Raw genomic sequence first — 72,089 nt, 5'->3', positions numbered from 1 at the left:
TGGACCGGCTGCTCTTCCAGCTCTACCTGTTGCTCCGTAGGCACTTGGGATGCTGGTTGGAGGAACGTGAGGACGGGTACCACAACTGCACCATTGACTTGAGTCCAGGACCGAGGGAAGTCTCCGAGCACAGTACTAACCATATCTTCCCTTTCCTCTACGGGTCGATGGTCTTCTTGTTCCTCTTCAGGGTTCCGTAGCTGTTCAGGACACTTCTTCAGGTGATCCCGGGATACAATGGCTATGGTCTCCCCTCCGTCTTTACTGATGGTACAGACTTTCGTGTCAGGACTCCCATTTCCAGGTCAACAGGTAACTTACCAGGTCTCGCCCTCATTAGGTAAGCCGGGGTACAGTTGGTGGAACCTACCGGGATGTGGTTGTATAGGTCCACTAGATCGGGCAGCTTCTCAGGCCACAGACTGCGTTCTTCCAGGGGCAACGTTTTCAGGAGATCCATTACCACCTGGTTCATTTTCTCACAAAGTCCATTAGTTTGCGGATGATAGGGTGTCGTCCTTATCTTCCGGCAGCCATACAGATTGCAGAATTCCCGGAAGACCTCCGCTTCAAAGGCAGGTCCCTGGTCCGTCAGCACTTGGTCCGGGTACCCGTGTGGATGGCAGAAGTGCTGCTGGAAGGCTCTAGCTGCTGTTTGAGCCGTTAAGTCCTTAACGGGGACGACAACCAAGAACCGGGAGTAATGATCCACAATGGTTAACGTATAGACGTAGCCACTTCTGCTTGGGGTCAGTTTTACATGATCCAAGGCTACCAGTTCCAACGGCTGCCGGGTGACGATGGACTGCAGGGGAGTCTTCTGGCTGGCACGGTCCTTCCTTCTTAGGTTGCACGGGCCACAGTCTCTGCACCACCTCTCGATGGTTCCCCTCATGCCTACCCAGTGGAACCGCCCACGCAGCAGGAACTCCAGCTTCTTCCATCCGAAGTGTCCAGCCCCGTCGTGGTATGCTTCCATCACCATGGCTGCGTCTCTCCGTGGCACCACTACTTGCCAGATTAGTTCATGCGTCCGGGAGTTAACCATTCTGCGGCACAACTTCCCCTTGTAAAGGAACAGTCGACTCTTCTCAGCCCACAGTTGCTTGGCTTCCTCCGGAGCGTCTGGGTCAAGGCGAGCCTCTGGTCGAGTCAGCATCTCCTTCACCAGCCGGACGGCAGGGTCACTGTCTTGCGTTTCCTCCCAGTTGTAGTGAGGCAAGGGGTTAAACGTAGCAGCTTGCTTACTCCTTACCCGATGGGAATACTGGATAGTCCCATGACGGTGGAACGCGGGGAGTTCGACTTCTTCCAGTCCCTCTGGATCTTCTCCTACGTCCGGTAGGTTTGGCATCCTGGACAGGGCGTCCACGTTGGTATTGGAGCGTCCTGCCCGGTATTTGATTGTGAACTCGTAGTTGGACAGACGGGCCATCCATCTCTGCTCTAGGGCACCGAGTCTTGCAGTGTCCAGGTGTGTCAACGGGTTGTTATCCGTGTACACGGTGAACCGGGAAGAAGCGAAGTAGTGCTTAAAGCGTTCGGTGACTGCCCACACCACTGCCAGGAACTCTAGCTTAAATGAGCTATAATTCTCAGGGTTTCTTTCGGTGGGTCGCAGTTTTCGGCTGGCGTAAGCGATTACTCGTTCTTTCCCCTGCTGGATCTGGGACAGCACGGCTCCTAGCCCGATGTTACTTGCGTCGGTGTAGAGGATAAAGGGCTGGCTGTAATCAGGGTACGCCAGGATTTCATCCCCCGTGAGGGCCATCTTCAGCTGGCGGAAGGACTCTTCTTCTAACTTCTCCCATCTGAAGGGTGGCTTCTGGTTCTTGGCCTTCCGGGACTGGCCTATCAGGAGGTCCTGCATAGGAGCTGCCTTTTTGGTGAAACCGGGGATGAATCTGCGGTAATAGCCTACCAACCCGAGGAACTGCCGCACTTCCTTTACACTGGAGGGACTTGGCCATTCCTTAATTGCGGTGATCTTAACAGGGTCGGGAGCCACTCCATCAGTGCTCACCACGTGTCCCAGGTACTGCACCTTTGGTTTCAGGAGGTGACACTTGGAGGGTTTCACCTTTAGGCCGTAGCTTGCCAGAGCTTCGAACACTTCCGCCAGGTGTTTCAGGTGGTCCTCATACGTCTTGGAATATACGATGACATCGTCCAGGTACAACAGGACCGTCTCAAAGTTTCTGTGGCCCAGACAACACTCCATTAATCGTTGGAAGGTTCCTGGTGCATTGCAGAGTCCGAACGGCATGCAGGTAAACTCGCTAAGTCCCATCGGGGTGGTGAATGCGGTCTTCTCCCGGTCCGCCTCTGCTACAGGAACCTGCCAGTACCCACTAGTGAGATCCAAGGTAGAGAAGAAGTTAGCAGATCTTAAAGCAGCCAAAGACTCCTCTATCCTTGGTAAGGGGTACGCATCCTTGTGTGTGATACGGTTGATTTTCCGGTAATCTACACACATCCTCATGGTGTTGTCTTTCTTTTTGACTAAGACTAGTGGAGCTGCCCAGGGGCTACAGCTATCCCTGATCACCCCAGCCTCCTTCATGTCTCTAAGCATCCCCTTGGCATGTTGGTAGTGTGCAGGGGGTACGGGTCGATACCTCTCTTTTATGGGAGGATGGTCTCCCGTGGGGATGTGGTGTTCTACCCCCTTGACTCGCCCGAAGTCTAACGGGTGTTTACTAAACACTCTCTCGTACTCTTGCACCACCCGATAGACTCCCTGTTTCTGGTGTGAGGGAGTGGAGTCAGTACCCAAATGTAGTTGCTGACACCAGTCCTCCATTGTTTTCTGAGAGCCGTTACCTTCCTCCGGGGAAGATGGAGGCAAGGGTTCTACGGACTGTATGGAATCTTGATTGATGGTATACAATTTGGCTAGCGTGGCATACCGGGGCAGGTACACTTCCCTCTTCCCGATATTTATTATGCGAACGGGCACCCTCCCATGGCGTACATTGACCACCCCCCGTGCTGTCAAAATGGTGGGCCTACTGTCTGAGTAAACTGGTTCTACCATTGCCTGGTAATCTCTACCTCTCAGACCAATAGCTGCCCGCACCAAATCATCATTTCACTTTTCGGGGGCATGGCAATAGGGAAAGGGTCACACATTCGCACGCTACCAATCTCACCACCGGAGAGTTCTAGCTGTTGCCGTCGCATCAGTGCCCGGATCTCTTTCTGGAGCATTCGCTGCTGGCCGGAGCTGGCGTTCTTGGCAACCTGCTGTAAAAGGAAAATCACCTCTGCAAGACAATTTTCAATTACATTAGTTCCTAGAGTTATCTTTGGGTGACTCTCGTGTTTGTCAATGTCTACAATGATCAGTCCCTGTGCTGCCAGTTCGACTCTACCGATTTTAATGGTCACCTCTTTAAATCCAATCTGTGGCACGGGCTGACCATTGCTGGCGATGATACTCAAGTCGTCGTCAGGGTAGCGGGTGATATCCGAGTCATTCCAGTACTGCTTGAAGAGCACGTACGGGATGGTGGTGACCTGTGACCCGGTGTCCAGTAGGGCACTCATAGGAATGCCATCCAGTACCACGGGTAAGACTGGACGTCCTCCCACATATTTGTCGCGCCAGTTCGATGGGCCTGGTGATCTTTTTCCTGGGGGTTGGCCCTCTACCCCAGGTTGTGCCAGTTTAAAGGACAGTACCTTGCCATATGTCCGGGTTGATTGCAGCGGCGGCAGATGGGTCGTCCGTCCTCGTTGTATCGGTCGCTGGGTCTTCCTCTGGCCGGTGGGGTCCTCCTTGGTCGACGCCACGGGATGTCCTCCGGTCCGGATGCCAGCTGGATCTTCCCTGGAGTGGAAACCTGTAAAGACTGCACAGTTCGGGTTAGCGCAGCAACGCTTTTAGCTAGCTCTTGGACCTGATGGTGCAGGTCTGGAGCCGGGTCATTGTTCAAAGCCTGCGCATCAGCTCCCACAGGCCCTGCCGACAAGGGCGCCGCCTCCTGGTGGTAAGTGGTAGTGGGGCATCTGGGGGTCACAACGCCACCTGGTGCCGGTTCTCGAAGCACCCGGATGGCTCTGTCCTTGAACTGTGCAAATCCCAGATGAGGGTCCTGTAAGGCCATTGCCCGCAACTGGGTTCGGTGGGCATTGCAATATAAACTCTCTATAAATTGTTCAGTCAACAGCCTGTCCTCGTCTCCCATGCCGTCAGGGTCGGTCTGCTTAATGGCTCTCAGGGCCTCTTGTAGGTTCAGGGCATAGTCCCTTATACTCTCATGTGCCCGCTGTTTGCACCCGTAGAATCTAAGCTTGATCTCGGCTGAGGTGCGGGTATCAAAGGTGTCCCTCAGCCGGGTTAGTATCCCTGCGACAGTCCTCCCCCCAGGTGGCCAGGACTTTACCTCCCTTTGGGCTGCTCCGGTTAATTGGGCCACCAGGATGCTCACTTTTTGCTCCTCTGTGAGGGGGTACACCTGGAAGAGGCTATCCAGCTTTTCTCTAAAGTCATGCAGGGTATGTGACTCCCCTGAGTACTGGGGTAGCCAGGCTGCCCCCGGGATATAGGGCATGGTGAAAGGCATGACCGCAACAGCGGTGGCGCTGGCGGGGATTGAAGCGGTGAAGCTCTCCTCCGTATCCGACATCTTTCTCCCCCCTAGTGGACCGTGGCCTACCTTGCGATGATCCTCTTCCGTAGGCCGCGGCTCCGCAGTGGATCGTCAGGGTTGAGGACCTTCCGTCGCGCTCCTGTGACGTCGGCGTCTGCTGGGCTCCTTCCAGGACCTTACGCAACGTCCGGACGTGAGGCGGGGCTTCAGTTCTCACGCGCTTTCGGAGTCCACGCCCCTCTTCTTCCCGCGCGGCGTTCTCAAGATGGCGTCCAATGGCGGGAAAACTCCACGTATGGCGGGAAGAAGGCCGAAGATGGCGCCGGATGGCGGGAAAACTCCACCGATGGCGGGAAGGAAGCGGAAGATGGCGCCGGATGGCGGGAATCTTCACCACAGGTAAGTTTGAACAGTCTTTTTCAGGCACGCAGTACCCGGTGGTTGCGGGCACGAAATCCTGCCGACTACGCCAAAAGTTGACGCGCCCCTGGGCCTGTGTCGCGCTGCGTTGCGCATGCGGGAGCTTACCCGGAGCCGGATCTCTTGAGGGTTGTAGTCTCGTGGCGGTGATCCGGTCCGTGCCCAGGGAGTCAGACTAAGTGGCTCTGTATTAGCGGTAGATGTTGGACGACTACGCCACCCGTTGAGTACAGCTAAGGAGCTGCTGCTGCAGGGCAGACCGCTGAGGCCGGTGGTAGGATTGTGCAGCGTGATAGTATAACCCCCAACGGGAGGGGTATGGCCTCAGGGCAGCCGACGTGGATGATGGGGGTAGCAGGAACCACTCAGAGACGGTACGGTGTAGTTCAGGGTCTTTACTGGTGACAACGATAGACCCTCCCGGAGTACTGGCTAGCGATTGGGGCCTGGTCAGTCCTTGAGCAGATGGGATCTCCCCTGGCCAGGCGGAGTTGTAGGCCTCCCAAACTAACGATACTCTTCTGGCTACCTTGCTAGAAGCGGGTATAAGTAGCCCACGTCCCTGAGTGTACCGTGTGGTGCTCACCCGTATGGCCGGTGACTCGGGGCCTTCTAGTAGCTTCCGCTCCACGACGGCGGTGCTGGTCCCACGCGTGTGACCATGCCTTCGGGTTTCTGGGCCAGAGGACCTGCAATCCCCTGCCGGTCGGTTTCTGCTGCTGGATAGGAGTTAGTCCCCACAGCCTCGGACTCCGGGTCCGGTGATAACTTCTCAGTCAGGGCGAGCTCTGCAGCTGCCAGCCCCTGACTCCTTGTAGCACTGCTCCCACAGAGCTCCTGATGTTCTTTCCTATATCTGCTTCTCTTCTCTGTCTCTACTTCTTCTCTACTCACTAACCCTGCCTCAGCCCTAGGTTTATATAGGGGAAGTTCTTCCCCTCCCAGGACTGGGCAGGAGGTGTGGCATGCACAGGATCCCTGACCAAGAGACCTCCCACCTGCTCTCAGACATAACATTGCCGTTACTGTGGAAACCAGACCCCTGGGGTGCCACAATAGCATCATTCTATTAGTCCATCTATACTGACCTCCATCAGGTTGCAAATTGAATATAATTTTTTTCTGCATCTAGCTCTGAAAAAATATTGGGCTTCTAGCTGTGTGTGGGACTTGTTCTATTAATCCATCTATACAGACCTCCATCAGGTTGCAAACTGAATATATTTTTTTCTGCATCTACCTCTGAAAAAATATTGGGCTTCTAGCTGTGTGTGGGACTTGTTCTATTAATCCATCTATACAGACCTCCATCAGGTTGCAAACTGAATATATTTTTTTCTGCATCTACCTCTAAAAAAATATTGGGCTTCTAGCTGTGTGTGGGACTTGTTGTATTAGTCCATCTATACTGACCTCCATCAGGTTGCAAACTGAATATATTTTTTTCTGCATCTACCTCTGAAAAAATATTGGGCTTCTAGCTGTGTGTGGGACTTGTTGTATTAGTCCATCTATACTGACCTCCATCAGGTTGCAAACTGAATATATTTTTTTCTGCATCTACCTCTGAAAAAATATTGGGCTTCTAGCTGTGTGTGGGACTTGTTCTATTAATCCATCTATACAGACCTCCATCGGGTTGCAAACTGAATATATTTTTTTCTGCATCTAGCTCTGAAAAAATATTTGGCTTCTAGCTGTGTGTGGGACTTGTTCTATTAATCCATCTATACAGACCTCCATCAGGTTGCAAACTGAATATATTTTTTTCTGCATCTACCTCTGAAAAAATATTGGGCTTCTAGCTGTGTGTGGGACTTGTTCTATTAATCCATCTATACAGACCTCCATCAGGTTGCAAACTGAATATATTTTTTTCTGCATCTACCTCTGAAAAAATAATGGGCTTCTAGCTGTGTGTGGGACTTGTTCTATTAATCCATCTATACAGACCTCCATCAGGTTGCAAATTGAATATAATTTTTTTCTGCATCTAACCCAGCCAATAGTTTTGGCCTAATACCACAGTTTGGCCACTCAGCTCTACTCGGTTCCCATCCATTGTTTTTTTGTGCAAACAACTCCAGAGTTGTGAATTAGTTAACCACCAAAATGAGTGGAAAAAGGCCTGCTGCTGGTGGAAAGGGGAATAGGCGTTTTGGGAAGGGGAAAAAAGGTTGTGTCCGTGGGGTAGGTGTTAAAGCAACAGTAACATCTGCAGAAGAAAGACCATCTTCCAGCCAAACTAAAATGTTTACTTCTTTTAGCGGACAATGTGATAAGATCCCTTTCTTACGGCCACGCCAATCGCTACAAATTCCAGATGAGGCACAAAAACAGCAGGTGCTTCAACGGATATCAAGTGCTCCTTTAAGTGGGCTCTCCTCCACATCAACTTCAACATCACAAATACTCCAGTCCTCAAAGGTGTCACCCCAATCGCACTTGCTTCCTCACAGCTCCCAAATCTCCAGCTGCCCGTCTGAGTATGAGGTAGAACAGATTGTTGAGTCTGCAGAGCTGTTTACTCATACTATAGCCTGGGAATCAGAGGTCGACTCCAGCGCTTCTGTGAATCCAGACGAGGAAATGATCTGCACTGATGCCCAGAATCTTTATGAGTCGGATCCAGGACCAGACGCAGAAGGTTCTGACCATAATGTAGACCCTCATTCCCAAACTGTAACTCCTGTTGGTGGAGACAATGAGGAAGACGAAGATAAGACTCAAATACCTGATTGGAGCGACAACTTTAGTTTTTTGTCAGGGCAGGAACAGGTTGGCTCTGAGGACGACGGGTGTGATAACACACAGGGTGATGATGATGAGGTTGGAGATCCCACTTACTGTCAACCCACAGTCAGCCAAGAGATGAGGTCAGCAGAGGAGGTGGAGGAAGATGCTAGTGACGACGAGGTCAGGTTGCGCCTTCCTGGACAGAGACGTAGTACTGGAAGCACGTCAACAACTGCATCCTCAAACACAACTCTGCCTCTCACCACAAGTCGTGGTGGCTCTTCAGGTCGCATGGGTGCTAAGCCTTGCATAGCCTGGGCATTTTTTCAGATCGATAAAGATGACCCAACTCGTGTTATCTGTAACATTTGTCAGCAAAAGCAAAGTAGAGGCCAAAAAATACATAGTTTGAGTACTTCATGCATGAACCGGCACATGGACATGAAGCATAAGTTGCAGTGGGAAGCTCAGTGTGCTACAATGCGGCCTAGCCGGCCGGGCTAACCACTATCTGCCATATCTTGTGCATCCGCGGCCTCTTCATCCTCTGTGACTGGGAGGACAGCAGTCACACCTGTTTTGGGGCGCAGACCTGCCACCTCTTTACCCGCAACAGCCAGCGTGATTGGCAGGTCATCATTTTCTTTGGAGGTGGTAACACCAGCTGGTGTTGAGCGCTGTCCGACATCGATAGCACCACCTTTGGATCAAGGCAACCTAACATGTCCGCCTGCATCTTCCTCACAGACCGGCAGTTTGCCGGGGACACCCTTATCAACCCCGTCTAAGCACAATAGCCAGCCCTCGGTCCCTCAGATGTGGACAAGTAAAAGACCATTTCCTCCTAGCCATGAGAAAGCTAAGAGGTTGAATTTCACCATCTGCAAGCTCTTGGCTACAGAAATGCTGCCTTTCCGCCTGGTGGACACAGAGGATTTTCAAGACCTTATGTCCGTCGCAGTGCCCCAGTACCAGATGCCCAGTCGGCACTACTTCTTAAAGAAAGGTGTGCCTGCGCTCCACCAGCATGTCGCACACAACATCACAGCTTCTTTGAGAAACTCTGTGTGTGACAGGGTGCATTTCACCACAGACACTTGGACGAGTAGGCATGGACAGGGGCGTTACATGTCGCTGACTGGGCACTGGGTAACTATGGTGACAGCAGGACAAGGGGCTGCTGTCCAAGTCTTGCCGTCCCCACGAGTTGTGCGTCAATCCTCTTTATGTCAAAGTTCCTCCACTGCTTCTGCCTCCTCAACCTCCTCTCGGTCTTCCACCTGCACCCAAAGCCTGTCTGGTTATGCCACAAGCTTTCTAACTTCGCAGAAGGGATCCTGCACACCTCCTTACTATGCTGGCAGTAGGGCTCAACGTCATCAGGCGGTTTTTACATTGAAATGTCTGGGAAATGTGAGTCACACAGCTGAGGAGTTGTGGTCAGCTCTGGAGAACCAATTTCATGAATGGTTGTCTCCACTGGACCTGAAACCAGGGAAGGCCGTGTGCGACAATGCTGCAAACCTGGGTGCGGCCCTTCGCCGGGGCAATGTCACACACGTGCCTTGTATGGCTCACGTGTTGAACCTGGTTGTCCAGCAATTTTTAGCCCACTATCCCCGACTAGATGGCCTTCTGCAGAGGGCACGGTCGCTGTGTGCTCACTTCCGCCGTTCGCATCCCGCAGCTCAGCGACTTACATCTCTACAGAAGTCGTTGGGCCTGCCACTTCACCGGCTAAAATGCGATGTGCCTACCCGGTGGAATTCAACTCTGCACATGTTGCAGCGACTGTGGCAGCACCGACAAGCCCTGGTGCAATACGTTCTGACGTATAGCCTGGGCCAACGAGATTCAGAGGTGGGGCAAATCACGCTGGAGGAGTGTTCTCAGATCAGGGACCTATGCACCCTTCTGCACAGTTTTGAAATGGCGACGAAGATGTTTAGTGCTGACGATGCCATTATCAGCATGACTATTCCGGTGATTTACATGTTGGAGCACATGTTAAACAGAATTCGGAGTCAGGTGGTGGCACAAGAGGAGGTGGAGGAAGTAGAGGAGGAGGAGTTGTATGCGGAAGGGCTAACATCTGCAAGGTCCAGAAGGTCGGCAGCACCAAGGCGGCAGGCATGTGAGGGTGGGGGAGATGGTTTTACCAGGGCGCATGGTAGCAGCCAAACTAGTGAGGAAGGTGCAGGAGCCCAGGAAGAAGTGGAGGACGAACTGATGGAAGACTCATCAGATGAGGGAGACCTTGATCACATTTCTGTTGTGCGAGGTTGGGGGGAGAGGACAGAGGAAGGAAGCATGATTGTTACTTCGCCACCAACACAACAGGGACTTGGTGCTCCTGGATGCGCAACACACATGAGTGCCTTCTTGCTGCACTACCTGCAACATGACCCTCGAATTGTGAGAATTAGAAATAATCCTGACTACTGGGTTGCCACACTGTTAGATCCCCGGTACAAAAGTAAATTTGCAGAAATTATTCCTGCCATAGAAAGGGATGCACGCATGCAGGAGTATCAGCAGAGACTGTTACAGAATCTTACATGTGCTTTTCCACAAAATACCAGTGGTGCACGTAGTGAATCTCACAGTTCCAACTTGCCAACCGTGGGACCGTCAAGTGTTCAGCACTCAAACCGTAACAGAACCACAGTATCTGCTGGTAACATCAATTTTGCGGAATCATTTCACCACTTTTTTAGCCCATCCTTTGCAAGGCCACAGGAGACAAGAAGTCTGACACATAGTCAACGCCTAGAGACGATGGTACAGGAGTATCTCCAAGTAAACATTGAAGCCACGACTGTGTCACTGGACCCTTGCTCTTTTTGGGCTTCCAATCTGGATAAATGGCCGGAGCTAGCCACTTACGCCTTGGAGATCTTGTCATGCCCCGCAGCCAGCGTTCTGTCTGAACGTGTGTTCAGCGCGGCTGGTGGTGTGCTGACAGATAAGCGCACGCGGCTCTCCACTGATAATGTAGACAGACTCACGTTCATAAAGATGAACAAATCATGGATCCGAAACGACTTTTCTACCCCTGTGTAATCCTGGGGAGAGTAAAAGCTTGATGATTGGTTAAAATCACCCTACCAACCGTTTTAAGCTTTCAAATTACTAATCATGTTTATCTGTATCTTGGCTGGAAAATAATTTGGGCTTTGTAGCAGTGTGCAGCACTGATTCTATTAGGCCATCTATAATAAGCTCCACCAGATTTAAAATTACTAATCATGTTTATCTGTATCTTGACTGGAAAATAATTTGGGCTTTGTAGCAGTGTGCAGCACTGATCCTATTAGGCCATCTATACTAAAGCTTCACCAGATTTAAAATTAATAATAATTTTTAGCTGCATCTAGCCCGGAAAATAATTTTGGGGCTCCGAGATGCGCAAGACACATAAGTGCCTTCTTGCTGCACTACCTGCAGCATGACCCTCATATTGTCAGAATTCGAAGTAATCATGACTACTGGGTTGCCACACTCTTAGATCCCCCAAACTTTTCGATCAACCTTTTCATTTTAATAAAGACCAAAAAAATGGTCATTTTTGAAATTATAAGCATTAGCAGGTTGATAGAAACTGAAATCAAACAGTTTTCAACTCAAAACTTTATTCTAGGTGATGTTACATTTTCACAAAGGACCCCTTGTTCGAAAGGAGCTTCTGAACTCTCTCGTCCATTGAATTTGTCAGGTTTTGGATGGTTTCTGCTTCAATTGCTTTGCATGAGGACAGAATACCCTTCCAGAGCTGTTGCTTAGATGTGAACTGCCTCCCGCCATCATAGACACTCCTTTTAATGATGCTCCAAAGGTTCTGAATGGGGTACAGGTCAGGGGAGCATGGGGGTCACACCATAAGTTTGTCCCCTTTTATGCCCATATCAGCCAGAGATGCAGATGTTTTATGTGCAGCATGAGATGGTGCATTATCATGCAGAAAAATGATCTTGCTGTGAAATACACGGTTCTTCTTCTTGAACCATGGCAGGAAGTGCTGTTTGAGAAAATCCACATACATTATGGAGTTCATCTTTAGCGCCTTCAGGGATCCTAAAGGGGCCGACAATCTCTCTCCCCATGATTCCAGCCCAAAACATTACTCCACCTTCTCCTTGTTGGCGCTGTAGCCGTGTTTGCGTGGGGTGTCCATCAACCAGCCATCCTCCACTCCATCCATCTGGACCATCGAGCGCTGCACCGCACTCATCCGTGAACAAAACAGTTTTGAAATCAGTCTTCATGTAATGTTTGGCCCACTGGAGCCATTTCTGCTTGTTTGAAGTGGATAGAGGAGGTCGACAGGATGGTGTATGCACAGCTGCAAACCTCTGAAGGACCCTGCATCTTGTTGTTCGGGGGACGTTGGAGGCACAAGCAGCTTCAAAAACTTGTCTGCTGCTATGACAAGGCTTTTTTGCCGCTGCTCTTTCAACCTGACGTAATTGCCTGTAGGAAAGAGTCCTCAATTTGCCCTTATCAGCACGCACACGTGTGTACTGTGAATCAGCTACATACTTCTTGATTGCCAAGACACTTCATCCTGATCATCGCACAATGTTGATTGTAGTCATGCCTTGACCTAAACACTCCACAATTTGTTGCTTCTCAGCAGCCGACACATCCTTTTTCTTTCCCATTTTGGCAGAAAATGTAGGCTGCTTAATAATGTGAGACAACCTTCTTAAGTTGTCTTGCCTTTCATTGGACACACCTGCCAAACTAATTAGCACAGGTGTCTGCAATTGCTTACAGTGACATAATGAGCCCTGACACACATCACCATCAATGAGTTTAACTGACAAACAAACAAATTCTTCCCTTATCACTCCTAAACACTTTTTGCATAATAATTTGGAACGCAGTGTACATGTGCTTTTCCACAAAACACCAGTGGTTCACGTAGTGAATCTTACAGTTCTAACTTGCCAACCGTGGTCTGTATGGAGTTGTTCAATAAAGGGCCCAAAATTAAGATAACATAGATGGGAGAGGTCTCTATGAATAGGAATTCCTAAGTATTTGATACCCTGTGAGGGCCAGGCAAAGGGAAAGTTGGACTGGATGGAATCCTATATGGATTTGGGGAGGGAGACATCAAGGGCCTCAGACTTTGCTGCATTGATTTTAAAATTTGACCATGTAACAAAGTGATCTATTTCAGCCATAACAGCATGGATGGATATGTGTGATTGAGTGATATATACTAGGACATCATCAGCAAATAGAGAGCACTTGTACTCGGTGCCTCCCACCTCAATCCACCTAATATTGGGGTTATGGCGAATTGATGAGAGCAGGTGCTCCGTCACTAGGATGTATAAGAGAGGGGACAGAGGACATCCCTGCCTTGTCCCATTGGTGATTGTGAAAGGTGATGAAAATGTTCTGATGCACCCCCTGGGCCTTGGGACACCCGGAGCCTCACCCTTTTTGGTGGATGCTGGTGGTTGTAGTCTTCGTGGCGGCGACCCGGTTCCGTGGCTCAGGGTGGTCAAACCAGTGGCGGAACTATTTATGTGGTTTTGATGTTTAAATGTCCGACTACGCCACCCGTGGATTGCGGTCAGAGTGAACCGCCGCTGCAGGGCAGACCGCTGAGGCTGGTGTTGTGGGTGCAGCAGAGCGTAGCATAACTCCCCACGGGAGGAGTATAGCCTCAGGGCAGTGTATGCGGAGGATGGGGGTGATGGTGCAGGGCAGCAGCAGTAACGACACGGAGTCAGTGATGCAGTCCAGGGCCTTTACTCACAGTTCTTATTATCCAGACCACGTCTGCAGGTAACGGCTGCCCACGTCGTACTGTGCTCACCAGGTGAGGGGCTCAGACAACTCCCAGATAACTTTGGAGCGCTTCACAGGACCCCCTTTGTGTGTCCTTTGTCTGGCCTTACTTACCAACCCTTCTGTCCGGCTGCCTCGGGCCTCCTCTTGGTAAACTTGGCGCCAGTTTCCCTGACCCTATGTGGTGCCTTCCTAGCGGGTGTAGCTAGGGGCTGCGCCACATAAAGTGTCACAGCCTCCGGTTTCTAGCTGAGGGTCGTTTCCTGCCTCCACTAGTTTCGGGGACCGGTCTCCCCCTTTGGCCTGACCCCTCCACGCAGGTGGATTCGGGCGTGCGGTGGCGACTCGCCCGTCCGCACCCCTGGGATCCCTTCATTCCTCGTTCCTGGAGCCTTCTCCGCTCCTCTTCCTTCCTTCTCCCTCTTCCAGGCCTGGGCCTCTGTTACTAGGCCCGCCTCCGGAGCAGAGCTCATGCAGAGCCCCTGCTCCCTGCCACTTCTGCTCAGACTTCTCTGCACTGAACTAAGATGGTGCCCACCTTTTATACTCCCTTCTCAATGCACCCAGGAACTGCTTCCTCCCTGCTCCTGCACTACAGGGTTCCCCTTCCTCAGTGTTCCCTCCCCCCACTCCAGCCAGGGACAGGGACTGTCGTGCCCATCTCAGAGGCATATTGGTCGCCCTGCCCCACGGCAATGTGGTGTAATGCATGCAGGTGTCGGGTCCTGATCCACACTCCATCCTTACCTGAGAGTGAGATATCACACCTCTGGGTGAGGTGCAATACATCTGTAGCAACCGAGCCCTCAGGGTGCTACAGTTCCATTTATCTTCAGCCTAGGTGACGTATTGTGATACAGGGCCGTGATTTTGGCTATAAAAGGGTCCCCTAGACCCTTACCCCAAGCTTTTTAAGAGAATCATATATGGCGTGCCAGGAGACTCTATGGAATGCTTTCTCAGCATCCAACGAGAGTATCTAATTACAAATTTTTAACTGCATCTAGCCCAGGAAATACTTTGTGCCTAGTAGCAGTGTCTGCTAGTCAGCGGATTATCCCGGCTGTTAAGCAAGCTAAACCACCTGTAGTTTAGACACTTAATTTTTTCAAAGGAAATGCTTCGGGACCACAGGATACTCAGTGAAGAGCATCAGGAGGCACCCCAAGGCATAGGGGCTGGGACTGGCAGTAGGATGCCTTCCGGTGGACAGCCGAGCTCGATCCTTATAAAAGCTTTTTAACTGCAGCAGCTTTAGTGGACGCTACTGGAGCTGGAATTACGCGGCTGCTGGCATGAGACTTGCCCTCCAATAGATCCTTGTAAATGGATTTAAAGTGTATTCATTCAAATTAGAGAAACAATTTAAATTAAAAAGCTTAGAGCTGCCTCCACCACAGGGGGGCTCGCTCGACCCACCAGCGGACAGGCACCAGTATTGGGAGAGGGGGGCTGGCCATCAGGGTTCACCGCGGCTCTGGCACAAACCCGGCGACACGGAGGTGGCACGGGCAGGAGCGGACTGGCCGTGTCGGCTTCTCACTTTTTGGATTTTAGAAGGGCATGACATGCCTATATCTGTGTCTCCCCCTCCTTTTACTCCTCCACCTCTTTTATTTTCGCATGACTATATGTACTTGTCACTTTTCCATGTGTTAGTTATGTCTTCTGAGCAGTTTGTCAGCTTTTGGACACCTTTGAAGGTGTTTTCTATGTGTTTCTATGTGTTTTTGTTTGCCTGCCATTGGTTTTAACGGTGTTCGAAGGTGTTCGACGAACAGTTCGACGAACAGTTCGGCGAACACACGGGCGTTCGACGAACCGAACCGAACTCGAACACTACGGGGGTGGCTCAACACTACTGAGAACACTCGGCAAGCCCCTCTGGTCAGGGTGAGGGTGTAGGCCTACCGTGCTCTCTAAGCTTTTTCTGACTATTTCCCCCATTAGTGGTAAAATACCCCACGTCCCTGAGCGAGCCGTGTATTCTCACCCATATGGCTTCCAACTTGGGCTCCTTTTACCTCTGGCCTCTCTAAGCTTAGCTGGTCCCTTCTGTTGTGGTGGAGCCTCCGGGCTTTCTAGGCCAAAGGACATGAAATTCCTCACGGATTGGTTCTCTGCTGCTGGACTTAGAGTCTTTACAGCCTCGGACCCCAATGTCCGGTAGATTATTCTCCCTGTCTTCTAGGACAGGCTCTCCGCGCTGTTCGTCCCTGGCTCGTGGCTTCTCCACTGCCTCACTACCTCCTCAGCTACAGTAGAACTGTCCCTCCTTCTCTGGGACTAGTCTCACTCCTGAGCTAGGTCGTCCAGTTCTCTCTAACCCTGCACCCAGTTCAAGATTTTATAAGGGCAGCCAGCTCCCCCTACTGGCCTGGGACAGGAGGTGCTGTATGCTAATTGTCCCTAACCAGGGAACCTCCCTCCTGCTCTCAGACACAGCCTTTATTATTTGTGGCATCCAGGCCTGGGGTGACATACATTCGGGCCTTGTCTTGGAGTTCACGCTCCCAGTGTGCGGGGCCTAAGCGTCTCCTGGCTCTGTTACGTATCAGCACCTTAGCGATCCTGGGACTTGTATTTCTCCAGGGATTCCGGTTATGCCTTACTGGGTCATAGAGATCCCGGTAAGCTCGGATCTGGTGTCCGGTAAATGCTTCGGGGTGAGCTAGTTAAGCTCCTCTGCCCCCTATGTGCTATCTCTCCACTCACCTTTGGCCTACTCGGGCCCTCACTAGGCTATACACACTAACGGCAGCTTGCCGCGCTTCACCGATCTTATGGCGCCGGCACACCTTAAGCTCTAACTGGGCTCTATGAATCTAGCTAACAGGAGCCTCGTGCTCCACTGCTGAACTATTAACTGAGTTCTCTAGACTAGACTGAGCTCCACTGCAGACTGACCTCTCTTAGGCTTCTCTACTGCAGGAACTCTTCAGAGGAACTGAACTGCCTAGCTCCACCTTCCCTATTTATATCCCTAACGGGCTCCCTCTGCTGGTCTGAGGTGGAAGGTGGAGATGTGTGAATATTTATGGGGGCCTCTTGTGGAGGATTCCATCAATGCACTCTTCTAGGATCTGTGATACCAAGCGCAGCTGGGCGTCACAGATGCTATTGATGACGAGGTTAGGTTGCGCCTTCCTGGACAGAGACGAAGTACTGGAAGTACGTCAACAACTGCATCCTCAACCACAACTCTGCCTCTGACCACAAGTCGTAGTGGCTCTTCAGGTCGCATGGGCTCTAAGCCTTGCATAGCCTGGGCACTTTTTTCAGACCAATAAGGATGACTCTACTCATGTTATCTGTAATATTTGTCACCAAAAGCTAAGTAGAGGCCAAAAAATCCATAGTTTGAGTACTTCATGCATGAACCATCACATGGATATGAAGCATAAGTTGCAGTGGGAAGCTCACTGTGCTACAATGCGGCCTAGCGGGCCGGGCCAGCCACCGTCTGCCCCATCTTGTGCATCCGCGGCCTCTTCATCCTCTGTGACAGCAGTCACACATGTTTTTGGACGCAGACCTGCCACCTCTTTACCCGCAACAGCCAGTGTGATTGGCAGGTCATCATTTCATTTGGAAGTGGAAACACCAGCTGGTGTTGAGCGCTCTCCGACATTGGGAGCACCACATTTGGATCAAGGCAACCAAACTTTTCCACCTGTATCTTCCTCCCAGACCGGCAAGTTTGCCAGGGACACCCTACTCAACCCCGTCTAAGCACAACAGCCAGCCCTCGGTCCCTCAGATGTGGACAAGTAAAAGACCACTTCCTCCTAGCCATGACAAAGCTAAGAGCTTGAATTTCACCATCTGCAAGCTCTTGGCTACAGAAATGCTGCCTTTCCGCCTGGTGGACACAGAGGATTTTTGAGACCTTATGTCCGTCGCAGTGCCCCAGTACCAGATGCCCAGTCGGCACTACTTCTCATAGAAAGGTGTGCCTGCGCTCCACCAGCATATCGCACACAACATCACCGCTTCTTTGAGAAACTCTGTGTGTGACAGGGTGCATTTCACCACAGACACTTGGGCGAGTAGGCATGGACAGGGGCGTTACATGTCGCTGACTGGGCATTGGGTAACTATGGTGACAGCAGGACAAGGGGCTGCTGTCCAAGTCTTGCCGTCCCCATGAGTTGTACGTCAATCCTCTTTATCTAGAAGTTCCTCTACTGCTTCTGCCTCCTCAACCTCCTCTCTGTCCTCCACCTGCACCCAAAGCCTGTCTGGTAATGCCACCCACTTTCTAACTGCCCATAAGGAATCCTGCACACCTCCTTACTATGCCGGCAGCAGGGCTCAACGGCATAAGGCGGTGTTTACTTTGAAATGTCTGGGAAATGTGAGTCACACAGTTGAGATGTTGTGGGCAGCTCTGGAGGCCCAGTTTCATGAATGGTTGTCTCCACTGGACCTGCAACCAGGGAAGGTCGCGTGCGACAATGCTGCAAACCTGGGTGCGGCCCTTCGCCGGGGCAATGTCACACCCGTGCCTTATATGGCTCACGTGTTGAACCTGGTTGTCCAGCAATTTTTAGCCCACTATCCCGGACTAGATGGCCTTCTGCAGAGGGCACGGTCGCTGTGTGCTCACTTCCGCCGTTTGCATCCCGCAGCTCAACGACTTACATCTCTACAGAAGTCGATGGGCCTGCCAGTTCACCGGCTGAAATGCGATGTGCCGACACGGTGGAATCCAACTCTGCACATGTTGCAGCGACTGTGGCAGCACCGACAAGCCCTGGTGCAATACGTTCTGACGTATAGCCTGGGCCAACGAGATCCAGAGGTGGGGCAAATCACGCTGCAGGAGTGGTCTCAGATCAGGGACCTATGAAGTTGACGCGCCCCCTGGGCCGTGGGGTACCCGGAACCGGGCCTTTAGACGCTGGGGGTTGTAGTCACTGTGGCGGCGACCCGGTCCGTGACCCAGGGCGGTCAATCCAAGGGTAATTTGTATTTGTGGGTTTTATAATGTCTGACTACACCACCTGTGGAGTGCAGCCAAAGGGGCCGCCGCTGTGGAACAGTCCTCTGAAGCTGGTGGTTTTGCAGCAATGGTATTATTACTCCACACAGGAAGAGTGTAGCTTCAGGGCAGTGTGGGTGGATGATGGTGGTTGTAGTGCAGGGAATCAGTAATAAACACAGAGTCCGTGTGATGCAGTCCCAAGATCTTTACTCACAGTTGTTGCAGTCCAGATTACAGGTACCAGAGCAATCTCCCCCGTCGTGCGGGGTGTACTCAGTGAGGGGCTCAGTCGACCCCCAGATAGCTCCGGAGTACTTAGCAGGACCCCCTTCTGTTTGTCCTTTCTCTGGCCTTCTCCCTGCACCTCACACCCAGTGACACTTCTATCCGGTATCCTCGGGCCTTGGCGGGTGACGTGTGTTCCGTCCCCTGGGTTCTATGTGGCTTCCTTCTTAGTGAGACTGGTGTGAACTTTGGCCTACAGTACATGAAATTCTGCAGCCTCCGGTTTCTAGTTGAGCCTTGCTGTTTCGACACTGGTTAAGGGACCTGTTCCCCTTATCTGGCCTGACCCCTCTACCTCCTGGTAGCAGCGGGCGTAAGGGTGGCCTTCTGCACGGCCCGTACCCCTAGGGTCCCTTCGGTTCCTGAAGCCTTTCCTGCTCCCACTCCTCTCTTCTCTCCTTCAGTCCTGGGCCTCCCAGGCTAGGCCCGCCTCCGGAGCAGAGCTCATGCAGAGCTTCTGCTCCTGTCACTTCTCCTCTGACTGGCTTGCTCTTTCTAAGATGGCTTCCTATTTATACTCTCCCTGTCATGTGCTTCCCTAAGCTGCTTTCTCCACCCACACCCACTACATAGGACCCTCCCACCAGCTAGGGACCTGGGACTGTGCTCTCCCTTAGGAGCCATCTCGCCCTACCCCCACTGCGGGTATGTGTGGATGCAGGTGTTAGGATCCCGAGCCATACTCCTTCCTTACCTGAGGGTGAAATACCACACCTCTGGGTGAGATTCAGTACCTCTGTGGCGACTGAACCCTCAGGTGCGCCACACACCCTTCTGCACAGTTTTGAAATGGCGACGAAGATGTTTAGTGCTGACGTCGATGCCATTATCAGCATGACTATTCTGGAGATTTACATGCTGGAGCACACGGTAAACAGAATTCAGAGTCAGGTGGTGGGACAAGAGGAGGTGGAGGAAGTAGGGGAGGAGTCGTATGCCGAAGGGATAACATCTCCAAGGTCCAGACAGTCGGCAGCACCAAGGCGGCAGGCATGGGAGGGTGGGGGAGAGGGATTAACCAGGGCGCATGGTAGCAGTCAAACTGTTGAGGAAGGTGCAGGAGCTGAGGAAGAAGTGGAGGACGAACTGGCGATGGGCATGGAGGATTCATCAGATGAGGGAGACCTTGATCACATTTCTGTTGTGCGAGGTTGGGGGGAGAGGGCAGAGGAAGGAAGCATGATTCTTACCTCGCTACCAACACAACAAGGACTTGGTCCTCCTGGATGCGCAAGACACATGAGTGCCTTCTTGCTGCACTACCTGCAACATGACCCTCGGATTGTCAGAATTCAAAGTAATCCCGACTACTGGGTTGCCACACTCTTAGATCCCCGGTACAAAAGTAAATTTGCCAAAATAATTCCTGCCATAGAAAGGGATTCATGCATGCAGGAGTATCAGCAGAGGCTGTTGCAGAATCTTACATGTGCTTTTCCACAAAACACCAGTGGTGCACGTAGTGAATCTCACAGTTCTAACTTGCAAACCGTGGGACTGTCGAGTCTTCATCACTCAAACCGTAACAGTAACAGAGTATCTGCTGGTAACAGCAATTTTGTGGAATAGTTTCAACACTTTTTTAGACCATCCTTTGCAAGGCCACAGGAGACAAGAAGTCTGACACAAAGTCAACGCCTAGAGAGGATGGTACAGGAGTATCTCCAAGTGACTGTGTCACTGGACCCTTGCTCATTTTGGGCTTCCAATCTGGAAAAATGGCCGGAGCGCGCCACTCACGCCTTGGAGATTTTGTCATGCCCTGCAGCCAGCGTTCTCTCTGAACGTGTGTTCAGCGCTGCTGGTGGTGTGCTGACAGATAAGCGCACGCGGCTGTCCACTGAGAATGTAGACAGACTCACGTTCATAAAGATGAACAAATCATGGATCCGGAAGGACTTTCTACCCCTGTGTCATCCTGGGAAGACTAAAAGCTTGAGGATTTGGTAAAATCACCTCACCAACCGTTTTAAGCGACTCTGGGGCAATTGATTCCACTTAAGTGGTGTCTGTGCCACAATTTTTGGAAAAAATGGAGACTCTTTTTGGAGTCCCCTTGCTGTGTTTTACGTGACGTTAGCATCGTCAATTCCAGGTGGGTTTGGTCGCCCCCCCCCCTTTTAACTGTAAGAAACTATATACACTATGGCTTGGGGTAACACAGGTGGTTGAGTCTGAAGAGCTGTTTACTCAGAGGTCTGCTCCAAAGCTTCAGTGTCTGCTAGTCAGCGTAGAATTTTTAACTGCATCTAGCCTAGGCAATACTTTGGGCGTAGTAACCCAGCTGCGAAGCAAGCTGCACCCCCTGTGTTTCTAATAAGAATTTTTAAATGCATCTAGCCTAGGCAGACTGTGGGGACCCCCAACCAAACCCAGACGCTCAGCCCACCTACTGCCCCCCTTTCCTTGACAATACAATAATGTAACTCTTACAACTGGATGGGTGAGGATCGGTCCCAGCTTTATTAACTCTTTATACTCATTCCATTAGAAAGGCATTTTATTTCTAAAATAATTCAGCTTGTTGCAGCATGCCCTGGGTCTCCACACCGGCAAGATGGCCAACAATTGTAGCTCTCCAACATGTCCTTTCTATTTCCAGGCCACGGAGGATCCTGCGTACTCGTATGCAGAGCTCTGACCCCCATCCATCACTCTTAACGCTTGTTCCACTCCGTCCTGGAGTCCTGACAGGAATTTTTCCAGTCCAATATCCATTAAGTGAACACCGTCGGGCCGTATGAGGCCTGCTTTATCTCCTTCCAGTTGTCGGTGTTTTATCACTACACCGCCTCTGTCTCTTCTAAATTTTACCATCCGAATATCTATTACCCGCCTTGTCCGTTCGATGGCTGTGATGTCTTGCGCACCTTGCCATACCGCTATCGGCACAATCTCTGACCATACTATAGTTAGTTTTGTGAAAAATTCTCTGAAGCGCTCAGTGTCTAGTTTCATTATTGCCATTAGTTATGCGCTCTTGTGATGACCTAGGTTGTTGCCCCCGGCCTGTATAACTAAGATGACCGAACCTCTTGCCTCTCTCCCTACCTTGATTACCTCCATTAGTACCTGTGGCCATAGCAGGCCTCTAATACCTCTCCAGTTGAAATATGTGTTATGAAACTCTAATTTTCTCCCGCCTGGGCGGACTTTCGCCCTTTTTTCTGCCCAATATATATACGAGTGGCCTATTACCCACACTGTTAGCTTAGCATCACCTGTAAAAGAAACAAACCACGTTAGGATAACAAGTCCGGTCTTATGTATATCGCCAAACACGTGGATCGCCATCTCCCTATCCTCTGAACTTCCGTTTCTGACAGTCCTGCTCTTGCTGCTTCCGTGGCCGCGCCTATGCGGAATGAGTGTGTCCCGTAATATTTGGGGTGGTTCCCTGCCGATGTTATGCATTTATTAAATATAGCTTGGAACTGGTATGTTGATAATGGCGCTTAATCAATGTGTGATAGGAAGAAATTACTTTGTGATCTGATGGTTATATATGTTTTTACTATTGTTACCCGACTCAGTGTACCGTTTGTGGGTTGTAGAAGTACCCAAGTGCCCCTGCCCACTGGAACCATTTTCGAATGGCATATGCGTACACGTATTGCATTATTGGCTATGACTACGTCCTGCTGTAATAAGCCTCCACTGGTGGTAATTTTGGTTTGAGGGACTAATTCGCTTATGCATAGCGCCCCGAAGAAGGCGATCGCAAATGCAGTAGACAGTAGTGTTGCTTCAAATTGTGAGTGTCATGTTAATGGAGTTAGGAATATGATGTGAGAAATCAGTTTTAGTGACACAGGACGGGATTCGTACACTCCTGACTTGGCTGATCCCTTTTCCACCCTTTTATGGATTGTCTGATGATGAATCTCTTTGTCACATCTCCCCAATTTAGTAGTTGGAAGTGAAATGCTACTCCGGTCAGACACCGCTGCGCTGATGCCCCTGATATGCCCCTTTATTAGCTGGTGGAGAAATTCTATGGTGACTTGTAATCTGGCTTGTTCACATTGGTCAACCCGTCTGCCTGCTACTAGTCTTGTCCACTCTTCCCATGCCTTACCGTATGCTTGCCACATCGACGAGACAACTGATGCTCTGATTAATGGCATCAACTATTCGCCACTAGATACCATAGGGAGGGTGGGCAACTGTTGCCCGATGGGTGGGCGTTGGGGAGGTGCTCTGTGAAAATCTGCCAATTGAATTGTGATAAAGCGTTAGCAGCAGCTTTAGATCCCTCAGCATCGTGGCTAGAGCGGACCCATACATTGTGTTTTAGGCACAGGAATGCTAGCCGGCATAGTAGGCCTAGCACTGGGAGAGACGATGATGCCATCTTATTAATGCAGTGCGCTAGGCTGGTGTTTTTTGTTATGAAGCGTATATTTTTGTTAGCCAGGAGCGCGCCCCATATTTCTATTGCTACCACTATTGGGAAGAAAAATTATTTTCCGGGCTAGATGCAGCTAAAAATTATTATTAATTTGAAAGCTGGTGGAGCTTGGTATAGATGGCCTAATACAATGAGTACCACACACTACTACTATGCCCAAAATTATTTTCCAGGGAAGATGCAGCTAAAAATTATTAGTAATTTGAAAGCTGGTGGAGCTTGGTATAGATGGCCTAATAGAATGAGTACCACACACTGCTAATATGCCCAAAATTAGTTTACAGGCAAGATGCAGCTAAAAATTATTATTAATTTCAAAGCTGGTGGAGCTTGGTATAGATGGCCTAATATAATGAGTACCACACACTACTACTATGCCCAAAATTATTTTCCAGGCAAGATGCAGCTAAAAATTATTAGTAATTTGAAAGCTGGTGGAGCTTAGTTTAGATGGCCTAATAGAATGAGTACCACACACTGCTAATATGCCCAAAATTAGTTTACAAGCAAGATGCAGCTAAAAATTATTATTAATTTTAAAGCTGGTGGAGCTTGGTATAGATGGCCTAATACAATGAGTACCACACACTACTACTATGCCCAAAATTATTTTCCAGGCAAGATGCAGCTAAAAATTATTAGTAATTTGAAAGCTGGTGGAGCTTAATATAGATGGCCTAATAGAATGAGTCCTACACACTGCTAATATGCCCAAAATTAGTTTACAGGCAAGATGCAGCTAAAAATTATTATTAATTTCAAAGCTGGTGGAGCTTGGTATACATGGCCTAATACAATGAGTACCACACACTGCTACAAGCCCAAATATTTTTTCAGAGCTAGATGCAGATAAAAATTATTTTGAATTTGCAACCTGGTGGAGGTTAGTATAGATGGACTAATAGAACAAGTCCCACACACTACTACAAGCCCAAATATTTTTTCAGAGCTAGATGCAGGTAAAAATTATTTTGAATTTGCAACCTGGTGGAGGTTAGTATGGATGGACTAATAAAACAAGTCCCACATACTGCTACAAGCCCAAGCCCAAATATTTTTTCAGAGCTAGATGCAGATAAAAATTATTTTGAATTTGCAACCTGGTGGAGGCTAGTATAGATGGACTAATAGAACAAGTCCCACATACTGCTACAAGCCCAAATATTTTTTCAGAGGTAGATGCAGAAAAAAATTATTTTGAATTTGCAACCTGGTGGAGGTTAGTATAGATGGACTAATAGAACAAGTCCCATACATTGCTACAAGCCCAAATATTTTTTCAGAGCTAGATGCAGATAAAAATTATTTTGAATTTGCAACCTGGTGGAGGTTAGTATAGATGGAATAATAGAACAAGACCCACACACTGCTACAAGCCCAAATATTTTTTCAGAGCTAGATGCAGAATAAAATTATTTTGAATTTGCAACCTGAGGGAGGTTAGTATAGATGGACTAATAGAACAAGTCCCACACACTGCTACAAGCCCCAGCCAAAATATTTTTGCAGAGCTAGATGCGATAAAAATTATTTTGAATTTGCAACCTGGTGGAGGTTAGTATAGATGGACTAATAGAACAAGGCCCACACACTGCTACAAGCCCAAGCCTAAATATTTTTTCAGAGCTAGATGCAGATAAAAATTATTTTTAATTTGCAACTGGTGGAGGTTAGTATAGATGGACTAATAGAACAAGTACCACACACTGCTACAAGCCCAAGCCCAAATATTTTTTCAGAGCTAGATTCAGATAAAAATTATTTTGAAGTTGCAACCTGGTGGAGGTTAGTATAGATGGACTAATAGAACAAGTCCCACACACTGCTACAAGCCCAAGCCCAAATATTTTTTCAGAGCTAGATGCAGGTAAAAATTATTTTGAATTTGCAACCTGGTGGAGGTTAGTATAGATGGACTAATAGAACAAGTCCCACACACTGCTACAAGCCCAAGCCCAAATATTTTTTCAGAGCTAGATGCTGATAAAAATTATTTTGAATTTGCAATCTGGTGGAGGTTAGTATAGATGGACTAATAGAACAAGTCCCACACACTGCTACAAGCCCAAGCCCAAATATTTTTTCAGAGGTAGATGCAGATAAAAATTATTTTGAATTTGCAACCTGGTGGAGGTTAGTAGAGATGGACTAACAGAACAAGTCCCACACACTGCTACAAGCCCAAATATTTTTTCAGCACTAGATGCAGATAAGAATTATTTTGAATTTGCAACCTGGTGGAGGTTAGCATAGATGGACTAATAGAATGATGCTATGCCCAAAAGGTTTTACTTGGCTAGGTGCAGTAAAAAAAAATGTATTCTATACACAGGTGGTGTAGCTTGCAACACAGATAGGCTACTCCACTGACTAACACACACTGCAAGAGGCCAAAAAGGATTTGCTTAGGTAGATATAGTCAAATGCTGTGAAAAAAACTTGCACAGCACTGGCACAGACCTGCCTGGCAAAAAAGTGATAGGAACTGATGTAACCTAGCCCTCAAAAGGACTGCAATTACAATTAGTCTTTACTCCCAACCTATCTATTTAAGAGCACAGACCTGCCTGATAAAAATGATAGGAACTGATGTAACCTAGCCCTCAAAAGGACTGCAATTACAATTAGTCTTTACTCCCAACCTATCTATTTAAGAGCACAGACCTGCCTGATAAAAGTGATAGGAACTGATGTAACCTAGCCCTCAAAAGGACTGCAATTACAATTAGTCTTTACTCCCAACCTATCTATTTAAGAGCACAGACCTGCCTGATAAAAATCATAGGAAATTATGTAACCTAGTCCTCAAAAGGACTGCAATCACAACTATTCCCTACTCCCAAGCTATCTGTAGATTTGTGCGAAAATTGGCTTGAAATTAACACTCAAAGTATAGCGCACACAGCAACAGCGGTGCCGTCTAACACACAGCTGCAGCAGTGAGAAAATGGTGGCTATGTGGAAAATGGCTGGGTCTTATAGGGCAAGGACATGTGACATACACTGCCAATGACACATGCCCTTGCTTGTGTGGAAAAAAGCAGTTCGCTCCGTGTGTGCGCTGCTGATAGGCTGACAGATTGCACCTCCCCACTGTAAATGCGGGAAAGAGAAAAACAAATGGAGATCTTCATTATTTCTGCAGAGATCCATCCCCTGCCCCTCCCCCCGCCCCGCTGTACACTAAAACTGAGTATTAACATTAATTTTCAGCATTACTGAGAAAAAATCCAGTTATGATTTTGGTGCATGAACAGTTATCGAACATAACCTCGAACAGTCAAATTTTTTTCAAATTGTTCGTGTTCGCCGAACAGCTCGAACACCGCCCAAAACAGCTCGAATTTGAGATTGACGAACAGTTCGAGTCGAACACCGCTCATCTCTAGTCCTAAAATGCTCACTCATTGTATACGGAGTTGTTTAGGTGGACGAAAAAAATTCTTGGTCAATTTTCTAAAATTCTGTAACGTAAATGAAGATTGTTCACTTGTTCAATGATTTGACTGGCAGAAGGGAGGAGTGTAAACTCAAGTATAAAATGTTCCAAAGCAATAAATGGTTCAGTAGTAGTTGGAACATTGGAGCGAGTACATATTCACAGATGGAGCAAGATTAAAATTCTTTATATGGTATCAACAGAATTGTTTGGCAAATACTTTATGAATGCAAGTATTCAGCATTCAAATCCCATAAGTGATGCTAATTATTTTGAAGACACTTTCACTTTACATTATCAGGGCATGATGTTCGATGTTACAATGTAACAATTGCTATTCAACCATTTAAAGGAAACCTGGCAGCTGACACATGCTGCCGAAACCGTGGGCAGCATGTATTAGCCACTAGTTGTTTGATCATAGCCATGTATGTTTGTCTCCAAAATGCTGTGGTGTTTCAGAGAAAAAGATACATTTAATAGCTGCGGATCGAGCCACACTGTTGATTAGTCAGACAGGTGGGTCCCCATCAGCTTCCCCCATCCCAGAGGCAGAGGCTTGCCAGACACTGTCAACTTGCGCTAAGAAACCACAGGGGGACCTGTCCATATGACTTGTCAACACTCAGTCCCCGGTGGCTATTAAAAGTAAGTTTTTCTCTGAAAAGCTGCAGCATTTCAGGAACAAACATACATGGCTGTATGTTTGGGCAATGGGTCCAATAGATTGAAAAAGTATTATTCCCTCCCACAATCCTTTTGAATCCAAAATATGGAAAAAATGTATGTGTAATTACAACCTGGAACATGCTTGCTTGCAGCCACAAAAAAATGTAATTTGAATTCCACAGAACTGTATTTTGCTGTTACGTATTGGTAAGTAAAAGCTACATCCTTACAAATGAAGACAAATAATTTTATAACCCTTAGTAAACTCAACAAGAATACATACAAAATTGATTTAGATGTCTCAATAATGTTTCTTTAGAGCCAGATAACTCAACAAACAATTTCACAAATGATATCATAAAATAATTTAAACATAAACATACTGAACATTTAATGAGTTTGGGAAAAAAAATAAAACCCATTAGAGAACTGCATAAAGCCATTACTGGGTAAAAAAGGAAGATGTTATGGAAATGTAACATATGCTTAATTTTCGGTCAAATGTTATAATCCAATTTGAAATTATACAAATTCAATAAACATGATTATTTGATACTATATTACTTTATATTTACTGCCAAGAAAACTGTCACAAGATAGATTTATTTGCTTTGTCTGGTATTGCAGCAATGGCATATTTATCTGAATAAATGTGAGCACCAATACAGGATATTGCCTATCATTGTATACTGGAAAAAAAATAATTTTTTTAATTTTTAAAATCCTGGTCAAACACTTTGAGAATTATCTATGGTTCTATTTACACATATGCTAAAGTTTCAGAAATTGGTAAAAAAGTTAGTCAGATTTGAAGGCAAAAAAATTACCCTGCACAAGCCATCAAGAGCCATTTTGATCTGTGGTACAACAAATAAGAAGCACAACAATGAATTCAATAGTTAATTTATGTCACAAGCCAAATGTTAAACGTAGCCAAATTTGGCTTAAATGGAGCCTGTCATGTAAAAATCATCATTAACATGCAGATATGGGGGTAACCTGCTGCAGGTTAATAGGAATCTAAATCTGTGCGGCCGCCACACTGAAAACCTGTCCGTAAGGAGAAAAATAACTTTATTCCTCCCAGCAGTGTCCGACTTTCAGTCAAAGGGGAGCGGCAGACGTGTCTTCAGTCACCGCTCAGTACACAGTCAGCGGCTGCTGTAACTATGTCACTGGCACTGACTGACAGCTAATGTAGCAGTGTATCAGAGCAGCCAGGCTTTCAGTGTGACAGAGGCATGGCTTTAGAACTCTTTTAAAATTCAAATTACCCCAATGCAAACAATGCAAACTATATCCATTATTAACCCCTTCTCAACCCCACAAATTTTCTTATTAGTACTTTTGCTATTTATCCTCCTTCTTCAAGGAGTCATTATTTTTTATTTCAGTTTTTTAGTGCAGCATGTGGTAAAAATAACCTGGCAGTATGATTCCTCAGATAAATGTGATTACAGTGATGTAAAACTTGCATAGTTTATTTATATTTTAGTGGTTAAAAAACAGAAATATGTACATACAGCTTAAATAATTTTATCTTTTCACAGATCAGATTTCTTAAGACATGGCGATACCAAATATGTACTGTATATATTTTATTTTGTTTAACTGGGGGAAAAGAGTGATTTGAATTTTTATGTTTTCAAATCTTTAAAACCTTTTTCTTTTCACTTTTTCTTAGGCCCTGTACTGTAGGAGACTCGAATCTGTGATAATTTGCACTGTATACTGGAAAATCTAAGTATTAAAGTACACACTGAATTTAATAATCCCAAATGGAGCATGAGCTCCAGGTCTGAGCTTCATCGAAGAACAAAGATGATGGTGTCATGGGCCTTCAGTAGGCATCAAGCTACCATGGCAATTCACTTGCATAATAGGTGCCTGTATAGTTTATACAATTGAAAATCTGTGGGTGACAACAATAGAGCTGTACAAAAGAGATACCCTCACAATCTGACAGAATTGGAGTGCGGAAAAGATTCCAGTTCTAGATGCGCCATGCTGATAGACTCCTACTCAAAAAGAGTGAATGCTGTAATAAATTCAAAGGGTATTTTAACAAAACAATAGTTTAATGGTATACATATTTATGCCACCACATTATTTTAGCTCTTTATTTTTATCTTTCCACCCTTCAAGATTTCAGTTTGTTTTCAATTAAATTGTATAGATTACATGAAAAGTGGAAAAAGTTATGAAGTCATTCTTCTTGATTTGAGGTTCGTACATGGCAAAAATCTAGCATTTTAGTTTTAAAGAGAATTACATTTAGGATAGATATAGGAATATATACTGTATATCCTTATTTAGACCACAATGCAATTGCATCTATGAAAACATGTCCTTCTTCAGAGGTGCAATCATACATTTTTTTTGCGAATACAATTCGCTATTGTATCTGTTACTTACGTTTACTGTGCGCAATTAAATTTTCTTTCTTTTTATCAAGAAAACATAAATGAGTAGAAAGACAAAAGCATCTGTGTAATTGATATGTGTACTAATTACTGGGCAGCATGGCTTTCTGAATCATCAATACAATTTATTCTTCTTCAAAAAGGCACCAACAAACACTTCAAATAAATAAGCTGTAATTTTCTTAAATTATTGTAAGTAGTACACCAAGAATTATTAAGAGCTTCTTTATGAAAAATTACACATAATATGAAAACTAAGCTAAAAAGTATTTACATGTTACTTTGCGAAAGGAGCTTTATTTTCTTTAGTATTATGATCAGCATCTGTCTGTGTAAATTTAATGGCCCAAAAATGGTAGGTTAATTAATTGCCTGCCATTTTCCTCAAGAATTTGTAGTGGTTCTTAAATGCATTCCAAATGCAGCAGTGGTGTAGTGATAGGTCAACAATAAGATTGTGTCACAGAAATGGACTGATCAACATGCTAGGAAGCACTTGAAGTCTGCAGGAGATCCCACATAATTATGGATTCTAACAGCTTACTACCTTAAGGCTATGTGCCCACGATGCAGAAATGCTCAGGATTTTTTCCTGAGCGTTTCTGCATCTCCCTGGCAGAAAAAACTCATGCGGATTGTACATGTGGATTGTACATGCGTTTTTCCTGCCAGGGACATGCGGATGTGAAGCGTTCTTCGCATGCATTTCCGTATGCGGGTTAACAAGAGCTTTCCAAGCCATTTTAGCATCACTTGGAAAGTGCTTGTCAACTTGGTCACACTATATAAATCCATGCAAATGGCATGGATTTATATAGTGTGACCTTAAAGAATGGTAAAAAATAAAAAAATAAATCTATACTTACATTCCGATGGCCCCCGCAGTCTTGCTTCGCTCCGTCCTCGCTTGCCGGCAGCTCGTGGTACACTACACTGAAGGACCTGCCGTCACATGAATATGACGTCAGTGCAGGTCCTTTAGTCCACTGCGATCTGCTGGCAAGGGAGGACAAGCGCCGCTGGGGCCGTCAGAAGGTAAATATGATATTTATTTTTTTAATTTATTCTTTTTTTTACAGGTACTATAGTACCCGGGTCCGGAGGAGAGTATCCTGTCCTCCACACCCAGGTACCCTCCGCACATTGAAATGCTTGGATTCCGCATCTACAGATGCAGTGATGTGGAATCCAAGCGATTCAATGCAAGTCAATGGCGGCGAAAACGCAGCGCTTCCGCAAAATAATTGGTAGTGCTGCGTTTTTTTCTGCAATGATAGCCAGCAGCGGAAATTTCCACAGCATGTGCATAGCACGTGCGGATTATCATTGAGGAACATGGCAGGCCTTCTACCATGCATTTTTAAGCGTTTCTGCAGCGTTTTTGCCACTGCGGAAATGCTTAAAAAACGCATCGTGGGCACACAGCCTAAATACTAACTTTAGGAAAAATAGAAACAATAAGGCACTGAAAGCATAAGATAGCCGGTGGCTGTATGCCCTGTGAGAAGGTTACTGATAAAATTCTGGATGGGAGCTATATGTCACTCATGATGTTAGCCTCAGTGATTTGAACCTGGAAAAAATGCTCTAGAATGCGAAGTGCTGAGAGGGCTTAATCAGTCTTGTTAAGGGCTGGGTTTTTGTGGACAGCTGAAAACTGGGTGGGACGCTGTTCACAATATCTCCACCCCAGAGTGTCATCCAGAAGCTAAATGTGAAAAATGAGGACTCAGGAGTAGGAAGCGGGGTAACAGTTAAAAGAAGGGGTAGGGGGAAAAGTGTCAGGGAGCCTAGTCCTGATCTTACACAACCTAGTAAATATGCCTGTTGGGCTGATATTAGGAAAGCAAACCCAAGACTAGAATCACTACAGCAGAACATATCTCCTGGCAACCAAGAAAATGACTGCTGTAGGAAAGAGGGAAATAGGAATGCAGCAAAGGCAAGACAGATGTTGATGATATGGGACTCTATAATTAGGTGGACTGTCAGAGTCATCGCCACAGAGGCCATGAATGCCAAACAATGTGTTGTTTGTCAGGTTCTCGGGTTCGGCATTTTGCTAATTAGATAGACACATTGGTGTGTGGGGCTGGGGAAAACTCAGCAATTATGGTATACATTGGTACTAATGACAAAGTTAGAGGGAGGTAGAAGGTCCTTAAAAATGATTACAGGGGACTAGGAGAGAAGTTGAAGTCCAGGACCTCCATGGTGGTGTTTTCAGAAATACTGCGGGTGCCACGAACATCACAAGAAAGACAACGGGAGCTTAGGGAGATATATAAGTGGATTAGAAATTGGTGCAGGAAGGAAGAGTTTGGGTTCATGGACAACTGGACTGACTTCTCTGTTGGCTACAAGCTCTACAGTAGGGACGGGCTGCACATCAATGGGGAGGGTGCCGCCATGCTAGGGGAAAAAGTGGTAAGAAGGATGAAGGAGCTTTTAAACTAGGATCTAGGTGGAGGGAGGGTAGTTGTGCAAATATTGGGATAGATATGATGCACAGAGAGAGTGAGACAGTAGGGGTCAATGAGGACTTAAGGGGGCTGGGACATGCAAGAAAAGTAGGGAGTCGAGTAGGAGTAATACATTTGCTAATGCTAATACATGTCTGCTGGCGAATGCACTAAGTCTTACAAAAAAAATGAATGAATAATCTTATGGCAGCCACAGATTACAATGAGATGGACATTAGAGAAACCTGGCTGGATGAAAGCCATGTCTGGATTACAAGCGTAGAGGGTTACACTACATTTAGGAAGAACAGGAAAGACAAAAAAAGGTGTAGGTGTGTGTAACTTCATTAAATTCAACTTTATACCTGTGCTCAATGATGACATTGGGGAGCGCTGTGACAATGTAGAATCAGTATGGGTAAATGTATATGGGGATAGCAATAATTGAAAGCTGCTAATTGGAGTCTGCTATAAGCCACCTAATATTGCTGAACAAGTAGAGGATGAAATGGCGCAATAAATTGAAAAGGCAGCAAATAATAACAGAGTCCTTATTATGGGGGGTTTTAATTACCCTGACATTCAATGGGATATAGAATCTTCTATTTGTGCTAAAAGCTGAAAGTTCTTATCTACAGTTAAAGAAGACAATTTCCTCTCTCAGTTGGCAGATGAACCAACCAGAGGCGATAATCTGCTGGATCTGGTCCTGTCAAATAGTCCAAATACAATTTTAAATCTATAGGTGCGGGATAATTTGAGAGGCAGCGACCATATTATGGTAAGTTTCAATCTAATTTTCAATAAAATATTTGAAAAGGAAATTGCAAAAACCTGGAACTTTAGAAACCTTTAGTTCATCAAATTAAGGGAAGAGCTTAATCTTGTAGACTGGGATCATTTCCCAGTAACTGTGGATACCGGATCTAAATGGGGCATGTTTAAAGATATTGTAGTAGAATCCTGTAGAAAGCTTATATCCTCTAGTAATAAAATGTCCAGGAAGAAAAAGAAACCATTATGGATAAATAAGACAGTACAAAGTACAATAAGACAAAAAAGGTCAGTCAAAACCTTGAAGGCCGAGAAATCAGAAATAGCATTTCAGGAGTATAAAGATCTCAATAAGAAATGTAAAAAAAAATCAAACTAGCAAAGTTAGCTACTGAAAAACAAATCGCCAGTGTCATTAAAATAAATCCCCAGAAATGTTATAAATAGATAAATCCCAAAAATTAAAAATGGATGGTATCAGCCCCTTTAAAAAATGATAATAAGAAGATAATTATAGAGGACAAAGAAAAGGCTGAGATATCAAACATGCACTTTTCATCTTTTCATCCGTGTTCACCAATGAACTGACTGTTCCAGGGATTACTCAACAAGATGGAAATCAAAGTTTACCACCTAATTTAAATAATTTAACACAAGAAGAATTAAGACTGCATCTAAGCAATTAAACATTGACAAATACCCCTGGCAAGATGGCATCCATCCATGGATATTGAGGGAATTGAGTTCCGTAATTGGCAGACCTCTGTATGCCATCTTCTTAGATTCCATGAATAAGGTTTAGCCGAAACGCGTTGGAATGTGCTGTACCTAAGAGCCGCTATATTGCTCATTTTGTAACTCATCCTTGGCTTTTACAATTTGAAATTAAAAGTGAAGTTTTAACAAGATATATACAACCCTGGTCCTGGTGGAGACATCTTTGCTTGCTTTCTCATTATCTTCTTACATTCTCTTGTTACAGGGTTTGTGACAGTATTGAAGGATAGCTGATGTTTGACTTGGTACCGATATTTAAGAAAAGTAAGAAAGTGGATTCAGGCAACTACCATCCAGTAAGTCTGACATCAGTAGTGTGCAAAGTTTTTAAGGGCATTATAAGAGATGAAACCAAAGACAGAAACATAATGTGCAAATACCCTGGAATAAATGAAAATAATACAGGGTACTTAGTTCACATAATTTTTATCAAAGTTATGCAAAAGCCATCCCACCTTATTATCACGGTGACCCTATTTGGGACAGTCCTGACTCCTAACTCTAATATTTAAAACCTTACCGTTTGTCAAGTGACATGCATGTGCATAAGTGCTGAGAGACTGAGCTCAGCTAGCGGACACACAGACATGGGGAGCAAGATGAATAGACTTTCCAGCTCAAGGAAAAGGCAAGCCACACCTTTATATGAAGTTGTGCACACTTAACTGAAAAAAAAACTATTTGGGACAGTCCTAACTCCAATATTTAAAATCTTACCGTTTGTCAAGTGACATGCCTGTGGATAAGGGCTGAGGGACTGAGCCCAGCTAAAAAGAAACTACTGGTCAAAGGTTTATTATCATTGTTTAAATAATTTTTAATTGCATTTTTTCTAATAATTTTTAGATAATTGTTTCATTTTTATTATAATAATGATATGTAATTTGTAATCATTTTAGCTACTGATAACCATCATAAATCTTTTCAAAATGTAAACAAAAATACCACTGGAAATTGAGAACGAGTAATGATTTAGTGGAAATATTGACAACATTTTAGAATTCTAAGGGGCATATAAATAATTTGATTAAGAGATAAAGTCTACAAATGGAAAATAAACTTGACAGCTGAGAAGCTAATGCTATAAATGTAAGCTAAATTCATGTAGAAGGCTAAGGACACCTTTAGAGAGAGAAAGTAAAATGATCCTCATGTATTCCCTTGGGGTTCTCTTCATATTTCATCTGTTGAAGGATTACTATGTGGCATTAAAAGATTATAGAATTCCAGTCACACTCACTGATAAACAAGCTAGATTAGGAAACAAAACACATTTAAACATACTTCAGGGTGTATGTTTTAGGAACAGTTTCCAAACTTTTCCCTTACATTCCTTATTTACATTTGTATTGTACATTTCTACTGTGCAATATTTTTGTATGAAATGATCATTGAAATAAAGTATAGACTAACCAATATCATTGTTACATTATGTGGTAAATACTGGTCAAGACTTGCACAAGATCGATCTTCCTACAGAGCATTCATCCATCAAGATGCCATGGCTCAAGATCAAGCTGAAGGCTGTTAATAATAATGATATTTAGCTACTACTGGTCACTGCAGTTTGTCCTAAAGAAGAAGTGTGAAACTTCGAAACACGTTGGCAAATAAAGTGCTCTTAATCTACACAAGTCTCTGATTTCATCCATTCTTTGGCTCCCTCCATCTAGTCAGCACAGGAATTAGCCCCTTCTTCTCCACTATTGTCATCTTGGCATCCTTGTGAGTCTGCAGAAGCCTTTAACTTACACAACCCCGGCCAGGTGAGCAACTATCCTTATCTCTTGAGACTAGTTACCTGGATAAGACCCTATTGAGTTATTGTCTTTCCAGTCTCTTATCATAGTGCACAAAGAGAGACCTATCATTCAAAGGGAAAGAATGGAGGAGAAGCTGATTGGGGATCTGACATTGTCCCCGGCCAGCTTTCAAAATAAGAAAACTATAAGGCTGTGTGCCCACGATGCATTTTTTAATTGTTTCTGCAGCGGCAAAAACACTGCAGAAACGCTTAAAAAACGCATGGTAGAAGGCCTGCCATGTTCCCCCATGATAATCCGCATGTGCTACGCACATGCTGCAGAAATTTCTGCTGCGGATTTTCATTGCGGAAAAAAATGCAGCACTACCAATTATTTTGCAGAAGTGCTGCGCTTTCGCCGCCATTGACTTGCATTAAAACGCATGGATTACGCATCACTGTATATGTAGATGCGGAATCCACGCGTTCCAATATGCGGATGGTACCCAGGTCTAGAGGAGAGGAGACTCTCCTCCGTACCTGGGTTCCATAGAAACTGCGAAAAAAAGAATAAAATAAAAAATAAACATTATACTTACAGTACCTTCTGACGGCCCCTGCTGAGCTCCTCCTCTCATGCCGGCAAATCGCGATGGACTGAAGGACCTGCACTGATGTCATAGTCATGTGACGGGTCACGAGACGCTGACGTCGGCAGGTCCTTCAGTGCAGTGTACCGCGATCTGCCAGCAGCCGGGACCGAGCAAAGCAAGACTGCGGGGGCCATCGCAAGGTAAGTATAGAATTATTTTTTATTTTTTTACATTCTCTCGGTTCACGCTATATAAATCCATGCCGTTTGCATGGATTTATATAGTGTGACCAAGTTGACAAGCACTTTCCAAGTGATGCTAAAATCGCTTGTCAACCCGCATGCGGAAATGCATGTGAAGAAAGCTTCACATCCGCATGTCCCTGGCAGGAAAATCGCATATACAATCTGCATGCGTTTTTTCTACCAGGGAGATGCAGAAACGCTCAGGAAAAATCCGGAGCATTTCTGCATCGTGGGCACATAGTCTAAGAGGAAAACACATCTGCCTGCAAACACACAGCCAATGCCTGAGCAATCACACAGCCTCATTCATGATTGTGATTTGGACAGCATTAGTCTACTAGCATGGACTTTACAGTGCTAGAAAATACTAGACAACAAATTACTGCCTTCTGCTGCTGTTAGATATATCTATACAAAGGCCCAGGTGTCAGGGACCAGGAATACTTTTCTTTGGATCTTAATCCTCATTATTTGCTTAAAAAGCAATCCAGAGAACACCATTTTTCTGCGCCATTTGCTTTTTGGCACTGCAGAATACAGCCAGGTCCTTTCCATATTGTAATCCAGCTATTTAAAACTGTGTTTTCTCTGTCAAATGGATCACATATACGTTGTCAGAAAATACTGCCATTTCTGGCCTCCATTAAAAATTTCTTTCAGTGTGTCAGTGAAGCAATTCACAGCAGTTTGCTGTTCAAACTACTTACCTACATGCCAGGTATTTAAAACTCTGTTTTCTCCATCACACGGATCACATATACGTTGTACGAAAATACTGCCATTTCTGGCCTCCATTAAAAATTTCCTTAAGCCACCGTCACACTAAGAGAGATCACTAGCGAGATCGCTGCTGAGTCACAAGTTTTGTGATGCAACAGCGACCTCAGTAGCGATCTCGTTACATTTGACACATAGCAGCGACCAGGCCCCTGCTGTGAGTTCGCTGGTCGTGTCGGAATGGTCTGGACATTTCTTTGATCGTTGAAGCCCCGCTGGGTAGCATGCATCAGTGTGTTTGACACCTTACCAACGACCTTGTTAACGACTCAGACACAGAAACACAAAGGCGTGTTATACAGATCGTTACGGGTCACTGCATTGTTGATGCGTCGTTGGGAAGATCTGATTGTTTGACATCTCACCAGCGACCACATAGCGACGCAGCAACGATCCCTGACAGGTCGTATCGTTGTCGGGATCGCTGAAGCGAAAACCTCTACAGCTCCTGCACCTCATCCTCCTCAGCCTTGTCCTCCTTTTCAGCCTCCATCTTCGAAATGACCACATCAGTCACAAGCTGGAAGCACTGCAGGACTGCCTTGGCCAAGCGGAACCAGGCTGTGCTGAAGCTAATATGCTTAGGTGACAAACCGCACAATGCTGAAGAGTTGTGGACAGCTCAAAAAGAGCAGGCAGATCTGTGGCTCACACCTCTGAACCTACAGCCAGGCATGGTCATGTGTGACAAAGGACGGAACCTGGTGGCGGCTCTGAGGCGAAGCGAGCTCACACACGTACCATGCCTGGCCCATGTGCTTAACCTCGTGGTTCAGCAATTTCTCAAGTCCTACCTGGAGCAGCTGGATCTGTTTGTTAAAGTACTCCGCCTGTGTGCCCATTTTAGAAAGTCAGTTACAGCTTCAGCTGTGTTTCAGCAGCGTTTGCAGCTGCCAGCTCACAGATTGGTGTGTGATATTCCCATGAGTTAGAACTCTACACAGCAGATGTTGGGAAGGATTTGTGAGCAGAAGAGGGCAGTTGTTGAGTACCAGCCTCAACAAGGCGGTCAGTATTCTGTTCAGACTCCACACATAAGACCTCAGGAGTGGACATGGTTGTCAGACATATGTACCATCCTCCAAAACTTTGAGGATTCCACCAAGATGGTGAGAGGCGATGACTAGAGATGAGCGGTGTACGACTCGAACTCTTCGCCAATCTCAAATTCGAGCTGTTTTGGGTGGTGTTCGAGCCGTTCGGCGAACACGAACAATTTGAAAAAAATTTGGCTGTTCGAGGTTATGTTCGATAACTGTTCGTGCACCAAAATCATAACTGGATTTTTTCTCAGTAATGCTAAAAATTAATGTTAATACGCAGTTTGAGTGTACAGCGGGGCGGGGGGAGGGGCAGGGGATGGATCTCTGCATAAATAATGAAGATCTCCATTTTTTTTCTCTTTCCCGCATTTACAGTGGGGAGGTGCAATCAGTCAGCCTATCAGCAGCGCACACACGGAGCGAACTGCTTTTTTTCACACAAGCAAGGGCATGTGTCATTGGCAGTGTATGTCACATGTCCTTGCCCTATAAGACCCAGCCATTTTCCACGTAGCCACCATTTTCTCACTGCTGCAGCTGTGTGTTAGACGGCACCGCTGTTGCTGTGTGCGCTATACTTTGAGTGTTAATTTCAAGCCAATTTTCGCACAAATCTACAGATAGCTTGGGAGTAGGGAATAGTGTTGAGCCACCCCCGTAGTGTTCGAGTTCAGTTTGGTTCGTCGAACACCCGTATGTTCACCGAACTGTTCGTCGAACTGTTCGTCGAACACCTTCGAACACCGTTAAAACCAATGGCAGGCAAACAAAAACACATAGAAACACATAGAAAACACTTTCAAAGGTGTCCAAAAGCTGACAAACTGCTCAGAAGACACAACTAACACATGGAAAAGTGACAAGTACATATAGTCATGCGAAAAGAAAAGAGGTGGAGGAGTAAAAGGAGGGGGAGACACAGATATAGGCATGTCATGCCCTTCTAAAATCCAAAAAGTGAGAAGCCGACACGTTCAGTCCGCTCCTGCCCGTGCCACATCCGTGTCGCCGGGTTTGTGCCAGAGCCACGGTGAACCCTGACGGCCAGCCCCCCTCTCCCAATACTGGTGCCTGTCCCCTGGTGGGTCAAGCGAGCCCCCCTGTGGTGGAGGTAGCTCTAAGCTTTTTAATTTAAATTGTCTCTCTAATTTGAATGAATACACTTTAAATCCATTTACAAGGATCTATTGGAGGGCAAGTCTCATGCCAGCAGCCGCGTAATTCCAGCTCCAGTAGCGTCCACTAATGCTGCTGCAGTTAAAAAGCTTTTATAAGGATCGAGCTCGGCTGTCCACCGCAAGGCATCCTACTGCCAGTCCCAGCCCCTATGCCTTGGGGTGCCTCCTGATGCTCTTCACTGAGTATCCCGTGGTCCCGAAGCATTTCCTTTGAAAAAATTAAGTGTCCAAACTACAGGTGGTGTAGCTTGCTTAACAGCCGGGATAATCCGTTGACTAGCAGACACTGCTACTAGGCACAAAGTATTTCCTGGGCTAGATGCAGTTAAACATTTGTAATTAGATACTCTCGTTGGATGCTGAGAAAGCATTCCATAGAGTCTCCTGGCACGCCATATATGATTCTCTTAAAAAGCTTGGGGTAGGGGTCTAGGGGACCCTTTTATAGCCAAAATCACGGCCCTGTATCACAATACGTCACCTAGGCTGAAGATAAATGGAACTGTAGCACCCTGAGGGCTCGGTTGCTACAGAGGTATTGCACCTCACCCAGAGGTGTGATATCTCACTCTCAGGTAAGGATGGAGTGTGGATCAGGACCCGACACCTGCATGCATTACACCACATTGCCGTGGGGCAGGGCGACCAATATGCCTCTGAGATGGGCACGACAGTCCCTGTCCCTGGCTGGAGTGGGGGGAGGGAACACTGAGGAAGGGGAACCCGGTAGTGCAGGAGCAGGGAGGAAGCAGTTCCTGGGTGCATTGAGAAGGGAGTATAAAAGGTGGGCACCATCTTAGTTCAGTGCAGAGAAGTCTGAGCAGAAGTGGCAGGGAGCAGGGGCTCTGCATGAGCTCTGCTCCGGAGGCGGGCCTAGTAACAGAGGCCCAGGCCTGGAAGAGGGAGAAGGAAGGAAGAGGAGCGGAGAAGGCTCCAGGAACGAGGAATGAAGGGATCCCAGGGGTGCGGACGGGCGAGTCGCCACCGCACGCCCGAATCCACCTGCGTGGAGGGGTCAGGCCAAAGGGGGAGACCGGTCCCCGAAACTAGTGGAGGCAGGAAACGACCCTCAGCTAGAAACCGGAGGCTGTGACATTTTATGTGGCGCAGCCCCTCGCTACACCCGCTAGGAAGGCACCACATAGGGTCAGGGAAACTGGCGCCAAGTTTACCAAGAGGAGGCCCGAGGCAGCCGGACAGAAGGGTTGGTAAGAAAGGCCAGACAAAGGACACACAAAGGGGGTCCTGTGAAGCGCTCCAAAGTTATCTGGGAGTTATCTGAGCCCCTCACCTGGTGAGCACAGTACGACGTGGGCAGCCGTTTCCTGCAGACGTGGTCTGGATAATAAAAACTGTGAGTAAAGGCCCTGGACTGCATCACTGACTCCGTGTTGTTACTGCTGCTGCCCTGCACCATCACCCCCATCCTCCGCATACACTGCCCTGAGGCTATACTCCTCCCGTTGGGAGTTATGCTACGCTCTGCTGCACCCACAACACCAGCCTCAGCGGTCTGCCCTGCAGCGGAGGTTCACTCTGACCGCAATCCACGGGTGGCGTAGTCGGACATTTAAACATCAAAACCACATAAATAGTTCCGCCACTGGTTTGACCACCCTGAGCCACGGAACCGGGTCGCCGCCACGAAGACTACAACCACCAGCATCCACCAAAAAGGGTCCGGCTCCGGGTGTCCCAAGGCCCAGGGGGTGAATCATAACATTTTCATCACCTTTCACAATCACCAATGGGACAAGGCAGGGATGTCCTCTGTCCCCTCTCTTATACATCCTAGTGACGGAGCACCTGCTCTCATCAATTCGCCATAACCCCAATATTAGGTGGATTGAGGTGGGAGGCACCGAGTACAAGTGCTCTCTATTTGCTGATGATGTCCTAGTATATATCACTCAATCACATATATCCATCCATCCATGCTGTTATGGCTGAAATAGATCACTTTGTTACATGGTCAAATTTTAAAATCAATGCAGCGAAGTCTGAGGCCCTCGATGTCTCCCTCCCCAAATCCATATAGGATTCCATCCAGTCCAACTTTCCCTTTGCCTGGCCCTCACAGGGTATCAAATACTTAGGAATTCCTATTCATAGAGACCTCTCCCATCTATGTTATCTTAATTTTGGGCCCTTTATTGAACAACTCCATACAGACCACGGTTGGCAAGTTAGAACTGTAAGATTCACTACGTGAACCACTGGTGTTTTGTGGAAAAGCACATGTACACTGTGTTCCAAATTATTATGCAAAAAGTGTTTAGGAGTGATAAGGGAAGAATTTGTTTTTTTGTCAGTTAAACTCATTGATGGTGATGTGTGTCAGGGCTCTTTATATCACAGTAAGCAATTGCAGACACCGGTGCTAATTAGTTTGGCAGGTGTGTCCAATGAAAGGCAAGACTACTTAAGAAGGCTGTCTCACATTATTAAGCAGCCTACATTTTCTGCCAAAATGGGAAAGAAAAAGGATGTGTCGGCTGCTGAGAAGCAACAAATTGTGGAGTGTTTAGGTCAAGGCATGACTACAATCAACATTGTGCGATGATCAGGATGAAGTGTCTTGGCAATCAAGAAGTATGTAGCTGATTCACAGTACACACGTGTGCGTGCTGATAAGGGCAAATTGAGGACTCTTTCCTACAGTCAATTACGTCAGGTTAAAAGAGCAGCGGCAAAAAAACCTTGTCATAGCAGCAGACAAGTTTTTGAAGCTGCTGGTGCCTCCAACGTCCCCCGAGCAACAAGATGCAGGGTCCTTCAGAGGTTTGCAGCTGTGTATATGCCATCCTGTCAACCTCCTCTATCCACTTCACACAAGCAGAAACGGCTCCAGTGGGCCAAACATTACATGAAGACTGATTTCAAAACTGTTTTGTTCACGGATGAGTGCCGTGCAGCGCTCGATGGTCCAGATGGATGGAGTGGAGGATGGCTGGTTGATGGACACCCCACGCAAACACGGCTACAGCGCCAACAAGGAGGAGGTGGAGTAATGTTTTGGGCTGGAATCATGGGGAGAGAGATTGTCGGCCCCTTTAGGATCCCTGAAGGCGCTAAAGATGAACTCCATAATGTATGTGGATTTTCTCAAACAGCACTTCCTGCCATGGTTCAAGAAGAAGAACCGTGTATTTCACAGCAAGATCATTTTTTTGCATGATAATGCACCATCTCATGCTGCACATAAAACATCTGCATCTCTGGCTGATATGGGCACAAAAGGGGACAAACTTATGGTGTGACCCCCATGCTCCCCTGACCTCTACCCCATTCAGAACCTGTGGAGCATCATCAAAAGGAGTGTCTATGATGGCGGGAGGCAGTTCACATCTAAGCAACAGCTCTGGGAGGGTATTCTGTCTTCATGCAAAACAATTAAAGCAGAAACCATCCAAAACCTGACAAATTCAATGGACGAGAGAGTTCAGAAGCTCCTTTCGAACAAGGGGTCCTATGTGAAAATGTAACATCACCTAGAATAAAGTTTTGAGTTGAAAACTGTTTGATTTCAGTTTCTAATAAAATGCTAATGCTTATAATTTCAAAAATGACCATTTTTTTGGTCTTTATTAAAATGAAAAGGTTGATCGAAAAGTTTGGGGGAACCCAGTAGTCATGATTACTTCGAATTCTGACAATATGAGGGTCATGTTGCAGGTAGTGCAGCAAGAAGGCACTTATGTGTCTTGCGCATCTCGGAGCCCCAAAATTATTTTCCGGGCTAGATGCAGCTAAAAATTATTATTAATTTTAAATCTGGTGGAGCTTAGTATAGATGGCCTAATAGGATCAGTGCTGCACACTGCTACAAAGCCCAAATTATTTTCCAGTCAAGATACAGATAAACATGATTAGTAATTTTAAATCTGGTGGAGCTTATTATAGATGGCCTAATAGAATCAGTGCTGCACACTGCTACAAAGCCCAAATTATTTTCCAGCCAAGATACAGATAAACATGATTAGTAATTTGAAAGCTTAAAACGGTTGGTAGGGTGATTTTAACCAATCATCAAGCTTTTACTCTCCCCAGGATGACACAGGGGTAGAAAAGTCATTTCGGATCCATGATTTGTTCATCTTTATGAACGTGAGTCTGTCTACATTATCAGTGGAGAGCCGCGTGCGCTTATCTGTCAGCACACCACCAGCAGCGCTGAACACACGTTCAGACAGAACGCTGGCTGCGGGGCATGACAAGATCTCCAAGGCGTAAGTGGCTAGCTCCGGCCATTTATCCAGATTGGAAGCCCAAAAAGAGCAAGGGTCCAGTGACACAGTCATGGCTTCAATGTTTACTTGGAGATACTCCTGTACCATCGTCTCTAGGCGTTGACTATGTGTCAGACTTCTTGTCTCCTGTGGCCTTGCAAAGGATGGGCTAAAAAAGTGGTGAAATGATTCCGCAAAATTGATGTTACCAGCAGATACTGTGGTTCTGTTACGGTTTGAGTGCTGAACACTTGACGGTCCCACGGTTGGCAAGTTGGAACTGTGAGATTCACTACGTGCACCACTGGTGTTTTGTGGAAAAGCACATGTAAGATTCTGCAACAGTCTCTGCTGATACTCCTGCATGCGTGCATCCCTTTCTATGGCAGGAATAATTTCTGCAAATTTACTTTTCTACCGGGGATCTAACAGTGTGGCAACCCAGTAGTCAGGATTATTTCTAATTCTCACAATTCGAGGGTCATGTTGCAGGTAGTGCAGCAAGAAGGCACTCATGTGTGTTGCGCATCCAGGAGCACCAAGTCCCTGTTGTGTTGGTGGCGAGGTAACAATCATGCTTCCTTCCTCTGTCCTCTCCCCCCAACCTCGCACAACAGAAATGTGATCAAGGTCTCCCTCATCTGATGAGTCTTCCATCAGTTCGTCCTCCACTTCTTCCTGGGCTCCTGCACCTTCCTCACTAGTTTGGCTGCTACCATGCGCCCTGGTAAAACCATCTCCCCCACCCTCACATGCCTGCCACCTTGGTGCTGCCGACCGTCTGGACCTTGCAGATGTTAGCCCTTCCGCATACAACTCCTTCTCCTCTACTTCCTCCACCTCCTCTTGTGCCACCACCTGACTCCGAATTCTGTTTAACATGTGCTCCAGCATGTATATCACCGGAATAGTCATGCTGATAATGGCATCGTCAGCACTAAACATCTTCGTCGCCATTTCAAAACTGTGCAGAAGGGTGCATAGGTCCCTGATCTGAGACCACTCCTCCAGCGTGATTTGCCCCACCTCTGGATCTCGTTGGCCCAGGCTATACGTCAGAACGTATTGCACCAGGGCTTGTCGGTGCTGCCACAGTCGCTGCAACATGTGCAGAGTTGAATTCCACCGGGTAGGCACATCGCATTTTAGCCGGTGAAGTGGCAGGCCCAACGACTTCTGTAGAGATGTAAGTCGCTGAGCTGCGGGATGCGAACGGCAGAAGTGAGCACACAGCGACCGTGCCCTCTGCAGAAGGCCATCTAGTCTGGGATAGTGGGCTAAAAATTGCTGGACAACCAGGTTCAACACGTGAGCCATACAAGGCACGTGTGTGACATTGCCCCGGCGAAGGGCCGCACCCAGGTTTGCAGCATTGTCGCACACGGCCTTCCCTAGTTTCAGGTCCAGTGGAGACAACCATTCATGAAATTGGTTCTCCAGAGCTGACCACAACTCCTCAGCTGTGTGACTCACATTTCCCAGACATTTCAAAGTAAAAACCGCCTGATGACGTTGAGCCCTACTGCCAGCATAGTAAGGAGGTGTGCAGGATCCCTTCTGCGCAGTTAGAAAGCTTGTGGCATGACCAGACAGGCTTTGGGTGCAGGTGGAAGACCGAGAGGAGGTTGAGGAGGCAGAAGCAGTGGAGGAACTTTGACATAAAGAGGATTGACGCACAACTCGTGGGGACGGCAAGACTTGGACAGCAGCCCCTTGTCCTGTTGTCACCATAGTCACCCAGTGCCCAGTCAGCGACATGTAACGCCCCTGTCCATGCCTACTCATCTAAGTGTCTGTGGTGAAATGCACCCTGTCACACGCAGAGCTTCTCAAAGAAACGGTGATGTTGTGTGCGACATGCTGGTGGAGCGCAGACACACCTTTCTTTGAGAAGTAGTGCCGACTGGGCATCTGGTACTGGGGCACTGCGACGGACATAAGGTCTCGAAAATCCTCTGTGTCCACCAGGCGGAAAGGCAGCATTTCTGTAGCCAAGAGCTTGCAGATGGTGAAATTCAACCTCTTAGCTTTCTCATGGCTAGGAGGAAATGGTCTTTTACTTGTCCACATCTGAGGGACCGAGGGCTGGCTATTGTGCTTAGACGGGGTTGATAAGGGTGTCCCCGGCAAACTGCCGGTCTGTGAGGAAGATGCAGGCGGACATGTTAGGTTGCCTTGATCCAAAGGTGGTGCTATCGATGTCGGACAGCGCTCAACACCAGCTGGTGTTACCATCTCCAAAGAAAATGATGACCTGCCAATCATGCTGGCTGTTGCGGGTAAAGAGGTGGCAGGTCTGCGCCCCAAAACAGTTGTGACTGCTGTCCCCCCAGTCACAGAGGATGAAGAGGCCGCGGATGCACAAGATATGGCAGACGGTGGTTGGCCCGGCCGGCTAGGCCGCATTGTAGCACACTGAGCTTCCCACTGCAACTTATGCTTCATGTCCATGTGCCGGTTCATGCATGAAGTGCTCAAACTATGTATTTTTTGGCCTCTACTTAGCTTTTGCTGACAAATGTTACAGATAACACGAGTTGGGTCATCTTTATCGATCTGAAAAAATGCCCAGGCTATGCAAGGCTTAGCACCCATGCGACCTGAAGAGCCACCACGACTTGTGGTGAGAGGCAGAGTTGTGTTTGAGGATGCAGTTGTTGACGTGCTTCCAGTACTATGTCTATGTCCAGGAAGGCGCAACCTGACCTCGTCGTCACTAGCATCTTCCTCCACCTCCTCTGCTGACCTCATCTCTTGGCTGACTGTGGGCTGACAGTAAGTGGGATCTCCAACCTCATCATCATCACCCTGTGCGTTATCACACCCGTCGTCCTCAGAGCCAACCTGTTCCTGCCCTGACAAAAAACTAAAGTTGTCGCTCCAATCAGGTATTTGAGTCTCATCATCGTCTTCCTCATTGTCTCCACCAACAGGAGTTACAGTTTGGGAACGAGGGTCTACATTATGGTCAGAACCTTCTGCGTCTGGTCCTGGATCCGACTCATAAAGATTCTGGGCATCAGTGCAGATCATTTCCACGTCTGGATTCACAGAAGCGCTGGAGTCGACCTCTGATTCCCAGGCTATAGTATGAGTAAACAGCTCTGCAGACTCAACCATCTGTTCTACCTCATACTCAGACAGCCAGCTGGAGATTTGGGAGCTGTGAGGAAGCAAGTGCGATTGGGGTGACACCTTTGAGGACTGGAGTATTTGTGATGTTGAAGTTGATGTGGAGGAGAGCCCACTTAAAGGAGCACTTGATATCCGTTGAAGCACCTGCTGTTTTTGTGCCTCATCTGGAATTTGTAGCGATTGGCTTGGCCGTAAGAAAGGGATCTTATCACATTGTCTGCTAAAAGAAGTAGACATTTTAGTTTGGCTGGAAGATGGTCTTTCTTCTGCAGATGTTACTGTTGCTTTAACACCTACCCCATGGACACAACCTTTTTTCCCCTTCCCAACACGCCTATTCACCTTTCCACCAGCAGCAGGCCTTTTTCCACTCATTTTGGTGGTTAAATAATTCACAACTCTGGAGTTGTTTGCACAAAAAAACAATGGATGGGAACCGAGCAGAGCTGAGTGGCCAAACTGTGGTATTAGGCCAAAACTATTGGCTGGGTTAGATGCAGAAAAAAATTATATTCAATTTGCAACCTGATGGAGGTCAGTATAGATGGACTAATAGAACAAGTCCCACACACAGCTAGAAGCCCAAAAATTTTTTCAGAGGTAGATGCAGAAAAAAATTGTATTCAGTTTGCAACCTGATGGAGGTCAGTATAGATGGACTAATAGAACAAGTCCCACACACTGCTAGAAGGCCAAATATTTTTTCAGAGCTAGATGCAGATAAAAATTATTTTGAATTTGCAACCTGATGGAGGTCAGTATAGATGGACTAATAGAGAAAGTCCCACACACTGCTAGAAGGCCAAATATTTTTTCAGAGCTAGATGCAGAAAAAAATTATATTCAGTTTGCAACATGATGGAGGTCAGTATAGATGGACTAATAGAACAAGTCCCACACACAGCTAGAAGCCCAAATATTTTTTCAGAGGTAGATGCAGATATAAATTATTTTTAATTTGCAACCTGATGGAGGTCAGTATAGATGGACTAATAGAGAAAGTCCCACACACTGCTAGAAGGCCAAATATTTTTTCAGAGCTAGATGCAGAAAAAAATTATATTCAGTTTGCAACCTGATGGAGGTCAGTATAGATGGACTAATAGAACAAGTCCCACACACAGCTAGAAGCCCAAATATTTTTTCAGAGGTAGATGCAGAAAAAAATTATATTCAGTTTGCAACCTGATGGAGGTCTGCATAGATGGATTAATAGAACAAGTCCCACACACTGCTAGAAGCCCAATATTTTTTCAGAGGTAGATGCAGATAAAAATTATTTTTAATTTGCAACCTGATGGAGGTCAGTATAGATGGACTAATAGAGAAAGTCCCACACACTGCTAGAAGGTCAAATATTTTTTCAGAGCTAGATGCAGACAAAAAATAATTTTGAATTTGCAGCGTGATGGAGGTCAGTATAGATGGACTAATAGAACAAGTCCCACACACTGCTAGAAGGCCAAATATTTTTTCAGAGTTAAATGCTGAAAAAATTATATTCAGTTTGCAACCTGATGGAGGTCACTACAGATGGTCTAATAGAACAAGTCCCACACACTGCTAGAAGCCCAAATATTTTTTCAGAGCTAGATGCAGAAAAAAATTATATTCAATTTGCAACCTGATGGAGGTCAGTATAGATGGAATAATAGAATGATGCTATGCCCAAAAGATTTTACTTCACTAGGTGCAGTAAAAAAATTGGTATTCTATACACAGGTGGTATATCTTGCAACACAGATAGGCTACTCCACTGACTAACACACTCTGCAATAGGCCAAAAAGGATTAGCTTTGCTAGATTCAGCCAAATGCTGTGAAAAAAACTTGCACAGCACTGGCACAGACCTGCCTGGCAAAAACTGATAGGAACTGATGTAACCTAGTCCTGAAAAGGACTGCAATTACAATTAGTCTTTACTCCCACAATCTATCTATTTAAGAGCACAGACCTGCCTGATAAAAGTCGTAGGAAATGCTGTAACCTAGTCCTTAAAAGGACTGCAATCACAACTATTCCCTACTCCCAAGCTATCTGTAGATTTGTGCGAAAATTGGCTTGAAATTAACAAGGTATAGCGCACACAGCAACAGTGGTGCCGTCTAACATTCAGCTGCAGCAGTGAGAAAATGGTGGCGACGGGGAAAATGGCTTGGTCTTATAGGGCAAGGACATGTGACATACACTGCCAATGACACATGCCCTTGCTTGTGTGAAAAAAAGAACTTCGCTCCGTGTGTGCGCTGCTGATAGGCTGACAGATTGCACCTCCCCACTGTAAATGTGGGAAAGAGAAAAAAAAAATGGAGATCTTCATTATTCCTGCAGAGATCCATCCCCTGCCCCTCCCCTCACCCCGCTGTACACTCAAACTGCGTATTAACATTAATTTTCATCATTACTGAGAAAAAATCCAGTTATGATTTTGGTGCACGAACAGTTATCGAACATAACCTCGAACAGCCGAATTTTTCTCAAATCGTTCGTGTTCGCCGAACGGCTCGAACACCGCCCAAAACAGCTCGAATTTGAGATTGGCGAACAGTTCGAGTCGAACAACGCTCATCTCTAGTAGGGAATAGTTGTGATTTCAGTACTTTTGAGGACTAGGTTACCTCAGTTCCTATAACTTTTTGCCAGGCAGGTCTGTGCCAGTGCTGTGCAAGTTTTTTTCACAGCATTTGGCTAAATCTAGCTAAGCAAATCCTTTTTGACCTCTTGCAGTGTGTGTTAGTCAGTGGAGTAGCCTATCTGTGTTGCAAGCTACACCACCTGTGTATAGAATACAATTTTTTTTTCTGCACCTAACCAAGTAAAACCTTTTGGGCACAGCATCATTCTTTTAGTCCATCTATGCTAACCTCCACCAGGTTGCAAATTCAAAATAATTTTTATCTGCATCTAGCTCTGAAAAAATATTTGGGCTTGTAGCAGTGAGTGGGAAATGTTCTATTAGTCCATCTATACTAACCTCCAACAAGTTTCAAATTCAAAATAATTTTTATCTGCATCAATCTCTGAAAAAATATTTGGACTTGTAGCAGTGTGTGGGACTTGTTCTATTAGTCCATCTATACTAACCTCCACCAGTTTGCAAATTCAAAATAATTTTTATCTGCATCTAGCTCTGAAAAAATATTTGGGCATGTAGCAGTGTGTGGGACTTGTTCTATTAGTCCATCTATGCTAACCTCCACCAGGTTGCAAATTCAAAATAATTTTTATCTGCATCTACCTCTGAAAAAATATTTGGGCTTGTAGCAGTGTGTGGGACTTGTTCTATTAGTCCATCTATACTATGCTTCACCAGGTTGCAAATTCAAAATAATTTTTATCTGCATCTAGCTCTGAAAAAGTATTTGGGCTTGTAGCAGTGTGTGGGACTTGTTCTATTAGTCCATCTATACTAACCTCCACCAGGTTGCAAATTCAAAATAATTTTTGTCTGCATCTAGCTCTTAAAAAATATTTGGGCTTGTAGCAGTGTGTGGGACTTGATCTATTAGTCCATCTATACTAACCTCCACCAGGTTGCAAATTCAAAATAATTTTTATCTGCATCTAGCTCTGAAAAAATATTTGGGCTTGTATTAGTGTGTGCGACTTTTTCTATTAGTCCATCTATACTAACCTCCATCAGGTTGCAAATTCAAAATAATTTTTATCTGCATCTATCTCTAAAAAAATATTTGGGCTTGTAGCAGTGTGTGGGACTTGTTCTATTAGTCCATCTATACTAACCTCCACCAGGTTGCAAATTCAAAATAACTTTGATCTGCATCTAGCTCTGAAAAAATATTTGGGCTTGTAGCAGTGTGTGGGACTTGTTCTATTAGTCCATCTATACTAACCTCCACCACCTGTGTATGTAATAAAATTGCTTTACTGCATTTAACCTAGCCAATACTTTTGGGCTAATACCACAGTTTGGCCACTCAGCTCTGCTCGGTTCCCATCCATTGTTTTTTGTGCAAACAACTCCACAGTTGTGAATTAGTTAACCACCAAAATGAGTGGAAAAAGGCCAGCTGCTGGTGGAAAGGGGAATAGGCGTATTGGGAAGGGAAAAAAAGGTTGTGTCCGTGGGGTAGGTGTTAAAGCAACAGTAACATCTGCAGAAGAAAGACCATCTTCCAGCCAAACTAAGATGTCTACTTCTTTTAGCGGACAATGTGATAAGATCCCTTTCTTACGGCCACGCCAATCGCTACAAATTCCAGATGAGGCACAAAAACAGCAGGTGCTTCAACGGATATCAAGTGCTCCTTCAAGTGGGCTCTCCTCCACCTCAACTTCAACATCACAAATACTCCAGTCCTCAGAGGTGTCACCCCAATCGAACTTGCTTCCTCACAGCTCCCAAATCTCCAGCTGCCTGTCTGAGTATGGGGTAGAACAGATGGTTGAGTCTGCAGAGCTGTTTACTCATACTATAGCCTGGGAATCAGAGGTTGGCTCCAGAGCTTCTGTGAATCCAGACGAGGAAATGATCTGCACTAATGCCCAGAATCTTTATGAGTCGGTTCCAGGAACAGACGCAGAAGGTTTTGACCATAATGTAGACCCTCGTTCCCAAACTGTAACTTCTGTTGGAGGAGACAATGAGTAAGACAATGATGAGACTCAAATACCTGATTGGAGCGACAACTTCAGTTTTTGTCAGGGCAGGAACAGGTTGGCTCTGAGGACGACGGGTGTGATAACACACAGGGTGATGATGACAAGGTTGGAGATTCCACTTACTGTCAACCCACAGTCAGCCAGTCGATGAGGTCAGCAGATGAGTTGGAGGAGAATGCTAGTGACGACGAGGTCAGGTTGCGCCTGCCTGGACAGAGACGTAGTACTGGAAGCACGTCAACAACTGCATCCTCAAACACAACTCTGCCTCTGACCACAAGTCGTGGTGGCTCTTCAGGTCGCATGGGTTCTAAGCCTTGCATAGCCTGGGAATTTTTTCAGATCGATAAAGATGACCCAACTCGCTTTATCTGTAACATTTGTCAGAAAAAGCTAAGTAGAGGCCAAAAAATACATAGTTTGAGTACTTCATGCATGAACCGGCACAAGGATATGAAGCATAATTTGCAGTGGGAAGCTCACTGTGCTACAATGCGGCCTAGCCGGTCGGGCCAACCAGCGTCTGCCACATCTTGTGCATCCGGGGCCTCTTCATCCTCTGTGACTGGGGGGACAGCAGTCACACCTGTTTTGGGACGCTGACCTGCCACCTCTTTACCCGCAACAGCCAGCATGATTGGCAGGTCATCATTTTCTTTGGAGGTGGAAACACCAGCTGGTGTTCATCGCTGTCCGACATCGATAGCACAACCTTTGGATCAAGGCAACCTAACATGTCTGCCTGCATCTTCCTCACAGACCGGCAGCTTGACGGGGACACCCGTCTCAACCCCGTCTAAGCACAACAGCCAGCCCTCGCTCCCTCAGATGTGGACAAGTAAAAGACCATTTCCTCATAGCCATGAGAAAGCTAAGAGGTTGAATTTCACCATCTGCCAGCTCTTGGCTACAGAAATGTTGCCTTTCAACCTGGTGGACACAGAGGATTTTCGATACCTTATGTCCTTCACAGTGCCCCGGTACCAGATGCCCAGTCGGCACTACTTCTCAAGAAAGGTGTGCCTGCGCTCCACCAGCATGTCGCACACAGCATCACCGCTTCTTTGAGAAACTCTGTGTGTGACAGGGTGCATTTCACCACAGACACTTGGACGAGTAGGCATGGACAGGGGCGTTACATGTCGCTGACTGGGCACTGGGTAACTATGGTGACAGCATGACAAGGGGCTGCTGTCCAAGTCTTGCCGTCCCCACGAGTTGTGCGTCAATCCTCTTTATCTCGAAGTTCCTCCACTGCTTCTGCCTCCTCAACCTCCTCTCGGTCCTCCACCTGCACCCAAAGCCTGTCTGGTCATGCCACAAGCTTTCTAACTGCGCAGAAGGGATCCTGCACACCTCCTTACTATGCTGGCAGCAGGGCTCAACGTCATCAGGCGGTTTTTACTTTGAAGCGTCTGGGAAATGTGAGTCACACAGCTGAGGAGTTGTGGTCAGCTCTGGAGAACAAGTTTCATGAATGGTTGTCTCCACTGGACCTGACACCAGGGAAGGCCATGTGCGACAATGCTGCAAATCTGGGTGCGGCCCTTCGCCGGGGCAATGTCACACACGTGCCTTGTATGGCTCACGTGTTGAACCTGATTGTCCAGCAATTTTTAGCCCACTATCCCGGACTAGATGGCCTTCTGCAGAGGGCACGGTCGATGTGTCCTCACTTCCGCCATTCGCATCCCGCAGCTCAGCGACTTACATCTCTACAGAAGTCGTTGGGCCTGCCACTTCACTGGCTAAAATGCGATGTGCCTACCCGGTGGAATTCAACTCTGCACATGTTGCAGCGACTGTGGCAGCACCGACAAGCCCTGGTGCAATATGTTCTGACATATAGCCTGGGCCAACGAGATCCAGAGGTGGGGCAAATCACGCTGGAGGAGTGGTCTCAGATCAGGGACCTATGCACCCTTCTGCACAGTTTTGAAATGGCGACGAAGATGTTTAGTGCTGACGATGCCATTATCAGCATGACTATTTCGGTGATTTACATGCTGGAGCACATGGTAAACAGAATTCGGAGTCAGGTGGTGGCTCAAGAGGAGGTGGAGGAAGTAGAGGAGGAAGAGTTGTATGCGGAAGGGCTAACATCTGCAAGGTCCCGATGGTCGGCAGCACCAAGGCAGCAGGCATGTGAGGGTGGGGGAGATGGTTTTACCAGGGCGCATGGTTGCGGCCAAACTAGTGAGGAAGGTGCAGGAGCCCAGGAAGAAGTGGAGGACGAACTGATAGAAGACTCATCAGATGAGGGAGACCTTGATCACATTTCTGTTGTGCGAGGTTGGGGGGAGAGGGCAGGGGAAGGAAGCATGATTGTTACCTTGCCACCAACACAACAGGGACTTGGTGCTCCTTGATGCGCAAGACACATGAGTGCCTTCTTGCTGCACTACCTGCAACATGACCCTCGAATTGTGAGAATTAGGAATAATCCTGACTACTGGGTTGCCACACTGTTAGATCCCCGGTACAAAAGTAAATTTGCAGAAATTATTCCTGCCATAGAAAGGGATGCACGCATGCAGGAGTATCAGCAGAAACTGTTGCAGAATCTTACATGTGCTTTTCCACAAAACACCAGTGGTGCACGGACTGAATCTCACAGTTCCAACTTGCCAACCATGGGACCGTCGAGTGTTCAGCACTCAAAAAGTAACAGAAACACAGTATCTGCTGGTAACATCAATTTTGCAGAATCATTTCACCACTTTTGTAGCCCATCCTTTGCAAAGCCACAGGAGACAAGAAGTCTGACACATAGTCAACGCCTAGAGACGATGGTACAGGAGTACCTCCAAGTAAACATTGAAGCCATGACTGTGTCACTGGACCCTTGCTCTTTTTGGGCTTCCAATCTGGATAAAAGGCCTGAGCTCGCCACTTACGCCTTGGAGATCTTGTCATGCCCCGCAGTCAGCGTTCTGTCTGAAAGTGTGTTCAGCGCTGCTTGTGGTGTGCTGACAGATAAGCGCACGCGGCTCTCCACTGATAATGTAGACAGACTCACGTTTATAAAGATGAACAAATCATGGATCCGAAAGGACTTTTCTACCCCTGTGTCATCCTGATGTTAAAATCACCTCACCAACCGTTTTAAGCTTTCAAATTACTAATCATGTTTATCTGTATCTTGGCTGGAAAATAATTTGGGCCTTGTAGCAGTGGGCAGTACTGATTCTATTAGGCCATCTATACTAAACTCCACCAGATTTAAAATTACTAATCATGTTTATCTGTATCTTGGCTGGAAAATAATTTGGACCTTGTAGCAGTTTGCAGTACTGATTCTTTTAGGCCATCTATACTAAGCTCCAACAGCTTTCAAATTAATAATAATTTTTAGCTGCATCTAGCCCGGAAAATTATTTTGAGGCTCCTAGATGTGCAAGACACATGAGTGCCTTCCTGCTGCACTACCTGCAACATGACCTTCAGATTGTCAGAATTCAAAATAATCCTGACTACTGGGTTGCCACACTCTTAGAACCCCCACACTCTTCGATCAACCTTTTAATTTTAATAAAGAACAAAAAAATGGTCATTTTTGAAATTATAAGCATTAGCAGGTTATTAGAAACTGAAATCAAACAGTTTTCAACTCAAAACTTTATTCTAGGTGATGTTCCATTTGCACATAGGACCCCTTGTTCGAAAGGAGATTCTGAACTCTCTCGTCCATTGAATTTGTCAGGTTTTGGATGGTTTCTGCTTCAATTGTTTTGCATGAGGACAGAATACCCTCCCAGAGCTGTTGCTTAGATGTGAACTGCCTCCCGCCGTCATAGACACTCCTTTTGATGATGCTCCAGAGGTTCTCAATGGGGTTGAGGTCAGGGGAGCATGGGGGTCACATGCAGGAAAATGATCTTGTTGCGGAATACACGGTTCTTCTTCTTGAACCATGGCAGGAAGTGCTGTTTGAGAAAATCCACATACATTATGGAGTTCATCTTTACCCCTTCAGGGATCCCAAAGGGGCCGACAATCCCTCTCCCCATGATTCCAGCCCAAAACATTACTCCACCTCCTCCTTGTTGGCGCCGTAGCCGTGTTTGCATGGCATGTCCATCAACCAGCCATCCTCCACTCCATCCATCTGGACCATCGAGCATTGCACGGCACTCATCGGTGAACAAAACAGTTTTGAAGTCAGTCTTCATGTATTGTTTGGCCCACTGGAGCCGTTTCTGCTTGTGTACAGTGGATAGAGGAGGTCGACAGGATGGCTTACGCACAGCTGCAAACCTCTGAAGGACCCTGCATCTTGTTGTTCGGGGAACATTCATGGCACCAGCAGCTTCAAAACCTTGTCTGCTGCTATGACAAGGCTTTTTTGCCGCTGCTCTTTTAACCTGAAGTAATTGCCTGTAGGAAAGAGTCCTCAATTTGCCCTTATCAGCACGCACACGTGTGTACTGTGAATCAGCTACATACTTCTTGATTGTGCGATGATCAGGATGAAGTGTCTTGGCAATGTTGATTGTTGTCATGTATTGACCTAAACACTCCACAATTTGTTGCTTCTCAGCAGCCAACACATCCTTTTTCTTTCCCATTTTGGCAGAAAATGTAGGCTGCTTAATAATGTGGGACAGCCTTCTTAAGTAGTCTTGCCTTTCATTGGACACACCTGCCAAACTAATTAGCACACGTGTCTGCAATTGCTTACAGTGATATAAAGAGCCCTGACCCTGACACACACCACCATCAATGAGTTTAACTGACAAACAAAAAAATTCTTACCTTATCACTCCTAAATACTTTTTGCATAATAATTTGGAACACAGTGTACATGTGCTTTTCCTCAAAACACCAGTGGCTCACGTGGTGAATCTTACAGTTCAAACTTGCCAACCGTGGTCTGTATGGAGTTGTTCAATAAAGGGCCCAAAATTAAGATAACATAGACGGGAGAGGTCTCTATGAATACAAATTTCTAAGTATTTGATACCCTGTGAGGTCCAGGCAAAGGGAAAGTGGGACTGGATGGAATCCTGTATGGATTTGGAGAGAGAGACATCGAGGGCCTCAGACTTCGCTGCATTGATTTTAAAATTTGATCATGTAACAAAGTGATCTATTTCAGCCATAACAGCAGGGATGGATATATGTGATTGAGTGATATATACTAGGACATCATCAGCAAATGCAGAGTACTTGTACTCAGTGCCTCCCACCTCAATCCACATAATATTGGGGTTATGGCGAATTGATGAGAGCAGGTGCTCCGTCACTAGGATGTATAAGAGAGGGGACAGAGGACATTCCTGCCTTGTCCCATTGGTGATTATGAAAGGTGATGAAAATGTTCAATTTATCTTCAGCCTAGGTGACGTATTGCGATACAGGGCCGTGATTTTGCCTATAAAAGGGTCCCCTAAACCCCTACCCCAAGCTTTTTAAGAGAATAATATATGACTTGCCAGGAGTCTCTATGGAATGCTTTCTCAGCATCCAACGAGAGTATCTAATTACAAATGTTTAACTGCATCTAGCCCAGGAAATACTTTGTGCCTAGTAGCAGTGTCTGCTAGTCAGCGGATTATCCCAGCTGTTAAGCAAGCTACACCACCTGTAGTTTGGACACTTAATTTTTTCAAAGGAAATGGTTCGGGCTCCCGGGACACTCAGTGAAGAACATCAGGGAGGCGCCCCAAGGCACAGGCCCTGGGACTGGCGGTAGGACGTCTTGCAGTGGATCGCCAAGCTCGAACCTTATAAAAGCTTTTTAACTGCAGCAGCTTTAGTGGACGCCACTGGAGCTGGAATTACTGCGGCTGCTGGCATGAGACTTGCCCTTCAATAGATCCTTGTAAAAGGATTTAAAGTGTACTCATTCAAATTAGAGATACAATTTAAATTAAAAAGATTAGACCTGCCTCCACCGCAGGGGGGCTCGCTCGACCCACCAGCAGACAGGCTCCAGTATTGGGAGAGGGGGGCTGGCCATCAGGGTCCACCGCGGCTCTGGCACAAACCCGGCGACATGGAGGTCGCATGGGCAGGAGCGGACTGGCCGTCTCGGCTTCTCACTTTTTGGATTTTAGAAGGGCATGACATGCCTATATCTGTGTCTCCCCCTCCTTTTACTCCTCCACCTCTTTTCTTTTCGCATGACTATATGTACTTGTCACTTTTCCATGTGTTAGTTGTGTCTTCTGAGCAGTTTGTCAGCTTTTGGACACCTTTGAAGGTGTTTTCTATGTGTTTCTATGTGTTTTTGTTTGCCTGCCATTGGTTTTAACGGTGTTCGAAGGTGTTCGACGAACAGTTCGACGAAGTGTTTTCTATGTGTTTTCTATGTGTTGCTCTGTGTTTTTGTTTGCCTGCCATTGGTTTTAACGGTGTTCGACTGTGTTCGATGAACAGTTCGACGAACAGTTCGCCGAACATACGGGTGTTCGAGAACCGAATCGAACTCGAACACTACGGGGGTGGCTCAACACTAGCGATGATGCCATAATTAGAGTCACCATCCCGCTACTCTGTCTTCTGAAACGCTCTCTGCTCACAATCAAAGAGGATGCATTGCAGGCGGAGCACGATGAGATGGAGCAAGGAACCATACAGGGTGATTACACACAGCCAAGCCTCATATCATCCCAACGTGGATTTGGTGACAATGTGGAACAGGAGGAGGAGGAGGAGGAAGTACAGGAGCTAGTATCATGCACTATAGATGATACTACCTGCACAGCGGTCATACCGTCTGTTCAGCGTGGATGGTTAGAAGACAGAGAGGAGGAGGAGGAGAGCATGGTCAGTCATCCTCTTGATGAGGACACGGAAGTCTTGCTTGCTAGTAGTCTGGCACGCATGGCTGAGTTTATGTTACTCTGCCTTTCCCATGACCCTCGCGTTCTCAAAATTTGGGGTGACAGTCATTACTGGTTGGTGTCACTTCTAGACCCACGCTACAAGGAGAATTTTATATCTCTTATTCCTGAGGCGGACAGGTCTACACAAATGGGGCTGTACCAGAAGGCCCTTGTTGTGGAACTATTAAAAAATTCCCATCTTAAAACGCTGGCGGCAGAGGGCACACTTCGTTGGACAACCAAGGAGTACAGGCGAGAGAGACATAGCTTCAATCTAGCAGAAGCAGGGGAACACTGTCAAAGTTCTGTGAGAGTTTTCAGAGACCCTTCCATAGCACACGCCCTGAGTCAAGGGGTACACTCACGAGGAGTGTAAAATTTCGGAAGATGCTGAGGGAGTACCTGGCCAACCATACCAACGTCCTCTGTGATTCCTCTGTGCCTTATAATTATTGGGTATCCAAGCTGGATGCATGGAATGAACTGGCTCTCTACGCTTTGGAGGTCATGGCCTGCCCTGCCGCCAGCGTTTTATCAGAGCGGGTTTTTAGTGCCGCTGGTGGAATTATAACTGATAAGCGCATCCGCCTGTCAACTGAAAATGCTGACAGGCTGACTCTTATAAAAATGAGGGGGGCTAGATTGGGCCAGACTTCTCAACACCACCGAATGATAGCAGCGTAACATAAACTCAAATCCAGTGTCTTTTCTTGGGAGGTGTATTCCCATGCACCTTTTCACACACATGGGTATATGCTTCCTGATTTTGGCTATTTGCTCTTGTCCTCCTCCTTCTCCTCATCCTCCACCACCATATCACCAGGGTGACCATGGTCCATGATGCAACACCCACATAATTTTTTTAAACGGTGTTTATGATGCCCGTAAAAAAAAAATGTATACACAATCTTCATGCATACCCCCCAGGGGTAAATGCTTGTCAGCCCATACATTTAGTGCATGGGTATTACAAGTATAGGAGGCCCGCTCCTTTCTAATGGGAACATTTTTTTATGAGGCGCTCTTCTACTTCTATTCCAAGCGGCATTGGAGAGCCTTCAAATTTTTGGCAACCCTTGCATTCACTGCATAGGCCAACACTATGGGAGTCCCACTTCCTAATAATTGGAACATTGTTTTGAGGAGGCTCTCTGACCTCCATGTCTCTTCAGAGGGGCATTGAAGTGCCTCCAAATTTTTGGCAGCCCTTGCATTCACTGCATAGGCCAACACTATGGGAGACATTCTCCTTTCTAATGGGAATTTGTCGTTACTATGGCCCTGCTCTATGTCTACTTAAATTGTTAGTGGGGTTTTTCCTAAATTAGGTCAGCCGTTGGACTCACTGCATACCCTATAACTGTATAGCAGACCCTCTCCTTTCAAATGGGAACATGTCGTACTTGTTACTGTGGCCCTGCTCTGCGTGCCTTTAAATTCTTAGTGGAGTTTTTCCTAAAAATTGATCAGCCTTTGACTCACTGCATACCCTATAACTGTATAGCAGACTCTCTCCTTTCTAATGGGAATTTGTCGTTACTGTGGCCCTGCTCTATGTGTCTTTAAATTCTTAGTGGGGTTTTTCCTAAATTTGGTCAGTCGTTGGACTCACTGCATGCCCTATAACTGTATAGCAGACTGTCTCCTTTCTAATGGGAATTTGTCGTTAATGTGGCCCTGCTCTATGTGTCCTTAAATTCTTAGTGGGGATTTTTCTAAAATTGTTCAGCCGTTGGACTCACTGCTTACCATATAGCTGTATAGCAGACCATCTCCTTTCTAATGGGAACATGTCGCACATGTTACTGTGGCCCTGCTCTGTGTGTCTTTAAAATCTTAGAGGGGTTTTTCCTAAATTTGGTCAGCCGTTGGACTCACTTCATACCCTATAATTGTATAGCAGACTCTCTCCTTTCTAATGGGAACATGTCGTACCTTGCTACTGTGGCCCTGCTCTATGTGTCTTTAAATTCTTAGTGGGGTTTTTCCTAAAATTGGTCAGCCTTTGAACTCACTGCATACCCTAAAACTGTATAGCAGACTCTCTCTTTTCTAATGGGAATCTGTCGTTACTGTGCCCTGCTCTATGTGTCTTTAAATACTTAGTAGAGTTTTTACTAAAATTGGTCAGCCTTTGGACTCACTGCATACCCTATAACTGCATAGCAGACTATAACCTTTCTAATGGGAATTTGTCGCTACTGTAGCCCTGCTCTATGTGTCTTTAAATTCTTAGTGGTGAATTTTCTAAAATTGTTAAGCTGTTGGACTCACTGCATACCCTATAGCTGTATAGCAGACCCTCTCCTTTCTAATGGGAACATGTCGTACTTGTTACTGTGGCCATGCTCTGTGTGTCTTTAAATTCTTAGTGGGGTTTTTCCTAAATTTTGTCAGTCGTTGGACTCACTTCATACCCTATAACTGTATAGCAAACTCTCTCCTTTCTAATGGGAACATGTCGTACCTTGTTACTGTGGCCCTGCTCTATGTGTCTTTAAATTCTTAGTGATGTTTATTCCTAAAATTGGTCTGCCTTTGGACTCAATGCATACTCTATAACTGTAGAGCAGACTCTATCCTTTCTAATGGGAATTTGTCGCTACTGTGGCCCTGCTCTATGTGTATTTAAATTCTTAGAGGGGTTTTTCTTAAGATTGGTCAGCCTTTGGACTCACTGCATACCCTATAACTGTATAGCAGACTCTCTCCTTTCTAATTGTAATTTGTCATTACTGTGGCACTGCTCTATGTGTTTTTAAATTCTTAGTGGGGTTTTTACTAAAATTGGTCAGCCGTTGGATTCACTGCATACCCTATAACTGTAGAGCAGACCCTCTCCTTTCTAATGGGAACATGTCATACTTGTCACTGTGGCCCTGCTCTATGTGTATGTAAATTCTTAGTGGGGCTTTTCCTAAAATTGTTCAGCAGTTGAACTCACTGCATATCCTATAACTGTATAGCAGACCCTCTCCTTTCTAGTGGGAACATGTCATACTTTGCTACCGTGGCCCTGCTCTGTGTGTCTTTAAATTCTTAGTGGGGTTTTTCCTAAATTTGGTCAGCCGTTGGACTCACTGCATACCCTATAACTGTATAGCAGACTCTCTCCTTTCTAAATGGAACATGTTGTACCTTGCTACTGTGGCCCTGCTCTATGTGTCTTTAAATTCTTAGTGGGGTTTTTCCTGAAATTGGTCAGCCTTTGGACTCACTGCATACCCTATAATTGTGTAGCAGACTCTCTCCTTTCTAATGGGAATTTGTTTTTACTGTGGCCCTGCTCTATGTGTCCTTTAATTCTTAGTGGGGTTTTTCCTAAAATTGGTCAGCCGTTGGACTCACTGCATACCCTATAACTGTATAGCAGACTCTCTCCTTTCTAATGGGAATTTGTCATTACTGTATCCCTGCTCTATGTGTCTTTAAATTCTTAGTGGGGTTTTTCTTAGAATTGGTCAGCCATTGGACTCACTGCATACCCTATAACGGTATAGCAGACCCTCTACTTTCTAATGGGAACATGTTGCACTTGTTACTGTGGCCCTGCTCTATGTGTCTTTAAATTTTTAGTGGGGATTTTCCTAAAATTGTTCAGCCGTTGGACTCACTGCATACCCTATAACTGTATAGCAGACCCTCTTCTTTCTAATGGGAACATGTCATACTTGTTACTGTGGCCCTCCTCTGTGTGTCTTTAATTTCTTAGTGGGTTTTTTGCTAAAATTGGTCTGCCTTTGGACGCACTGCATGCCCTAAAACTGTATAGCAGACTCTCTCCTTTCTAATGAGAATTTGTCGTTACTGTGGCCCTGCTCAATGTGTCTTTAAATTCTTAGTGGGGTTTTTACTAAAATTGGTCAGCCTTTGGACTAACTGCATACCATATAACTGTATATCAGACTCTCTCCATTCTAATGGGAATTTGTCCTTACTGTGGCCCTGCTCCTTGTGTCTTTAAATTCTTAGTGGTTTTTTTCCTAAAATTGGTCAGCCTTTGGACTCACTGCACACCTTATAACTGTATAGCTGACTCTCTCCTTTCTAATGGGAATATGTCATTACTGTGGCCTTGCTCTATGTGTCTTTAAATTCTTATTGGGGTTATTACTAAAATTGGTCAGCCGTTGTACTCACTGCATACCCTATAACTGTATAGCACACCCTCTCCTTTCTAATGGGAACATGTCGTAGTTGTTACAGTGGCCCTGCTCTATGTGTCTTAAAATTCTTAGTGGGGCTTTACTAAAATTGGTCAGCCGTGTGATTCACTGAATACCCTATAACTGTATAGCAGACTCTCTCCTTTCTAATGGGAATTTGTCGTTATTGTGGACCTGCTTTATGTGTCCTTTAATTCTTAGTGGGTTTTTCCTAAAATTGGTCAGCCGCAGGACTCACTGCATACCCTATAGCTATATAGCAGACTCTCTCCTTTCTAATGGGAATTTGTCGTTACTGAGGCCCTGCTCTATGTGTCTTTAAATTCTTAGTGGGGTTTTTCCTAAAATTGGTCAGCCTTGGGACCCACTGCATACCCTATAACTGTATAGCAGACTCTCTACTTTCTAATGGGAATTTGTCGTTACTGTGGCCCTGCTCTATGTGTCTTTAAATACTTAGTGAGGTTTTTCCTAAAATTGGTCAGCCTTTGAACTCACTGCATACCATATAACTGTATAGCATACTCTCTCTTTTCTAATGGGAATTTGTCATTACTGTGGCCCTGCTCTATGTGTCTTTAAATTCTTAGTTGTTTTTTTCCTAAAATTGGTCAGCCGTTGAACTCACTGCATACCCTATAACTGTATAGCAGACCCTCTCCTTTCTAAAGGGAACATGGCGTACTTGTTACAGTGGCCCTGCTCTATGTGTCTTTAAATTCTTAGTGGGGCTTTTCTTAAAATTGTTCAGCCATTGGACTCACTGCATACCCTATAACTGTATAGCAGACCCTCTCCTTTTTAATGGAAAATGTTGTACTTGTTACTGTGGCCCTGCTCTGTGTGTCTTTAAATTCTTAGTGTTGTTTTTCCTAATATTGTTCAGCCATTGGACTCACTGCATACCCTATAACTGTATAGCAGACTCTCTCCTTTCTTATGGGAATTTGTCGATACTGTGGCCCTGCTCTATGTGTCTATAAATTTTTAGTGGGGGTTTTCCTAAAATTGTTCAGCCTTTGGACTCACTGCCTACCCTATAAGTGTATAGCAGACTATCTCCTTTCTAATGGGAATATGCTAATGCTTTGGCCTTGCTCTATGTGTCTTTAAATTCTTAGTGGGGTTTTTCTTCAAATTGGTCAGTCGTTGTACTCACTGCATACCCTTTGACTGTATAGTAGACCCTCTCCTTTATAATGGGAACATGTCATACTTGTTACTGTGGCCCTGCTCTATGTGTCTTTAAATACGTAGTGGGGCTTTTGCTAAAATTGTTCAGCCGAGGGACTCAGTTCATACCCTATAACTGTATAGCAGACGCTCTCCTTTTTAATGGGAACATGTTGTACTTGTTTCTGTAGCCCTGCTCTGTGTGTCTATAAATTCTTAGAGGGGTCTTTCCTAAAATTGGTCAACCTTTGGACTCACTGCGTACCCTATAATTGTATAGCAGACTCTCTCCTTTCTAATGGGAATTTCTCATTAATGTGGCCCTGCTCTATGTGTCCTTTAATACTTATTGGGGTTTTTCCTAAAATTGGTTAGCCTTTGCACTCACCGTAAACCCTATAACTATATAGCAGACTCTCTCCTTTCTAAGGGGAATTTTTCGCTACTGTGGCCCTGCTCTACGTGTCTTTAAATTCTTAGTGGGGTTTTTCCTAAAATTGGTAAGCCACTGGACTCACTGCATACCCTATAACTGTATAGCAGACCCTCTACTTTCTAATGGGAACATGTTGCACTTGTTACTGTGGCCCTGCTCTATGTGTCTTTAAATTTTTAGTTGGGCTTTTCCTAAAATTCTTCAGCCGTGGGACTCACTGCATACCCTATAAGTGTACAGCAGACCCTCTCCTTTCTAATTGGAACATGTCGTACTTGTTTCTGTGGCCCTGCTCTGTGTATCTTTAAATTGCTAGTGGGGGTTTTCCTAAAATTGGTTAGCCTTTGAACTCACTGCATACCCTATAACTATATAGCAGACTCTCTCGTTTCTAATGGGAATTTGTCATATTGTGGCCTTGCTCTATGTGTCTTTAAATTCTTAGTGATGTTTTTCCTAAAATTGGTCAGCTTTTGGACTCACTGCATACCATATAACTGTATAGCAGACTCTCTTCTTTCTAATGGGAATTTGTCATTGCTGTGGCCCTGCTCTATGTGTCTTTAAATTCTTAGTTGGGTTTTTTCTAAAATTGGTCAGCCTTTGGACTAACTGCATACCCTATAACTGTATAGCAGACCCTCTCCTTTCTAATGGGACCATGTTGTACTTGTTTCTGTGGCCCTGCTCTATGTCTCTTTAAATTCTTAGTGAAGTTTTTCCTAACTTTAGTCAGCCGTTGGTCTCACTGCATACCCTACAAACTGTATAGCATACTCGCTCCTTTCTAATGCGAATTTGTCGTTACTGTGGCCCTGCTCAATGTGTCCTTAAAATCTAAGTGGGGCTTTTCCTAAAATTGTTCAGCGGTTGGACTCACTGCATACCCTATAACTATATAGCATACCCTCTCATTTCTAATGGGAACACGTCGTACTTGTTACTGTGGCCCTGCTCTATGTGTCTTTAAATTCTTAGTGGGGTTTTTCCTAAATTTGGTCAGCTGTTTGACTGACTGCATACACTATAACTGTATAGCAGACTTTCTCCTTTCTAATTGGAACATGTCGTACCTTGTTACTGTGGCCCTCCTCTATGTGTTTTTAAATTCTTAGTGGGGTTTTTCCTAAAATTGGTCAGCCTTTGGACTCACAACATACCCTATAACTGTATAGCAGACTCTCTCCTTTCTAATAGGAATTTGTCGTTACTGTGCCCCTGCTCTATGTGTCTTTAAATTCTTAGTGGGGTTTTTCCAAAAATTGGTCGCCTTTGGACTCACTGCATACCCTATAACTGTATAGCAGACCCTCTTCTTTCTAATGGGAACATGTCATACTTGTCACTGTGGCCCTGCTCTATGTGTATGTAAATTCTTAGTGGGGCTTTTCCTAAAATTGTTCAGCAGTTGAACTCACTGCATGCGAAATAACTGTATAGCAGACCGTCTCCTTTCTAGTGGGAACAAGTCATACTTGCTACGGTGGCCCCGCTCTGTGTGTCTTTAAATACTTAGTGGGGTTTTTCCTAAATTTGGTCAGCCGTTGGACTCACTGCATACCCTATAACTGTATAGCAGACTCTCTCCTTTCTAATGGGAACATGTTGTACCTTGTTACTGTGGCCCTGCTCTATGAGTCTTTAAATTCTTAGTGGGGGTTTTCCTGAAATTGGTCAGCCTTTGGACTCACTGTATACCCTATGATTGTATAGCAGACTCTCTCCTTTCTAAGGGGAATTTGTCGTTACTGTGGCCCTGCTCTATGTGTCCTTTAATGCTTAGTGGGGTTTTTCCTAAAATTGGTCAGCTGTTGGACTCACTGCATACCCTATAACTCTATAGCAGACTCTCTCCTTTCTAATGGTAATTTGTCATTACTGTGGCCCTGCTCTATATGTCTTTAAATTCTTTGTGGAGTATTTCTTAGAATTGGCCAGCCATTGGACTCACTGCATACCCTATAACTGTATCGCAGACCCTCTACTTTCTAATGGGAACATATCGCACTTGTTACTGTGGCCCTGCTCTATGTGTCTTTAAATTTTTAGTGGGGCTTTTCCTAAAATTGTTCAGCCGTTGGACTCACTGCATACCCTATAAATGTATAGCAGACCCTCTTCTTTCTATTGGGAACATGTCGTACTTATTACTGTCCCCCTCCTCTGTGTGTCTTTAATTTCTTAGTGGGTTTTTTACTAAAATTGGTCTGCCTTTGGACGCACTGCATACCCTATAACTGTATAGCAGACTCTCTCCTTTCTATTGAGAATTTGTCGTTACTGTGGCACTGCTCAATGTGTCTTTAAATTCTTAGTGGGGCTTTTCCTAAAATTGATCAGCTTTTGGACTAACTGCATACCATATAACTGTATATCAGACTCTCTCCATTCTAATGGGATTTTTTCATTACTGTGGCCCTGCTCCTTGTGTCTTTAAATTCTTAGTGTTGTTTTTCCTAAAATTGGTCAGCATTTGGACTCACTGCACACCTTATAACTGTATTGCTGACTCACTCCTTTCTAATGGGAATATGTCAATACTGTGGCCTTGCTCTATGTGTCTTTAAATTCTTATTGGGGTTATTCCTAAAATTGGTTAGCCGTTGAACTCATTGCATACCCTATAACTGTAGAGCACATCCTCTTTTTTCTAAAGGGAACATGTCGTACTTGTTACAGTGGCCCTGCTCTATGTGTCTTTAAATTCTTAGTGGGGTTTTTACTAAAATTGGTCAGCCGTGTGATTCACTGAATACCCTATAATTGTATAGCAGACTCTCTCCTTTCTAATGGGAATTTGTCGTTACTGTGGACCTGCTTTATGTGTCCTTTAATTCTTAGTGTGTTTTTCCTAAAATTGGTCAGCCGTAGGACTCACTGCATACCTTATAGCTATATAGCAGACTCTCTCCTTTCTAATGGGAATTTGTCATTACTGTGGCCCTGCTCTATGTGTCTTTAAATACCTAGTGAGGTTCTTCCTAAAATTGGTCAGCCTTTGAACTCACTGCATACCATATAACTGTATAGCAGACTCTCTCCTTTCTAATGGGAATTTGTCATTACTGTGGCCCTGCTCTATGTGTCTTTAAATTCTGAGTTGGGTATTTCCTAAAATTGGTCAGCCGTTGAACTCACTGCATACCCTACAATTGTATAGCAGACCCTCTCCTTTCTAAAGTGGTCCTACTCTATGTGTCTTTAAATTCTTAGTGGGGCTTTTCCTAAAATTGTTCAGCCATTGGACACACTGCATACCCTATAACTGTATATCAGACCATCTCCTTTTTAATGGGAACATGTTGTACTTGTTACTGTGGCCCTGCTCTGTGTGTCTTTAAATTCTTAGTGTTGTTTTTCCTAAAATTGTTCAGCCATTGGACTCACTGCATACATTAATTGTAGAGCAGACTCTCTCCATTCTTATGGGAATTTGTCGTTACTGTGGCCCTGCTCTATGTGTCTTTAAAATCTTAGTGGGGGTTTTCGTAAAATTGTTCAGCCTTTGGACTCACTGCATACCCTATAAGTGTATAACAGAGTATCTCCTTTCTAATGGGAATATGCTATTACTTTGGCCTTGCTCTATGTGTCTTTAAATTCTTAGTGGGGTTTTTCTTCAAATTGGTCAGCCGTTGTACTCACTGCATACCCTATGACTGTATAGTAGACCCTCTCCTTTCTAATGGGAACATGTCGTACTTGTTACTGTGGCCCTGCTCTATGTGTCTTTAAATACTTAGTGGGACTTTTGCTAAAATTGTTCAGTCGAGGGACTCACTGCATACCCTATAACTGTATAGCAGACCCTCTCCTTTTTAATGGGAGCATGTTTTACTTGTTTCTGTGGCCCTGCTCTGTGTGTCTTTAAATTCTTAGTGGGGTCTTTCCTAAAATTGGTCAGCCTTTGGACTCACTGCGTACCCCATAATTGTATAGCAGACTCTCTCCTTTCTAATGGGAATTTGTCATTGCTGTGGCACTGTTCTATGTGTCCTTAAATTCTTAGTAGGGTTTTTTCTAAAATTGGTCAGCCTTTGGACTAACTGCATACCCTATAACTGTATAGCAGACCCTCTCCTTTCTAATGGGACCATGTTGTACTTGTTTCTGTGGCCCTGCTCTATGTGTCTTTAAATTCTTAGTGGGGTTTTTCCTAAATTTAGTCAGCCGTTGGACTCACTGCATACCCTACAAACTGTATAGCAGACTCTCTCCTTTCTAATCGGAATTTGTCGTTACTGTGCCCCTGCTCTATGCGTCTTTAAATTCTTAGTGGGGTTTTTCCAAAAATTGGTCAGCCTTTGGACTCACTGCATACCCTATAACTGTAAAGAAGACTCTATCCTTTCTAATAGGAGTTTGTCATTACTCTGGCCCTGCTCTATGTGTCTTTAAATTCTTAGTGGGGTTTTTCCTAAAATTGGACAGCTTTTGGACTCACTGCATACCCTGTAACTAAATAGCAAACTGTCTTCTTTCTAATGGGGATTTGTCATTACTGTGGCCCTGCTCTATGTGTCTTTAAATTCTTAGTGGGGTTTTTCCTAAAATTGGTCAGCCATTGGACTCAATTCATACCCTATAAGTGTATAGCAGTCCCTCTCATTTCTAATGGGAACATGTCGTACATGTAACTGTGGCCCTGCTCTATGTGTATTTAAATAATTAGTGGGGCTTTTCCTAAAATTGTTTTCAGCAGTTGGACTCACTATATACCCTATAACTGTATAGCAGACCGTCTCCTTTCTAATGGGAACATGTTGTACTTGTTACTGTGGCCCTGTTCTGTGTGTCTTTAAGTTTTTAGTGGGGTTTTTCCTTAAATTGGTCAGCCGTTGGACTCACTGCATACCCTATAACTGGAATGCAGACCCTCTACTTTCTAATGGGAACATGTCGTACTTGTTACTGTGGCCCTCCTCTGTGTGTCTTTAAATTGTTAGCGGGGTTTTTCCTAAAATTGGACAGCCTTTGGGCTCACTGCATAACCTATAGCTATATAACAGACTCTCTTCTTTCTAATGGGAATTTGTCATTACTGTGGCCCTGCTCTATGTGTCTATAAATTCTTAGTGGGGTTTTTCCAAAAATTGGTCAGCCTTTGGACTCACTGCATACCCTATAACTGTATAGCAGACTCTCTATTTTCTAATGGGAACATGTCGAACTTGTTACTGTGGCCCTGATCTGTGTGTCTTTAAATTTTAGTGGGGTTTTTCCTAAAATTGGTCAGCATTTGGACTCACTGCATACCCTATAACTGTATAGCAGACTCTCTCCATTCTAACGGGAATTTGTCGTTACTGTGGCCCTGCTCTATGTGTCTTTAAATTCTTAGTGGGGTTTTTCCTAAAATTGGTCAGCCGTTGGACTCACTGCATACCCTATGAATTTATAGTAGACCCTCTCCTTTCTAATGGGAACATGCCGTACTTGTTACTGTGGCCCTGCTCTATGTGTATTTAAATACTTAGTGGGGCTTTTGCTAAAATTGTTCAACCGAGGGACTCATTGCATACCCTATAACTGTATAGCAGACCCTCGCCTTTTTAATGGGAACATGTTGTACTTGTTTCTGTGGCCCTGCTCTGTGTGTCTTTAAATTCTTAGTGGGGTCTTTACTTAAATTGGTCAGCCTTTGGACTCACTGTGTACCCTATAATTCTATAGCAGACTCTCTCCTTTCTAATGGGAATTTGTTATTACTGTGGCCCTGCTCTATGTGCCCTTTAATTCTAAGTGGGGTTTTTACTAAGACTGGATAGCCGTTGCTCTCACTGTAAACCCTATAACTATATATCAGACTCTCTCCTTTCTAAAGGGAATTTTTCGCTACTGTGGCCCTTATCTGCGTGTCTTTAAATTCTTTGTGGGGCTTTTCCTAAAATTGGTCAGCCGTTGGACTCAATGCATACCCTATAACTGTATAGCAGACCCTCTACTTTCTAATGGGAACATGTCGCACTTGTTACTGTGGCCCTGCTCTATGTGTCTTTAAATTTTTAGTTGGGCTTTTCCTAAATTTCTTCAGCCGTTGGACTCACTGCATACCCTATAAGTGTACAGCAGACCTTCTCCTTTCTAATGGGAACATGTCGTAATTGTTTCTGTGGCCCTGCTCTGTGTATCTTAAAATTCTTAGTGGGGGTTTTCCTAAAATTGGTCAGCCTTTCAACTCACTGCATACCCTATAACTGTATAGCCGACTCTCTCCTTTTTAAAGGGAATTTGTCGTTGCTGTGTCTCTGCTCTATGTGTCTTTAAATTCTTAGTGGGGTTTTTCCAAAAATTGGTCAGCCTTTGGACTTACTGCACACCCTATAACTGTATAGCAGACCCACTCCTTTCTAATGGGACCATGTTGTACTTGTTTCTGTGGCCCTGCTCTATTGGTCTTTAAATTCTTAGTGGCGTCTTTCCTAAATTTAGTCAGCCGTTGGACTCACTGCATACCCAACAAACTGTATAGCAGACTTTCTCCTATCTAATGGGAATTTGTCGTTACTGTGGCCCTGCTCTATGTGTCCTTAAAATCTTAATGGGGCTTTTCCTAAAATTGTTTAGCCGTTGGACTCATTGCATACCCTATAACTGTATAGCATACCCTCTCATTTCTAATGGGAACATGTTGTACTTGTTACTGTGGCCCGGCTCTGTGTGTTTTTAAATTCTAAGTGGTATTTTTCCTAAAATTGGTCAGCCTGTGGACTCACAAAATACCCTATAACTGTATAGCAGACTCTCTCCTTTCTAATAGGAATTTGTCATTACTGTGCCCATGCTCTATATGTCTTTAAATTCTTAGGGGGGTTTTCCTAAAATTGGTCAGCCATTGGACTCACTGCAAACTCTTTAACTGTATAGCAGACCCTCTCCTTTCTAATGGGAACATGTCGTACTTGTTACTGTGGCCCTGCTCTATGTGTATTTAAATTCTTAGTGGGGCTTTTCCTAAAATTGTTCAGCATTTGGACTCACTGCATACCCTATAACTGTAAAGCAGACTCTCTCCTTTCTAATGGGAGTTTGTCATTACTCTGACCCTGCTCTATGTGTCTTTAAATTCTTAATGGAGTTTTTCCTAAAATTGGACAGCCTTTGGACTCACTGCATACCCTATAACTATAGAGCAGACTGTCTTCTTTCTAATGGGAATTTGTCGATACTCTGGCCCTGCTCTATGTGTCTTTAAATTCTTAGTGGTGTTTTTCCTAAAATTGGTCAGCCGTTTGGCTCACTGCATACCCTATAACTGTATAGCAAACTCTCTCCTTTCTAATGGGAATTTGTCGTTACTGTGGCCCTGCTCTATGTGTCTTTAAATTCTTAGTGGGGTTTTTCCTAAAATTGGTCAGCCATTGGACTCACTTTAAACCCTATAACTGTATAGCAGACCCACTCCTTTCTAATGTGAACATGTCATACTTGTTACTGTGGCCCTGCTCTATGTGTATTTAAATTCTTAGTGGGCCTTTTCCTAAAATTGTTCAGCATTTGGACTCACTGCATACCCTATAACTGTATAGCAGACCTTCTCCTTTCTAATGGGAACATGTTGTACTTGTTACTGTGCCCCTGCTCTGTGTGTCTTTAAATTCTTAGTGGGGTTTTTCTTAAAATTAGTCAGCCGTTGGACTCACTGCATACCCTATAACTATATAGCAGACTGTCTTCTTTCTAATGGGAATTTGTCGTTACTGTGGCCCTGCTCTATGTGTCTTTAAATTCTTAGTGGGGTTTTTCCTAAGATTGGTCAGCCGTTTGGCTTACTGCATACACTATAACTGTATAGCAAACTCTCTACTTTCTAATCGGAATTTGTCGTTACTGTGGCCCTGCTCTATGTGTCTTTAAATTCTTAGTGGGGTCTTTCCTAAAATTGGTCAGCCGTTTGGCTCCCTGCATAACCTATAACTGTATAGCAAACTCTCTCCTTTCTAATGGGAATTTGTCATTACTGCGGCCCTGCTCTATATGTCTTTAAATTCTTAGTGGGGTTTTTCCTAAAAAATTGGTCAGCCATTGGACTCACTGCAAACCCTATGACTGTATAGCAGACCCTCTCCTTTCTAATGGGAACATGTCGTACTTGTTACTGTGGCCCTGCTCTATGTGTATTTAAATTCTTAGT

The sequence above is a fragment of the Phyllobates terribilis genome, unplaced genomic scaffold (genome assembly GCF_046119375.1).
Source record: "Phyllobates terribilis strain yellow unplaced genomic scaffold, ASM4611937v1 Scaffold_3__8_contigs__length_932513732, whole genome shotgun sequence".
Lineage (NCBI taxonomy): Eukaryota > Metazoa > Chordata > Amphibia > Anura > Dendrobatidae > Phyllobates > Phyllobates terribilis.
Note: the sequence above shows the minus strand (reverse complement) of the source record.